The sequence below is a fragment of the Lytechinus pictus genome, chromosome 7 (genome assembly GCF_037042905.1).
Source record: "Lytechinus pictus isolate F3 Inbred chromosome 7, Lp3.0, whole genome shotgun sequence".
In the NCBI taxonomy this organism is placed as follows: domain Eukaryota; kingdom Metazoa; phylum Echinodermata; class Echinoidea; order Temnopleuroida; family Toxopneustidae; genus Lytechinus; species Lytechinus pictus.
Genome location: NC_087251.1, coordinates 38,893,493 through 38,965,581, shown reverse-complemented (window position 1 = coordinate 38,965,581; position 72,089 = coordinate 38,893,493).

Below are 72,089 nucleotides of genomic sequence, written 5' to 3'. Positions count from 1 at the left end.
CACCCTTGCCTCAATATTGTTTGGTTAGATACTTGTGTAGATTTTTACAAAAAGATGCTTAAAGTCTATTACACTGCTCTCACTTTGCGCTCGCTTGATATGATTGGTGATATAGATTTATAAATCATTTTCATGAGTCACTGGAAACCGTCGCTTTTCAGATCAGTATATTAAAATTTTCAGCTCGCGCTCGCAATATCTTCTTCATGAGTCACTGCAAAGTGTTCCTTTTCAGATCAGTGTATTGGGGTTTTTTTATCTCGCGCTTCGCGCTTGCATTAATTACTTAGTTACATACTTATCTTGTTAATGATTATGAACAACTGTTCAGAATATTAAATCTTATATCACTATACATGAAACATAATTTTAAAAAAATAGGCCATGCTTCGCGCTCACGTTAGTTTTTATGGCTTATCTTGATATCTTGTGTGTAAATTAAAACAAACCTGGGCCCTGTTGCATAAAAGTTTATGTATTGATTTATGTCATGATTTATGTCACGATTTATGTCATACAGCATAAATCACGCTATAAAATCATGACATAAATCCATTTGAATGACATAAATTTATGTTGTGATTAAAATCAAGACATAAGCGGCGGCTTTCCGCAAGAAGTGACTTAAGGGTAATTTCACGATTATTTTTTTTTTATTATGCAATTTTTGTGTCATTGGATAGCGTATGATGTATTCTTTCAATATTTGAAAAACTAACAATCATAAATATTCCCTTATTTTTATAACCAAAACTAGGCCTAAGCTTAATAGTTAATGTGTTTACTTCGTTGAGGATAGGACATTTTCCTTAGAATAATATCATAATTTAAATATCAACGTCACGTATTTTACAAGCACCACCCCTCCCTCCCAAAATAATGCTAATAACTCTGACTTTCAGTCTAGAATCGCCCCTTTTGTGCTTAATTCAGATGTGATTAAACAAGAAGTTTGCTACACACATTGGCTGATTTCAAGTCCGGTGTTGGCGTTGATGTTGGAAGTTGGATATTCCCCCTAGCTCCAAAACATATTTTGTGTGTCGAAAATTGTGTTGCCATGGTTACAACATATTATAGGCCCCAAATTAGGTAAAAATCTATTGGTTCCAACTACTTGATTAGTTTTCAACCAATTCTCATGAAATTTTGCTCACACATTTGCCTCGAGGTAAAGATGTACAAGACATATTTTTGCATGTGTCGGAAATCGTGTTGCCATGGTAACATTATACAATATGTCCAAAATTAGGCAAAAATCTTGAGGTTCAAACTACTTCATCAGCAATTCTCATGACTTGATCACACATACATGTAGGTCTTGGGTAAAGATGGGCAATAAATATATTTTTTCCATGTGTTGGAAACTGTTGCCATGATAACGGCGTAGGGCAGGGGTATTAATCACCTTCATTGATAGTTCTAGTTTAAGTTACCCCAAAATTTTGCTTGCTCGCAGTTTTTTTAAATTTTGCCCTTTACACCATGTCTGCCCTATAAAAATTTAAATTCCTGAAGCCACCCCTTTAGACTAAAAGAAAACTCCTTTGCAGAGAACAATATTTATATCAGTCATCCCCAAACCATTAACTCCGATTGACAACTATGCATATATCCCTGTAATAATTTATTCATTATTTTTTTAATTCTATATAATTTCAGTTGTCTATTTTATAAGCGTGTCATGGAACCGTCTTGCCTGAGCAGTTTGGGCGAGGGTTACACATTTGGAAGCACAGTGGGGCAATTTCGTCAAGAAAATATTTGACATAAAATATAAATAAATAAATGAATAAATAAATAAATAAATAAATAAATAAATAAATAAATAAATAAATAAATGAATGAATGAATGAATGAATGAATGAATGAATGAATGAATAAATAAATAAATAAATAAATAAATAAATAAATAAATAAATAAATAAATAAATAAATAAATAAATAAATAAATAGGCCTAAATAAAATGTTCCTCACTTCAGAACAATGGTCTAATCCGATGGTTTGGTTTATTGTTTTTTGCTAAGAAAAAAATAAAAGAGATACGGTTTTCCTTGCCCAAAACTGGCCAAGATGGGGCGATGGGGGGGGGGGGGCACTTTAAAAAAAATGCCCACTTATTGTCCAAATTTCAAGAGGAGTGCATATGAGGGGCCACTACTCATCACAGCTTTGTGCCTAAATTGGGACACATTCATGCCACCTGTATCCCTTGATCCATGCCTCTGTCACCCATCATTTATATTTTTTTCATCTTTAAGCACCTGGCCATTTTCTTTCTATCTCTCATCAAATGTAACCAACCCCCTCCCCAAAAAATGCTTTATCATATTTTTCCATTTCATTATCTTCCACCCTCTGAGGTTGGCCCACTATCATTCTCGAAATTTATCTCTTTAATTCTCTATACATCTCTTTACCTCTGTTAATGACTTCTTCACATTTCTACTTTTTTCCTCTCCCTTCTCCCATTCTAATTCACCTCGCCTCTCTCTCTCTCTTTCTCTCATTATTCCTTATACAGTGTAATTTTTGCATATCTGGATCTTTCAAATTTTTTCATGATATTTCCTTTTCATTTCTCGCCCTTGCTAATTCAAATCTTCATCTCAATCAATTATTTTTCTAATTTGACAATTCATGGGACAACTATTGGTTTTAACTGGTATCAATTGGTTTGATATTCCAGTATGGTTAATGGGTTTTTTAAGTGGGTTATGGGAGGTCTATGGGTTTCAACTGGCATAATCTGTTCCATATTGGTTTATGGGTTTTAACTGGAATCAGCTGGTTGATATATCAGTAAGGCCTATTGGTTTTAGCTGGTATCAATTGGTTTGATATTCCAGTATGGTTAATGGGTTTCAAGTGGATATGGGAGGTCTATGGTTTCAACTGGTACATTCTGGTCCAGTTTGGTTTATGGGTGTTTACTGGAATCAACTGGTAGATATATCAGTAAGGCCTATTGGTTCTAACTGGTATCAATTGGTTAAATGATATACCAGTATGGTTAATGGGTTTAAGATGGCATTAACTGGTATATGCACCCATTGAGTTTCTATGGGTTCCAACTGGCATCAAATGGTCCAGTTTGGCTTATGGGTTTTAAACTGGAATATATTGGTAGATAAACCAGCAAGGCCTATTGGTTTTAACTGGTATTAACTGGTGTACTAATTTATACCAGTATAGTTAATTGGTTTCAACTGGAATCAACTTGTATGTTTTCAGCATGTCCAGTTGGGACAATTGGTTTCAACTGGAATATACTGGTATGATGGGAGTTTACCAGTTGTGCCAATTGGTTTCAACTGGTCCCAGTTAAATCCAGTTGAAACCAGTTAAAATTTCAACTGGTTTCAACTGTTTTTTTTTACCTGGGTTCAGAGTTTATAAAAAAATAATCCTACAATTTTCTACAAATATTAATTACTATTTCTAGTAGGGAAACGTGTGTTCTGAGGGGCAAATCATATTTTAACCCCACCCCTCTTCCTCCCGATTCATTGAAAGCAACAAAACAAAGAGATGAAGCAAAAAGAATGACATTTTGTGTAAATTTATTACTTTTAAAATAAATACACACCAAAATTTGTAAAACAATATAATCTTTTCACCTGTCCCATGTCCTTTAATCATGACTGTATAAACATGATTAAAAGAGGTACATACACATACAAAAATATTTCTTAATCAGTTGTTAACACTTAATGTATAAAATATAAGAAAAAATTATAATTCATAATTATTTTTTGCTTTTTTAAAGTAGTTTCAACTTGTCTTTTAATTTACTTGATTTATTTGGGTTCAATATACATTTAAGAAAATTCACGTACTGCTAGCTTGCTTCAATTGATTGAATTTAACTTAATTAGGCAAAGATGATTATTACTTATAAAATCATGTTGAATGTACTTATATTTTCAATTAACGCCTTATTGAAATAATGCATGAATATTCATTAGAGCAAGTCATTTTTTTTTACTGTCATAGGCCTATCTATTTGTGTTTGAAATTGTTTTGGATAAGGGTGTGCATTTTATTCTTTTGTTGAATTAAAGATTGAGCAACATTAAATTTAGCAGAAAATTTCAGATTTCTTTTTAGGTTTTCGGAAAATGCTTATATTATTCTCATTGTTTTATTTGTAAGAATGAAACGATCGCGTATAAATATCTGTCAGTACCTATACATGTACAGGTAAGTGACAATGCACAAAGTCTAATATTTGGATAAAAGATGTCTAAGATGAAAATGATGCCACTAAAAGTGGGACGATGGGGGGAGCGGACTTTTTAATCACGAAAGTCCACTCCCCCATTTGATTTTTTCAAATATTTTAGTGATTGTTTTACATTGTAACTTAATTTTCTTGAGTAAAAATGGATGCAAAGAAAAAAAAGTAAATTTTACTTAAAACTGCCAAACTCATAAATACTGGAAAAAATTTAAGTAATTTTTTGCCACAATTTTATACAGTCATTTCAACTATTTTTTTTTACAGTGTCGATTCAAATGAAATATATTATTCATATCCTAAATGAATACAATACCTAAATCAAGTGTACAACTACAAACATGACACATAATACATTAAAAAAAAACATGAATAACTATATCGCATTTGTATGCTTAATAAATATTTCCATTTAAATGAGAAAGATTTCTGTAAGATTTCATGAAGAGGAACTCACAGTGATGTAATTTATTCTTATTCTCCTTTTCTCCTCTTCCACCCCTCCTCTTCTATTTCTTCATAATCTTCTTCTCCTCTTCCTTCTTTGTCGCCTTCTTTTCTACTTATTGTTCCTTTGTATTATGACTTATCATCATTATCATTATAATAATTTTATGATAAAAATCATAAAAAGGTATCCACAATATCAATATAATGATTATTATCTTTGAAAAATGAAAATGAGTACTTTTGTTAATTTTACAAAGCGTTTAGAGAATACTTAAGTCAGTGAACAGTCATCATGGTCATATAGTTCCCTTGCCAGGTGCAACCAGGTCCATGGCGTCACGTCTTCAAAAGTCTTGACTCTTGAACAATCTGAAATAAGAAGAATCAGTGCAAACCACGTTAGCAGCTCAACTTGATAATAGCAGAGTGTTCACATTCATGTACAGTATGTATGATTTATGGAAGAGCCTTATGATGTTGCAATCACGGGCTTAAATTAAAAAAAAGATAGAATGTGAAATTAAAACAAGTGGAATGCCTCTGGCTGTCTCACCTGCATCACGCGATTCAATATAGCAGCAGTGCTGATTTTAAAAACTACTATAACTCGCACAAGATGTTCAGTGATACTTGGTTACTCTTATTTCCACGTTTTATGAACTAAACCCATACACTTATAGAGATATGATGGCAATTCAACAAATACCCCAAACGTGGCCAAAGTTCTTTGACCTTACATGACCTTTGACCTTGATCATGTGACCTGAAACTTGCACAGGATGTTCAGTAATACTTGATTACTATTATGTCCAAGTTTCATGAATCAGATCCATAAACTTTCAAAGTTATGATGGTAATTCAACAGATACCCCCAATTCGGCCAAAGTTCATTGACCCTAAATGACCTTTGACCTTGGTCATGTGACGTGAAACTCATGCAGTATGTTCAGTGATACTTGATTAACCTTATGTATAAGTTTCATGAACTAGGTCTATATATTTTCTAAGTTATGATGACATTTCAAAAACTTAACCTTAGGTTAAGATTTTGATGTTGATTCCCCCAACATGGTCTAAGTTCATTGACCCTAAATGACCTTTGACCTTGATCCTGTGACCTGAAACTTGCACAGGATGTTCAGTAATACTTGATTAACCTTATGGCCAAGTTTCATGAACTAGGTCTATATACTTTCTAAGTTATGCTGTCATTTCAAAAACTTAACCTCAGGTTAAGATTTGGTGTTGCCGCCGCCGCCGTCGGAAAAGCGGCGCCTATAGTCTCACTCTGCAATGCAGGTGAGACAAAAAATGGGTTAATAGTCTCCGAATATTATTTTTGATACCCGTATATTGAAGTCAGAAAATATATTTCATTTCAATCATATCATTGGAGAAAATGTTCATGTGTGGTGTAAGGAGGGCAAGGGTGCAGGGTAGGCGACTCACCTCTAGTAGTGGGGGAAATAAGAGAACTTTAGAAGAGGGGAAGAACAAGAAATGGGGGGAAAATACATGAACACAAAATTGAGGTCAAGGTCATGTTTATGTTACCAACTTACCACCTATCTCTACTACTACTATTTTATTCTTAAATGCACTTATATTGTGTTTATGCTTGTAAGCTCACATTGTTAGTCTCTTTGTTGATATTCTAATAAGAAATAAAATCAACTGAATCTGAATCTCTTGCAAAAGTTAAGTGGAAAATAATTGTTACAATAGTATGGATCCAATAGTCTACCTAGATTTTGTTTTCATTTTGACGAGTTACATTGTTCTTGCTCTTACATATTTTTGAGAATGCATTCCATAATTATATTGTCATTGATTGAAATATTAAGAGGGCTCAGATGTCAATTCAAACTTGACATTCTATAAAAATTCATGAGATTGATATTATCCATTTTTGTGAGTAAATTTAAGATGAATTTATTACAAGATGTGGATGAATTAAATAGATATAACAGTACATCACATTTACAACCGCTCTTAAGAGTAAAATAAATAAAACAAGTGGAATGCCTCTGGCCGTCTCACCTGCATCACGCGATTCAATATAGCAGCAGTGCTGATTTTGAAAATTACTATAACTCGCACAAGATGTTTAGTGATACTTGGTTACTCTTATTTCCACGTTTTATGAACTAAACCCATACACTTATAGAGATATGATGGTAATTCAACAAATACCCCCAACGTGGCCAAAGTTCATTGACCTTACATGACCTTTGATCTTGATCATGTGACCTGAAACTCGCACAGGATGTTCAGTGATACTTTATTAGTCTTGTGTCCAAGTTTTATGAACTAGACCAACACACTTTCAAAGTTATGGCAGTAATTCAACAAATACCCCAATTTGACCAAAGTTCATTGACCCTAAATGACCTTTGACCTTGATCATGTGACCTGAAACTTGCACAGGATGTTCAATAATACTTGATTACTATTATGTCCAAGTTTCATGAATCAGATCCATAAACTTTTAAAGTTATGATGGTAATTCAACAGATACCCCCAATTCAGCCAAAGTTCATTGACCCTAAATGACCTTTGACCTTGGTCATGTGACATGAAACTCAGGCAGGATGTTTAATAATACTCGATTAACATTATGGCCAAGTTTCATGAACTAGGTCCATATACTTTCTAAGTTATGCTGTCATTTCAAAAACTTAAACTCAGGTAAGATTTGGTGTTGACGCCGCCGCCGCCGTCGGAAAAGCGGCGCCTATAGTCTCACTCTGCTATGCAGGTGAGACAAAAATAAATATTACCCTACAGTATACTTGTATTTACAAGTAGAATGTTCAATAAATACAACTTTATATACAAACTCACCTTCATACTAGAAGCTTGACCCCCTTATCCAAAGAGAGATTTCTTGTTCAATGGCACACAGTGGCAGAGTGTCTGGACTTCCATCTCCTTCCAGTTGCTGTCCCCCTCTTTCTTTCTACCTCTTCTCACCGTTTGTGTGGTTCACCTGTTAGAAAAGTGAATACCAAATTTTTCCATAGTAACAGTAGTAGTAGTAGTATTTATTTCCGTATTAAAAAGCACAATTATATACAATAAAATACGGTGGATAGCCCACATTCAGCGTGACTGGCACAGTAGCGCTGGTCTTCCGTGGGGTCCATAACATATAACATTAACGTATAATTTAGATACAATAAACCACATTAGAATAACAGATGTACAGAAGATAAATGAAAATGTGAATATCAACAGTAAACATATTTAGATAAAAAAAAAAAAAAAAAAAAAAAAGATGAGAATGAATTCATATGTACATTTTGTATCAACAACAACAACTGAAGTCCCTTCTTTAAAAAATATTGTTATCATTACAGATTTTGTCAAATATATTTGACAGGGGTGTTGGACTTTTGGGGTCCCACGAGCCTAATTACATCAGGAGGGCTAAAGATATTCGTTCGACCCAACCCATTCGAAATTTTTCAATTTGATATTGCTGATTGACAAAAATGTATGAATATGATTCAAAATCTAACACTGATTCTAGAAATGGTAACTACTGAACTTCCTTTGCCCAAATTGGGAAGATATATCAATGATTTGGCACTATTTTTTGACTGCCGGAAGAATTGGGGCTATTTTACTGTTTCAGTTGATGAATTTGATCCCATCATAGTTATCTTCATAAATGGCGATTTATTTTTAAAATGAGCTGGCTATGATACCCTTCTCTGGTCAGATATGGAATGTCAGATATATATCCTATCCAAAGGTAGTAAACATTCGACCCTCTAATTTCACATTTATTTTTTATGAATTTTTGTTAAGTGCCATTTTAACACACAAGTCTATGGGGAATGTTTTACGCGCGTGAGACCTATAAGTAATACAGGCGAATTCCCTATAGTGGATAAAATACCTGCCAAAACTCCTCAGAAGCAAACAATTTCTAACTGATATCAATATGTTTAGTCATCAAGTGGTGCAAAAAATGGATTTAATGGCTTAGCAAGGCTATATCAGGTAAAGTTAGTAGGTATGTGTATGTAAGCCTAGGAATGCATATAGACTGGTCAATGAGAGTCTAGGCCTCTTTATGTTCTGATTCATCATTGGTTTGTGCTAGTGTATGATCACCTACTTAATGTTAGACCTATACAAATTGCTCATGTTAAAATTGTTTTTTGGAATGGGGTAGAGAGCTAGAGATAGAACTTTCTGAACTTTACTGAAGAGAACTAGAGTGGTACCTTCAAGAAGGTATTTAGAAAAAGGCACAGAGTAAGGTAAGGTATCTAATAGTGCTCAACTAAGGAGGGAGGGGGGGGGGGGTGGCTGTGTGATCCAATCTTAGGCTAGCCCCCCCCTTCTTTATAAGCCATGACATCTATAAAATTATATTTCTTTCTCTCTCCTCTTTCTATCTATTTGTGTATCTCTTTCTTCTTACATCTAATAGGCAATAGCCCTAGGAAGATTTTTGATATAATAGTTCAAATGCAAATGTACTAAAGTAATATAATATGTTCTCATTCTTTTATTGTTTCCTCATTCAATCTCATGTATATCTGGTAATTGTGTTTTGGGCAGTTCTGGTATCCTGATATCTACACCAAATTTACATACACCTTTATATTACAATTGATAGGGACCTATATTGTCATTGCATTCACTGTTGGGCTATATGCAGGAAGGATATGTATACATCCATGTAGTGAATATAACATGTATGAGTAGCACATTAAAATGGGTCATTGCATAGAAAATAAGCATTTTCAACGCATTTCTTTGTGCTAGTGTAAGTGTACAGATATAAAAGAATAGCAAAGAAGCTATTAAAAAAAATTAAATTCATAGGTCATATAATATAGGTCCCACGAGCCTAATTACATCAGGAGGGCTAAAGATATTCGTACGACCCAACCCATTCGAAATTGTTCAATTTGGTATTGCTGATTGACAAAAATGTATGAATATGATTCAAAATCTAACACTGATTCTAGAAATGGTAACTACTGAACTTCCTTTGCCCAAATTGGGAAGATATATCAATGATTTGGCACTATTTTTTGACTGGCGGAAGAATTGGGGCTATTTTACTGTTTCAGTTGATGAATTTGATCCCATCATAGTTATCTTCATAAATGGCGATTTATTTTTAAAATGAGCTGGCTACGATACCCTTCTCTGGTCAGATATGGAATGTCAGATATATATCCTATCCAAAGGTAGTAAACATTCGACCCTCTAATTTCACATTTATTTTTTATGAATTTTTGTTAAGTGCCATTTTAACACACAAGTCTATGGGGAATGTTTTACGTGCGTGAGACCTTGGTACAGTTTCACTGGCTATTATAAGAACTGTGTAAAAATGAATTCTATCCATGAGTGCATTGTGAATGAGGTCTAGTCATTCAACCTTGAAATGGTTTGATGAACACACTAAGAATCAGGGTTCAAATTTGAGCCTTAGGGGTTGGTACAGTAAGGGGTGCTAGAGAGAGCAATGCTCATTTGTGCACCTTCATGGGTGTAACATAAGCTACATTAAGCACCATATAGGGTGCAGATTTGAACCATGTAATGAAAGTTAATTTGTTTTTGAACATTTTTAATGTTTAAGTATTATACACCTTAAAAGGTAAAATGTTGCCCCTTTTATTGTGCAAACGAACATTTCTGGGTGCAAACAATAATAAGGACAATTTCACCTTTTATCACTTAGGGTGCAATATTACAAGGAGAGTACAAGTGTTTCATTTAGGCTTCAAATTTTTTAACTTAGAAAAATATGTTAGAAAAATGATTTACAAACGCAATATATGAATACTTCAAATAATGATACATGTAGCATCCTAACCGATTATTACAGCGAGAATCAAGAAGATCCTGGGAGTTTGAATTTTCGACCCCCTCACCCCACCCGCGACATGGAAAATTGGCCAAATTGGCCAAAATTGAGCCAATAATTTTTGTTTAATATAGCCCCCGAAACCCCCACCCCCTCCAAATCAGCAGTCTTTGCTCCCTGGGATGTTTTAACCGATTATTACAGCGAGAATCAAGAAGATCCAGTGCCATTTGATGTTATTTGTATTGTGACCTTTGTTGTATTAATATATTAGTTTAATATTCAACTCGTTATGATACATTGGTGTCTATATTTATTAGAGTCTTACACCAACGGAGGTCTAACCCTTTTATTTAATAGTGAGCTAGTTACAAATCATCATGATTTTGTTATTCAGATTATATTGTAAAAGAGTAGAGAAAAGTAAAAGGCAGTTACACCAGTATGTTGTATTAGTATTATGATGATTCGATGTTGCAACCGCAAATTGTAAGCGCGCCATCTAGTGTTGGTCTCTTGGCCATGGTCATTAAAGACAGTCACACTTAACCTCAAAGTTGTCTAGTTTATTTACTTACGTCTTATATTATTAACCCTTGGCGCAGGGAGTTTGAATTTTCGACCCCCTCGCCCCACCCGCAACATGGAAAATTGGCCAAAATTGGCGAAAATTGAGCAAAATAATTTTTGTTTAATATTGCCCCCGAAACCCCCCCCAAAATCAGCCGTCTTCGCTCCCTGGGATGTTTTAGCATCCTAACCGATTATTACAGCGAGAATCAAGAGGATCCAGGGAGTTTGAATTTTTGACCCCCTCGCCCCACCCGCGACATGGAAAATTGGACAAAATTGGCCAAAATTGAGCAAAATAATATTTGTTCAATATTTCCCCCGAAACCCCCCCCCCCCGAATCAGCCGTCTTCGCTTCCCTGGGATGTTTTAGCATCCTAACCGATTATTACAGCGAGAATCAAGAGGATCAAGGGAGTTTGAATTTTCGACCCCTCGCCCGACCCGCGACATGGAAAATTGGGCAAAATTGGGCAAAATTGAGCAAAATAATATTTGTTCAATATTTCCCCCGAAACCCCCCCAAATCAGCCGTCTTCGCTCCCTGGGATGTTTTAGCATCCTAACCGATTATTGCAGCGAGAATCAAGAGGATCCAGGGAGTTTGAATTTTCGACCCCATTGCCCCACCCGCGACATGGAAAATTGGGCAAAATTGGCCAAAATTGAGCAAAATAATATTTGTTCAATATTTCCCCCGAAACCCCCCCAAATCAGCTGTCTTCGCTCCCTGGAATGTTTAAGCATCCTAACCGATTATTACAGCGAGAATCAAGAAGATCCAGGGACTTTGAATTTTCGACCCCCTCGCCCCAACCGCGACATGGAAAATTGGGCAAAATTGAGCAAAATAATATTTGTTCAATATTTCCCCCGAAACCCCCCCAAATCAGCCGTCTTTGCTCCCTGGGATGTTTTAGCATCCTAACCGATTATTACAGCGAGAATCAAGAGGATCCAGGGACTTTGAATTTTCGACCCCCTCGCCCCAACCGCGACATGGAAAATTTGGCAAAATTGAGCAAAATAATATTTGTTCAATATTTCCCCCGAAACCCCCCCCAAATCAGCCGTCTTTGCTCCCTGGGATGTTTTAGCATCCTAACCGACGATTATTACAGCGAGAATCAAGAGGATCCAGGGAGTTTGAATTTTCGACCCCCTCGCCCCACCCGCGACATGGAAAATTTGACAAAATTGGCCAAAATTGAGCAAAATAATATTTGTTCAATATTTCCCCCGAAACCCCCCCAAATCAGCCGTCTTTGCTCCCTGGGATGTTTTAGCATCCTAACCGATTATTACAGCGAGAATCAAGAGGATCCAGGGAGTTTGAATTTTCGACCCCCTCGCCCCACCCGCGACATGGAAAATTGGGCAAAATTGGCCAAAATTGAGCAAAATAATATTTGTTCAATATTTCCCCCGAAACCCCCCTAAATCAGCCGTCTTCGCTCCCTGGGATGTTTTAGCATCCTAACCGATTATTACAGCAAGAATCAAGAGGATCCAGGGAGTTTGAATTTTCGACCCCCTCGCCCCACCCGCGACATGGAAAATTGGGCAAAATTGGCCAAAATTGAGCAAAATAATATTTGTTCAATATTTCCCCCGAAATCCCCCCAAATCAGCCGTCTTTGCTCCCTGGGATGTTTTAGCATCCTAATCGATTATTACAGCGAGAATCAAGAGGTTCCAGGGAGTTTTAATTTTCGACCCCCTCGCCCCACCCGCGACATGGAAAATTGGGAAAATTTGCCAAAATTGAGCAAAATAATATTTGTTCAATATTTCCCCTGAAACCCCCCCAAATCAGCCGTCTTTGCTCCTTAGGATGTTTTAGCATCCTAACCGATTATTACAGCGAGAATCAAGAGGATCCAGGGAGTTTGAATTTTCGACCCCATTGCCCCACCCGCGACGTGGAAAATTCGGCAAAATTGGCCAAAATTGAGCAAAATAATATTTGTTCAATATTTCCCCCGAAACCCCCCCAAATCAGCTGTCTTCGCTCCCTGGAATGTTTTAGAATCCTAACCGATTATTACAGCGAGAATCAAGAAGATCCAGGGACTTTGAATTTTCGACCCCCTCGCCCCAACCGCGACATGGAAAATTGGGCAAAATTGGTAAAAATTGAGCAAAATAATATTTGTTCAATATTTCCCCCAAAACCCCCCCAAATCAGCCGTCTTTGCTCCCTGGGATGTTTTAGCATCCTAACCGATTATTACAGCGAGAATCAAGAGGATCCAGGGAGTTTGAATTTTCGACCCCCTCGCCCCACCCGCGACATGGAAAATTTGACAAAATTGGCCAAAATTGAGCAAAATAATATTTGTTCAATATTTCCCCCGAAACCCCGAGGGGGTCACTGTAATAATCGGTTAGGATGCTAAAGCATCCCAGGGAGCAAAGACGGCTGATTTGGGGGTGAGAATCAAGAGGATCCAGGGAGTTTGAATTTTCGACCCCCTCGCCCCAACCGCGACATGGAAAATTGGGCAAAATTTGCCAAAATTGAGCAAAATAATATTTGTTCAATATTTCCCCTGAAACCCCCCCAAATCAGCCGTCTTCACTCCTTAGGATGTTTTAGCATCCTAACCGATTATTACAGCGAGAATCAAGAGGATCCAGGGAGTTTGAATTTTCGACCCCATTGCCCCACCCGCGACATGGAAAATTCGGCAAAATTGGCCAAAATTGAGCAAAATAATATTTGTTCAATATTTCCCCCGAAACCCCCCCAAATCAGCTGTCTTCGCTCCCTGGAATGTTTTAGCATCCTAACCGATTATTACAGCGAGAATCAAGAAGATCCAGGGACTTTGAATTTTCGACCCCCTCGCCCCAACCGCGACATGGAAAATTGGGCAAAATTGAGCAAAATAATATTTGTTCAATATTTCCCCCGAAACCCCCCCAAATCAGCCGTCTTTGCTCCCTGGGATGTTTTAGCATCCGAACCGATTATTACAGCGAGAATCAAGAGGATCCAGGGAGTTTGAATTTTCGACCCCCTCGCCCCACCCGCGACATGGAAAATTTGACAAAATTGGCCAAAATTGAGCAAAATAATATTTGTTCAATATTTCCCCCGAAACCCCCCCAAATCAGCCGTCTTTGCTCCCTGGGATGTTTTAGCATCCTAACCGATTATTACAGCGAGAATCAAGAAGATCCAGGGAGTTTGAATTTTCGACCCCCTCGCCCCAACCGCGACATGGAAAATTGGGCAAAATTGGCCAAAATTGACCAAAATAATATTTGTTCAATATTTCCCCCGAAACCCCCCTAAATCAGCCGTCTTCGCTCCCTGGGATGTTTTAGCATCCTAACCGATTATTACAGCAAGAATCAAGAGGATCCAGGGAGTTTGAATTTTCGACCCCCTCGCCCCACCCGCGACATGGAAAATTGGGCAAAATTGGCCAAAATTGAGCAAAATAATATTTGTTCAATATTTCACCCGAAACCCCCCTAAATCAGCCGTCTTCGCTCCCTGGGATGTTTTAGCATCCTAACCGATTATTACAGCAAGAATCAAGAGGATCCAGGGAGTTTGAATTTTCGACCCCCTCGCCCCACCCGCGACATGGAAAATTGGGCAAAATTGGCCAAAATTGAGCAAAATAATATTTGTTCAATATTTCCCCCGAAACCCCCCCAAATCAGCCGTCTTTGCTCCCTGGGATGTTTTAGCATCCTAACCGATTATTACAGCGAGAATCAAGAGGATCCAGGGAGTTTGAATTTTCGACCCCCTCGCCCCACCGCGACATGGAAAATTGGGCAAAATTGAGCAAAATAATATTTGTTCAATATTTTCCCCGAAACCCCCCAAAATCAGCCGTCTTCGCTCCCTGGGATGTTTTAGCATCCTAAGTGATTATTACAGCGAGAATCAAGAGGATCCAGGGAGTTTTAATTTTCGACCCCCTCGCCCCACCCGCGACATGGAAAATTGGGAAAATTTGCCAAAATTGAGCAAAATAATATTTGTTCAATATTTCCCCTGAAACCCCCCAAAATCAGCCGTCTTCGCTCCTTAGGATGTTTTAGCATCCTAACCGATTATTACAGCGAGAATCAAGAGGATCCAGGGAGTTTGAATTTTCGACCCCATTGCCCCACCCGCGACATGGAAAATTCGGCAAAATTGGCCAAAATTGAGCAAAATAATATTTGTTCAATATTTCCCCCGAAACCCCCCCAAATCAGCTGTCTTCGCTCCCTGGAATGTTTTAGCATCCTAACCGATTATTACAGCGAGAATCAAGAAGATCCAGGGACTTTGAATTTTCGACCCCCTCGCCCCAACCGCGACATGGAAAATTTGGCAAAATTGAGCAAAATAATATTTGTTCAATATTTCCCCCGAAACCCCCCCAAATCAGCCGTCTTTGCTCCCTGGGATGTTTTAGCATCCTAACCGATTATTACAGCGAGAATCAAGAGGATCCAGGGAGTTTGAATTTTCGACCCCCTCGCCCCACCCGCGACATGGAAAATTTGACAAAATTGGCCAAAATTGAGCAAAATAATATTTGTTCAATATTTCCCCCGAAACCCCCCCAAATCAGCCGTCTTTGCTCCCTGGGATGTTTTAGCATCCTAACCGATTATTACAGCGAGAATCAAGAGGATCCAGGGAGTTTGAATTTTCGACCCCCTCGCCCCACCCGCGACATGGAAAATTTGACAAAATTGGCCAAAATTGAGCAAAATAATATTTGTTCAATATTTCCCCCGAAACCCCCCCAAATCAGCCGTCTTTGCTCCCTGGGATGTTTTAGCATCCTAACCGATTATTACAGCGAGAATCAAGAGGATCCAGGGAGTTTGAATTTTCGACCCCCTCGCCCCACCCGCGACATGGAAAATTGGGCAAAATTGGCCAAAATTGAGCAAAATAATATTTGTTCAATATTTCCCCCGAAACCCCCCTAAATCAGCCGTCTTCGCTCCCTGGGATGTTTTAGCATCCTAACCGATTATTACAGCAAGAATCAAGAGGATCCAGGGAGTTTGAATTTTCGACCCCCTCGCCCCACCCGCGACATGGAAAATTGGGCAAAATTGGCCAAAATTGAGCAAAATAATATTTGTTCAATATTTCCCCCGAAATCCCCCCAAATCAGCCGTCTTTGCTCCCTGGGATGTTTTAGCATCCTAATCGATTATTACAGCGAGAATCAAGAGGTTCCAGGGAGTTTTAATTTTCGACCCCCTCGCCCCACCCGCGACATGGAAAATTGGGAAAATTTGCCAAAATTGAGCAAAATAATATTTGTTCAATATTTCCCCTGAAACCCCCCCAAATCAGCCGTCTTTGCTCCTTAGGATGTTTTAGCATCCTAACCGATTATTACAGCGAGAATCAAGAGGATCCAGGGAGTTTGAATTTTCGACCCCATTGCCCCACCCGCGACGTGGAAAATTCGGCAAAATTGGCCAAAATTGAGCAAAATAATATTTGTTCAATATTTCCCCAGAAACCCCCCCAAATCAGCTGTCTTCGCTCCCTGGAATGTTTTAGAATCCTAACCGATTATTACAGCGAGAATCAAGAAGATCCAGGGACTTTGAATTTTCGACCCCCTCGCCCCAACCGCGACATGGAAAATTGGGCAAAATTGGTAAAAATTGAGCAAAATAATATTTGTTCAATATTTCCCCCGAAACCCCCCCAAATCAGCCGTCTTTGCTCCCTGGGATGTTTTAGCATCCTAACCGATTATTACAGCGAGAATCAAGAGGATCCAGGGAGTTTGAATTTTCGACCCCCTCGCCCCACCCGCGACATGGAAAATTTGACAAAATTGGCCAAAATTGAGCAAAATAATATTTGTTCAATATTTCCCCCGAAACCCCCCCAAATCAGCCGTCTTTGCTCCCTGGGATGTTTTAGCATCCTAACCGATTATTACAGCGAGAATCAAGAGGATCCAGGGAGTTTGAATTTTCGACCCCCTCGCCCCACCCGCGACATGAAAAATTGGGCAAAATTGGCAAAAATTGACCAAAATAATATTTGTTCAATATTTCCCCCGAAACCCCCCTAAATCAGCAGTCTTCGCTCCCTGGGATGTTTTAGCATCCTAACCGATTATTACAGCAAGAATCAAGAGGATCCAGGGAGTTTGAATTATGACCCCCTCGCCCCACCCGCGACATGGAAAATTGGGCAAAATTGGCCAAAATTGAGCAAAATAATATTTGTTCAATATTTCCCCCGAAACCCCCCCAAATCAGCCGTCTTCGCTCCCTGGGATGTTTTAGCATCCTAATCGATTATTACAGCGAGAATCAAGAGGATCCAGGGAGTTTTAATTTTCGACCCCCTCGCCCCACCCGCGACATGGAAAATTGGGAAAATTTGCCAAAATTGAGCAAAATAATATTTGTTCAATATTTCCCCTGAAACCCCCCCAAAATCAGCCGTCTTCGCTCCTTAGGATGTTTTAGCATCCTAACCGATTATTACAGCGAGAATCAAGAGGATCCAGGGAGTTTGAATTTTCGACCCCATTGCCCCACCCGCGACATGGAAAATTCGGCAAAATTGGCCAAAATTGAGCAAAATAATATTTGTTCAATATTTCCCCCGAAACCCCCCCAAATCAGCTGTCTTCGCTCCCTGGAATGTTTTAGCATCCTAACCGATTATTACAGCGAGAATCAAGAAGATCCAGGGACTTTGAATTTTCGACCCCCTCGCCCCAACCGCGACATGGAAAATTTGGCAAAATTGAGCAAAATAATATTTGTTCAATATTTCCCCCGAAACCCCCCCAAATCAGCCGTCTTTGCTCCCTGGGATGTTTTAGCATCCTAACCGATTATTACAGCGAGAATCAAGAGGATCCAGGGAGTTTGAATTTTCGACCCCCTCGCCCCACCCGCGACATGGAAAATTTGACAAAATTGGCCAAAATTGAGCAAAATAATATTTGTTCAATATTTCCCCCGAAACCCCCCCAAATCAGCCGTCTTTGCTCCCTGGGATGTTTTAGCATCCTAACCGATTATTACAGCGAGAATCAAGAGGATCCAGGGAGTTTGAATTTTCGACCCCCTCGCCCCACCCGCGACATGGAAAATTTGACAAAATTGGCCAAAATTGAGCAAAATAATATTTGTTCAATATTTCCCCCGAAACCCCCCCAAATCAGCCGTCTTTGCTCCCTGGGATGTTTTAGCATCCTAACCGATTATTACAGCGAGAATCAAGAGGATCCAGGGAGTTTGAATTTTCGACCCCCTCGCCCCACCCGCGACATGGAAAATTGGGCAAAATTGGCCAAAATTGAGCAAAATAATATTTGTTCAATATTTCCCCCGAAACCCCCCTAAATCAGCCGTCTTCGCTCCCTGGGATGTTTTAGCATCCTAACCGATTATTACAGCAAGAATCAAGAGGATCCAGGGAGTTTGAATTTTCGACCCCCTCGCCCCACCCGCGACATGGAAAATTGGGCAAAATTGGCCAAAATTGAGCAAAATAATATTTGTTCAATATTTCCCCCGAAATCCCCCCAAATCAGCCGTCTTTGCTCCCTGGGATGTTTTAGCATCCTAATCGATTATTACAGCGAGAATCAAGAGGTTCCAGGGAGTTTTAATTTTCGACCCCCTCGCCCCACCCGCGACATGGAAAATTGGGAAAATTTGCCAAAATTGAGCAAAATAATATTTGTTCAATATTTCCCCTGAAACCCCCCCAAATCAGCCGTCTTTGCTCCTTAGGATGTTTTAGCATCCTAACCGATTATTACAGCGAGAATCAAGAGGATCCAGGGAGTTTGAATTTTCGACCCCATTGCCCCACCCGCGACGTGGAAAATTCGGCAAAATTGGCCAAAATTGAGCAAAATAATATTTGTTCAATATTTCCCCCGAAACCCCCCCAAATCAGCTGTCTTCGCTCCCTGGAATGTTTTAGAATCCTAACCGATTATTACAGCGAGAATCAAGAAGATCCAGGGACTTTGAATTTTCGACCCCCTCGCCCCAACCGCGACATGGAAAATTGGGCAAAATTGGTAAAAATTGAGCAAAATAATATTTGTTCAATATTTCCCCCGAAACCCCCCCAAATCAGCCGTCTTTGCTCCCTGGGATGTTTTAGCATCCTAACCGATTATTACAGCGAGAATCAAGAGGATCCAGGGAGTTTGAATTTTCGACCCCCTCGCCCCACCCGCGACATGGAAAATTTGACAAAATTGGCCAAAATTGAGCAAAATAATATTTGTTCAATATTTCCCCCGAAACCCCCCCAAATCAGCCGTCTTTGCTCCCTGGGATGTTTTAGCATCCTAACCGATTATTACAGCGAGAATCAAGAGGATCCAGGGAGTTTGAATTTTCGACCCCATTGCCCCACCCGCGACGTGGAAAATTCGGCAAAATTGGCCAAAATTGAGCAAAATAATATTTGTTCAATATTTCCCCCGAAACCCCCCCAAATCAGCCGTCTTTGCTCCCTGGGATGTTTTAGCATCCTAACCGATTATTACAGCGAGAATCAAGAGGATCCAGGGAGTTTGAATTTTCGACCCCCTCGCCCCACCCGCGACATGAAAAATTGGGCAAAATTGGCAAAAATTGACCAAAATAATATTTGTTCAATATTTCCCCCGAAACCCCCCTAAATCAGCAGTCTTCGCTCCCTGGGATGTTTTAGCATCCTAACCGATTATTACAGCAAGAATCAAGAGGATCCAGGGAGTTTGAATTATGACCCCCTCGCCCCACCCGCGACATGGAAAATTGGGCAAAATTGGCCAAAATTGAGCAAAATAATATTTGTTCAATATTTCCCCCGAAACCCCCCCAAATCAGCCGTCTTCGCTCCCTGGGATGTTTTAGCATCCTAATCGATTATTACAGCGAGAATCAAGAGGATCCAGGGAGTTTGAATTTTCGACCCCCTCGCCCCACCCGCGACATGGAAAATTGGGCAAAATTGGCCAAAATTGAGCAAAATAATATTTGTTCAATATTTCCCCCGAAACCCCCCCAAATCAGCTGTCTTCGCTCCCTGGAATGTTTTAGCATCCTAACCGATTATTACAGCGAGAATCAAGAAGATCCAGGGACTTTGAATTTTCGACCCGCTCGCCCCAACCGCGACATGGAAAATTGGGCAAAATTGAGCAAAATAATATTTGTTCAATATTTCCCCCGAAACCCCCCCAAATCAGCCGTCTTTGCTCCCTGGGATGTTTTAGCATCCTAACCGATTATTACAGCGAGAATCAAGAGGATCCAGGGAGTTTGAATTTTCGACCCCCTCGCCCCACCCGCGACATGGAAAATTGGGCAAAATTGGCCAAAATTGAGCAAAATAATATTTGTTCAATATTTCCCCCGAAACCCCCCCAAATCAGCTGTCTTCGCTCCCTGGAATGTTTAAGCATCCTAACCGATTATTACAGCGAGAATCAAGAAGATCCAGGGACTTTGAATTTTCGACCCCCTCGCCCCAACCGCGACATGGAAAATTGGGCAAAATTGAGCAAAATAATATTTGTTCAATATTTCCCCCGAAACCCCCCCAAATCAGCCGTCTTTGCTCCCTGGGATGTTTTAGCATCCTAACCGATTATTACAGCGAGAATCAAGAGGATCCAGGGACTTTGAATTTTCGACCCCCTCGCCCCAACCGCGACATGGAAAATTTGGCAAAATTGAGCAAAATAATATTTGTTCAATATTTCCCCCGAAACCCCCCCCAAATCAGCCGTCTTTGCTCCCTGGGATGTTTTAGCATCCTAACCGACGATTATTACAGCGAGAATCAAGAGGATCCAGGGAGTTTGAATTTTCGACCCCCTCGCCCCACCCGCGACATGGAAAATTTGACAAAATTGGCCAAAATTGAGCAAAATAATATTTGTTCAATATTTCCCCCGAAACCCCCCCAAATCAGCCGTCTTTGCTCCCTGGGATGTTTTAGCATCCTAACCGATTATTACAGCGAGAATCAAGAGGATCCAGGGAGTTTGAATTTTCGACCCCCTCGCCCCACCCGCGACATGGAAAATTGGGCAAAATTGGCCAAAATTGAGCAAAATAATATTTGTTCAATATTTCCCCCGAAACCCCCCTAAATCAGCCGTCTTCGCTCCCTGGGATGTTTTAGCATCCTAACCGATTATTACAGCAAGAATCAAGAGGATCCAGGGAGTTTGAATTTTCGACCCCCTCGCCCCACCCGCGACATGGAAAATTGGGCAAAATTGGCCAAAATTGAGCAAAATAATATTTGTTCAATATTTCCCCCGAAATCCCCCCAAATCAGCCGTCTTTGCTCCCTGGGATGTTTTAGCATCCTAATCGATTATTACAGCGAGAATCAAGAGGTTCCAGGGAGTTTTAATTTTCGACCCCCTCGCCCCACCCGCGACATGGAAAATTGGGAAAATTTGCCAAAATTGAGCAAAATAATATTTGTTCAATATTTCCCCTGAAACCCCCCCAAATCAGCCGTCTTTGCTCCTTAGGATGTTTTAGCATCCTAACCGATTATTACAGCGAGAATCAAGAGGATCCAGGGAGTTTGAATTTTCGACCCCATTGCCCCACCCGCGACGTGGAAAATTCGGCAAAATTGGCCAAAATTGAGCAAAATAATATTTGTTCAATATTTCCCCCGAAACCCCCCCAAATCAGCTGTCTTCGCTCCCTGGAATGTTTTAGAATCCTAACCGATTATTACAGCGAGAATCAAGAAGATCCAGGGACTTTGAATTTTCGACCCCCTCGCCCCAACCGCGACATGGAAAATTGGGCAAAATTGGTAAAAATTGAGCAAAATAATATTTGTTCAATATTTCCCCCAAAACCCCCCCAAATCAGCCGTCTTTGCTCCCTGGGATGTTTTAGCATCCTAACCGATTATTACAGCGAGAATCAAGAGGATCCAGGGAGTTTGAATTTTCGACCCCCTCGCCCCACCCGCGACATGGAAAATTTGACAAAATTGGCCAAAATTGAGCAAAATAATATTTGTTCAATATTTCCCCCGAAACCCCGAGGGGGTCACTGTAATAATCGGTTAGGATGCTAAAGCATCCCAGGGAGCAAAGACGGCTGATTTGGGGGTGAGAATCAAGAGGATCCAGGGAGTTTGAATTTTCGACCCCCTCGCCCCAACCGCGACATGGAAAATTGGGCAAAATTTGCCAAAATTGAGCAAAATAATATTTGTTCAATATTTCCCCTGAAACCCCCCCAAATCAGCCGTCTTCACTCCTTAGGATGTTTTAGCATCCTAACCGATTATTACAGCGAGAATCAAGAGGATCCAGGGAGTTTGAATTTTCGACCCCATTGCCCCACCCGCGACATGGAAAATTCGGCAAAATTGGCCAAAATTGAGCAAAATAATATTTGTTCAATATTTCCCCCGAAACCCCCCCAAATCAGCTGTCTTCGCTCCCTGGAATGTTTTAGCATCCTAACCGATTATTACAGCGAGAATCAAGAAGATCCAGGGACTTTGAATTTTCGACCCCCTCGCCCCAACCGCGACATGGAAAATTGGGCAAAATTGAGCAAAATAATATTTGTTCAATATTTCCCCCGAAACCCCCCCAAATCAGCCGTCTTTGCTCCCTGGGATGTTTTAGCATCCGAACCGATTATTACAGCGAGAATCAAGAGGATCCAGGGAGTTTGAATTTTCGACCCCCTCGCCCCACCCGCGACATGGAAAATTTGACAAAATTGGCCAAAATTGAGCAAAATAATATTTGTTCAATATTTCCCCCGAAACCCCCCCAAATCAGCCGTCTTTGCTCCCTGGGATGTTTTAGCATCCTAACCGATTATTACAGCGAGAATCAAGAAGATCCAGGGAGTTTGAATTTTCGACCCCCTCGCCCCAACCGCGACATGGAAAATTGGGCAAAATTGGCCAAAATTGACCAAAATAATATTTGTTCAATATTTCCCCCGAAACCCCCCTAAATCAGCCGTCTTCGCTCCCTGGGATGTTTTAGCATCCTAACCGATTATTACAGCAAGAATCAAGAGGATCCAGGGAGTTTGAATTTTCGACCCCCTCGCCCCACCCGCGACATGGAAAATTGGGCAAAATTGGCCAAAATTGAGCAAAATAATATTTGTTCAATATTTCACCCGAAACCCCCCTAAATCAGCCGTCTTCGCTCCCTGGGATGTTTTAGCATCCTAACCGATTATTACAGCAAGAATCAAGAGGATCCAGGGAGTTTGAATTTTCGACCCCCTCGCCCCACCCGCGACATGGAAAATTGGGCAAAATTGGCCAAAATTGAGCAAAATAATATTTGTTCAATATTTCCCCCGAAACCCCCCCAAATCAGCCGTCTTTGCTCCCTGGGATGTTTTAGCATCCTAACCGATTATTACAGCGAGAATCAAGAGGATCCAGGGAGTTTGAATTTTCGACCCCCTCGCCCCACCGCGACATGGAAAATTGGGCAAAATTGAGCAAAATAATATTTGTTCAATATTTTCCCCGAAACCCCCCAAAATCAGCCGTCTTCGCTCCCTGGGATGTTTTAGCATCCTAAGTGATTATTACAGCGAGAATCAAGAGGATCCAGGGAGTTTTAATTTTCGACCCCCTCGCCCCACCCGCGACATGGAAAATTGGGAAAATTTGCCAAAATTGAGCAAAATAATATTTGTTCAATATTTCCCCTGAAACCCCCCAAAATCAGCCGTCTTCGCTCCTTAGGATGTTTTAGCATCCTAACCGATTATTACAGCGAGAATCAAGAGGATCCAGGGAGTTTGAATTTTCGACCCCATTGCCCCACCCGCGACATGGAAAATTCGGCAAAATTGGCCAAAATTGAGCAAAATAATATTTGTTCAATATTTCCCCCGAAACCCCCCCAAATCAGCTGTCTTCGCTCCCTGGAATGTTTTAGCATCCTAACCGATTATTACAGCGAGAATCAAGAAGATCCAGGGACTTTGAATTTTCGACCCCCTCGCCCCAACCGCGACATGGAAAATTTGGCAAAATTGAGCAAAATAATATTTGTTCAATATTTCCCCCGAAACCCCCCCAAATCAGCCGTCTTTGCTCCCTGGGATGTTTTAGCATCCTAACCGATTATTACAGCGAGAATCAAGAGGATCCAGGGAGTTTGAATTTTCGACCCCCTCGCCCCACCCGCGACATGGAAAATTTGACAAAATTGGCCAAAATTGAGCAAAATAATATTTGTTCAATATTTCCCCCGAAACCCCCCCAAATCAGCCGTCTTTGCTCCCTGGGATGTTTTAGCATCCTAACCGATTATTACAGCGAGAATCAAGAGGATCCAGGGAGTTTGAATTTTCGACCCCCTCGCCCCACCCGCGACATGGAAAATTTGACAAAATTGGCCAAAATTGAGCAAAATAATATTTGTTCAATATTTCCCCCGAAACCCCCCCAAATCAGCCGTCTTTGCTCCCTGGGATGTTTTAGCATCCTAACCGATTATTACAGCGAGAATCAAGAGGATCCAGGGAGTTTGAATTTTCGACCCCCTCGCCCCACCCGCGACATGGAAAATTGGGCAAAATTGGCCAAAATTGAGCAAAATAATATTTGTTCAATATTTCCCCCGAAACCCCCCTAAATCAGCCGTCTTCGCTCCCTGGGATGTTTTAGCATCCTAACCGATTATTACAGCAAGAATCAAGAGGATCCAGGGAGTTTGAATTTTCGACCCCCTCGCCCCACCCGCGACATGGAAAATTGGGCAAAATTGGCCAAAATTGAGCAAAATAATATTTGTTCAATATTTCCCCCGAAATCCCCCCAAATCAGCCGTCTTTGCTCCCTGGGATGTTTTAGCATCCTAATCGATTATTACAGCGAGAATCAAGAGGTTCCAGGGAGTTTTAATTTTCGACCCCCTCGCCCCACCCGCGACATGGAAAATTGGGAAAATTTGCCAAAATTGAGCAAAATAATATTTGTTCAATATTTCCCCTGAAACCCCCCCAAATCAGCCGTCTTTGCTCCTTAGGATGTTTTAGCATCCTAACCGATTATTACAGCGAGAATCAAGAGGATCCAGGGAGTTTGAATTTTCGACCCCATTGCCCCACCCGCGACGTGGAAAATTCGGCAAAATTGGCCAAAATTGAGCAAAATAATATTTGTTCAATATTTCCCCAGAAACCCCCCCAAATCAGCTGTCTTCGCTCCCTGGAATGTTTTAGAATCCTAACCGATTATTACAGCGAGAATCAAGAAGATCCAGGGACTTTGAATTTTCGACCCCCTCGCCCCAACCGCGACATGGAAAATTGGGCAAAATTGGTAAAAATTGAGCAAAATAATATTTGTTCAATATTTCCCCCGAAACCCCCCCAAATCAGCCGTCTTTGCTCCCTGGGATGTTTTAGCATCCTAACCGATTATTACAGCGAGAATCAAGAGGATCCAGGGAGTTTGAATTTTCGACCCCCTCGCCCCACCCGCGACATGGAAAATTTGACAAAATTGGCCAAAATTGAGCAAAATAATATTTGTTCAATATTTCCCCCGAAACCCCCCCAAATCAGCCGTCTTTGCTCCCTGGGATGTTTTAGCATCCTAACCGATTATTACAGCGAGAATCAAGAGGATCCAGGGAGTTTGAATTTTCGACCCCCTCGCCCCACCCGCGACATGAAAAATTGGGCAAAATTGGCAAAAATTGACCAAAATAATATTTGTTCAATATTTCCCCCGAAACCCCCCTAACTCAGCAGTCTTCGCTCCCTGGGATGTTTTAGCATCCTAACCGATTATTACAGCAAGAATCAAGAGGATCCAGGGAGTTTGAATTATGACCCCCTCGCCCCACCCGCGACATGGAAAATTGGGCAAAATTGGCCAAAATTGAGCAAAATAATATTTGTTCAATATTTCCCCCGAAACCCCCCCAAATCAGCCGTCTTCGCTCCCTGGGATGTTTTAGCATCCTAATCGATTATTACAGCGAGAATCAAGAGGATCCAGGGAGTTTTAATTTTCGACCCCCTCGCCCCACCCGCGACATGGAAAATTGGGAAAATTTGCCAAAATTGAGCAAAATAATATTTGTTCAATATTTCCCCTGAAACCCCCCCAAAATCAGCCGTCTTCGCTCCTTAGGATGTTTTAGCATCCTAACCGATTATTACAGCGAGAATCAAGAGGATCCAGGGAGTTTGAATTTTCGACCCCATTGCCCCACCCGCGACATGGAAAATTCGGCAAAATTGGCCAAAATTGAGCAAAATAATATTTGTTCAATATTTCCCCCGAAACCCCCCCAAATCAGCTGTCTTCGCTCCCTGGAATGTTTTAGCATCCTAACCGATTATTACAGCGAGAATCAAGAAGATCCAGGGACTTTGAATTTTCGACCCCCTCGCCCCAACCGCGACATGGAAAATTTGGCAAAATTGAGCAAAATAATATTTGTTCAATATTTCCCCCGAAACCCCCCCAAATCAGCCGTCTTTGCTCCCTGGGATGTTTTAGCATCCTAACCGATTATTACAGCGAGAATCAAGAGGATCCAGGGAGTTTGAATTTTCGACCCCCTCGCCCCACCCGCGACATGGAAAATTTGACAAAATTGGCCAAAATTGAGCAAAATAATATTTGTTCAATATTTCCCCCGAAACCCCCCCAAATCAGCCGTCTTTGCTCCCTGGGATGTTTTAGCATCCTAACCGATTATTACAGCGAGAATCAAGAGGATCCAGGGAGTTTGAATTTTCGACCCCCTCGCCCCACCCGCGACATGGAAAATTTGACAAAATTGGCCAAAATTGAGCAAAATAATATTTGTTCAATATTTCCCCCGAAACCCCCCCAAATCAGCCGTCTTTGCTCCCTGGGATGTTTTAGCATCCTAACCGATTATTACAGCGAGAATCAAGAGGATCCAGGGAGTTTGAATTTTCGACCCCCTCGCCCCACCCGCGACATGGAAAATTGGGCAAAATTGGCCAAAATTGAGCAAAATAATATTTGTTCAATATTTCCCCCGAAACCCCCCTAAATCAGCCGTCTTCGCTCCCTGGGATGTTTTAGCATCCTAACCGATTATTACAGCAAGAATCAAGAGGATCCAGGGAGTTTGAATTTTCGACCCCCTCGCCCCACCCGCGACATGGAAAATTGGGCAAAATTGGCCAAAATTGAGCAAAATAATATTTGTTCAATATTTCCCCCGAAATCCCCCCAAATCAGCCGTCTTTGCTCCCTGGGATGTTTTAGCATCCTAATCGATTATTACAGCGAGAATCAAGAGGTTCCAGGGAGTTTTAATTTTCGACCCCCTCGCCCCACCCGCGACATGGAAAATTGGGAAAATTTGCCAAAATTGAGCAAAATAATATTTGTTCAATATTTCCCCTGAAACCCCCCCAAATCAGCCGTCTTTGCTCCTTAGGATGTTTTAGCATCCTAACCGATTATTACAGCGAGAATCAAGAGGATCCAGGGAGTTTGAATTTTCGACCCCATTGCCCCACCCGCGACGTGGAAAATTCGGCAAAATTGGCCAAAATTGAGCAAAATAATATTTGTTCAATATTTCCCCCGAAACCCCCCCAAATCAGCTGTCTTCGCTCCCTGGAATGTTTTAGAATCCTAACCGATTATTACAGCGAGAATCAAGAAGATCCAGGGACTTTGAATTTTCGACCCCCTCGCCCCAACCGCGACATGGAAAATTGGGCAAAATTGGTAAAAATTGAGCAAAATAATATTTGTTCAATATTTCCCCCGAAACCCCCCCAAATCAGCCGTCTTTGCTCCCTGGGATGTTTTAGCATCCTAACCGATTATTACAGCGAGAATCAAGAGGATCCAGGGAGTTTGAATTTTCGACCCCCTCGCCCCACCCGCGACATGGAAAATTTGACAAAATTGGCCAAAATTGAGCAAAATAATATTTGTTCAATATTTCCCCCGAAACCCCCCCAAATCAGCCGTCTTTGCTCCCTGGGATGTTTTAGCATCCTAACCGATTATTACAGCGAGAATCAAGAGGATCCAGGGAGTTTGAATTTTCGACCCCATTGCCCCACCCGCGACGTGGAAAATTCGGCAAAATTGGCCAAAATTGAGCAAAATAATATTTGTTCAATATTTCCCCCGAAACCCCCCCAAATCAGCCGTCTTTGCTCCCTGGGATGTTTTAGCATCCTAACCGATTATTACAGCGAGAATCAAGAGGATCCAGGGAGTTTGAATTTTCGACCCCCTCGCCCCACCCGCGACATGAAAAATTGGGCAAAATTGGCAAAAATTGACCAAAATAATATTTGTTCAATATTTCCCCCGAAACCCCCCTAAATCAGCAGTCTTCGCTCCCTGGGATGTTTTAGCATCCTAACCGATTATTACAGCAAGAATCAAGAGGATCCAGGGAGTTTGAATTATGACCCCCTCGCCCCACCCGCGACATGGAAAATTGGGCAAAATTGGCCAAAATTGAGCAAAATAATATTTGTTCAATATTTCCCCCGAAACCCCCCCAAATCAGCCGTCTTCGCTCCCTGGGATGTTTTAGCATCCTAATCGATTATTACAGCGAGAATCAAGAGGATCCAGGGAGTTTGAATTTTCGACCCCCTCGCCCCACCCGCGACATGGAAAATTGGGCAAAATTGGCCAAAATTGAGCAAAATAATATTTGTTCAATATTTCCCCCGAAACCCCCCCAAATCAGCTGTCTTCGCTCCCTGGAATGTTTTAGCATCCTAACCGATTATTACAGCGAGAATCAAGAAGATCCAGGGACTTTGAATTTTCGACCCGCTCGCCCCAACCGCGACATGGAAAATTGGGCAAAATTGAGCAAAATAATATTTGTTCAATATTTCCCCCGAAACCCCCCCAAATCAGCCGTCTTTGCTCCCTGGGATGTTTTAGCATCCTAACCGATTATTACAGCGAGAATCAAGAGGATCCAGGGAGTTTGAATTTTCGACCCCCTCGCCCCACCCGCGACATGGAAAATTTGACAAAATTGGCCAAAATTGAGCAAAATAATATTTGTTCAATATTTCCCCCGAAACCCCCCCAAATCAGCCGTCTTTGCTCCCTGGGATGTTTTAGCATCCTAACCGATTATTACAGCGAGAATCAAGAGGATCCAGGGAGTTTGAATTTTCGACCCCCTCGCCCCACCCGCGACATGGAAAATTGACCAAAATAATATTTGTTCAATATTTCCCCCGAAACCCCCCTAAATCAGCAGTCTTCGCTCCCTGGGATGTTTTAGCATCCTAACCGATTATTACAGCAAGAATCAAGAGGATCCAGGGAGTTTGAATTATGACCCCCTCGCCCCACCCGCGACATGGAAAATTGGGCAAAATTGGCCAAAATTGAGCAAAATAATATTTGTTCAATATTTCCCCCGAAACCCCCCCAAATCAGCCGTCTTCGCTCCCTGGGATGTTTTAGCATCCTAATCGATTATTACAGCGAGAATCAAGAGGATCCAGGGAGTTTGAATTTTCGACCCCCTCGCCCCACCCGCGACATGGAAAATTGGGCAAAATTGGCCAAAATTGAGCAAAATAATATTTGTTCAATATTTCCCCCGAAACCCCCCCAAATCAGCTGTCTTCGCTCCCTGGAATGTTTTAGCATCCTAACCGATTATTACAGCGAGAATCAAGAAGATCCAGGGACTTTGAATTTTCGACCCGCTCGCCCCAACCGCGACATGGAAAATTGGGCAAAATTGAGCAAAATAATATTTGTTCAATATTTCCCCCGAAACCCCCCCAAATCAGCCGTCTTTGCTCCCTGGGATGTTTTAGCATCCTAACCGATTATTACAGCGAGAATCAAGAGGATCCAGGGAGTTTGAATTTTCGACCCCCTCGCCCCACCCGCGACATGGAAAATTTGACAAAATTGGCCAAAATTGAGCAAAATAATATTTGTTCAATATTTCCCCCGAAACCCCCCCAAATCAGCCGTCTTTGCTCCCTGGGATGTTTTAGCATCCTAACCGATTATTACAGCGAGAATCAAGAGGATCCAGGGAGTTTGAATTTTCGACCCCCTCGCCCCACCCGCGACATGGAAAATTGGGCAAAATTGGCCAAAATTGAGCAAAATAACATTTGTTCAATATTTCCCCCGAAACCCCCCCAAATCAGCCGACTTCGCTCCCTGGGATGTTTTAGCATCCTAACCGATTATTACAGCGAGAATCAAGAAGATCCAGGGAGTTTGAATTTTTGACCCCCTCGCCCCACCCGCGACATGGAAAATTTGGCAAAATTGGCAAAAATTGAGCAAAATAGTATTTGTTCAATATTTCCCCCGAAACCCCCCTAAATCAGCCGTCTTCGCTCCCTGGGATGTTTTAGCATCCTAACCGATTATTACAGCGAGAATCAAGAAGATCCAGGGAGTTTGAATTTTTGACCCCCTCGCCCCACCCGCGACATGGAAAATTTGGCAAAATTGGCCAAAATTGAGCAAAATAGTATTTGTTCAATATTTCCCCCGAAACCCCCCTAAATCAGCCGTCTTCGCTCCCTGGGATGTTTTAGCATCCTAACCGATTATTACAGCGAGAATCAAGAGGATCCAGGGAGTTTGAATTTTCGAGCCCATTGCCCTACCCGCGACATGGAAAATTCGGGAAAATTTGCCAAAATTGAGCAAAATAATATTTGTTCAATATTTCCCCCAGAACCCCCCCAAATCAGCCGTCTTCACTCCCTGGAATGTTTTAGCATCCTAACCGATTATTACAGCGAGAATCAAGAGGATCCAGGGAGTTTGAATTTTCGACCCCCTCGCCCCAACCGCGACATGGAAAATTGGGCAAAATTGGCAAAAATTGACCAAAATAATATTTGTTCAATATTTCCCCCAAAACCCCCCCAAATCAGCCGTCTTTGCTCCCTGGGATGTTTTAGCATCCTTACCGATTATTACAGCGAGAATCAAGAGGATCCAGGGAGTTTGAATTTTCGACCCTCTCGCCCCACCGCGACATGGAAAATTGGGCAAAATTGGCCAAAATTGAGCAAAATAATATTTGTTCAATATTTCCCCCGAAACCCCCCCAAATCAGCCGTCTTCGCTCCCTGGGATGTTTTAGCATCCTAACCGATTATTACAGCTAGAATCAAGAGGATCCAGGGAGTTTTAATTTTCGACCCCCTCGCCCCACCCGCGACATGGAAAATTGGGCAAAATTGGCCAAAATTGAGCAAAATAATATTTGTTCAATATTTCCCCTGAAACCCCCCCAAATCAGCCTTCTTGCTCCTTAGGATGTTTTAGCATCCTAACCGATTATTACAGCGAGAATCAAGAGGATCCAGAGAGTTTGAATTTTCGACCCCATTGCCCCACCCGCGACATGGAAAATTCAGCAAAATTTGCCAAAATTGAGCAAAATAATATTTGTTCAATATTTCCCCCAGAACCCCCCCAAATCAGCAGTCTTCGCTCCCTGGAATGTTTTAGCATCCTAACTGATTATTACAGCGAGAATCAAGAGGATCCAGGGAGTTTGAATTTTCGACCCCATTGCCCCACCCGCGACATGGAAAATTCGGCAAAATTGGCCAAAATTGAGCAAAATAATATTTGTTCAATATTTCCCCCAGAACCCCCCCAAATCAGCCGTCTTCGCTCCCTGGAATGTTTTAGCATCCTAACCGATTATTACAGCGAGAATCAAGAGGATCCAGGGAGTTTGAATTTTCGACCCCCTCGCCCCAACCGCCACATGGAAAATTGGGCAAAATTGGAAAAATTGACCAAAATAATATTTGTTCAATATTTCCCCCGAAACCCCCCCAAATCAGCCGTCTTTGCTCCCTGGGATGCTTTAGCATCCTAACCGATTATTACAGTGAGAATCAAGAGGATCCAGGGAGTTTGAATTTTCGACCCCCTCGCCCCAACCGCGACATGGAAAATTGGGCAAAATTGGCAAAAATTGACCAAAATAATATTTGTTCAATATTTCCCCCGAAACCCCCCCAAATCAGCCGTCTTTGCTCCCTGGGATGTTTTAGCATCCTAACTGATTATTACAGCGAGAATCAAGAGGATCCAGGGAGTTTGAATTTTCGACCCCATTGCCCCACCCGCGACATGGAAAATTGGGCAAAATTGGCCAAAATTGAGCAAAATAATATTTGTTCAATATTTCCCCCAGAACCCCCCCAAATCAGCCGTCTTCGCTCCCTGGAATGTTTTAGCATCCTAACCGATTATTACAGCGAGAATCAAGAGGATCCAGGGAGTTTGAATTTTCGACCCCCTCGCCCCAACCGCGACATGGAAAATTGGGCAAAATTGGAAAAATTGACCAAAATAATATTTATTCAATATTTCCCCCGAAACCCCCCCAAATCAGCCGTCTTTGCTCCCTGGGATGCTTTAGCATCCTAACCGATTATTACAGTGAGAATCAAGAGGATCCAGGGAGTTTGAATTTTCGACCCCCTCGCCCCAACCGCGACATGGAAAATTGGGCAAAATTTGCCAAAATTGAGCAAAATAATATTTGTTCAATATTTCCCCTGAAACCCCCCCAAATCAGCCGTCTTCACTCCTTAGGATGTTTTAGCATCCTAACCGATTATTACAGCGAGAATCAAGAGGATCCAGGGAGTTTGAATTTTCGACCCCATTGCCCCACCCGCGACATGGAAAATTCGGCAAAATTGGCCAAAATTGAGCAAAATAATATTTGTTCAATATTTCCCCCGAAACCCCCCCAAATCAGCTGTCTTCGTTCCCTGGAATGTTTTAGCATCCTAACCGATTATTACAGCGAGAATCAAGAAGATCCAGGGACTTTGAATTTTCGACCCCCTCGCCCCAACCGCGACATGGAAAATTGGGCAAAATTGAGCAAAATAATATTTGTTCAATATTTCCCCCGAAACCCCCCCAAATCAGCCGTCTTTGCTCCCTGGGATGTTTTAGCATCCTAACCGATTATTACAGTGAGAATCAAGAGGATCCAGGGAGTTTGAATTTTCGACCCCCTCGCCCCACCCGCGACATGGAAAATTTGACAAAATTGGCCAAAATTGAGCAAAATAATATTTGTTCAATATTTCCCCCGAAACCCCCCCAAATCAGCCGTCTTTGCTCCCTGGGATGTTTTAGCATCCTAACCGATTATTACAGCGAGAATCAAGAAGATCCAGGGAGTTTGAATTTTCGACCCCCTCGCCCCAACCGCGACATGGAAAATTGGGCAAAATTGGCCAAAATTGAGCAAAATAATATTTGTTCAATATTTCCCCCGAAACCCCCCCAAATCAGCCGTCTTCGCTCCATGGGATGTTTTAGCATCCTAATCGATTATTACAGCGAGAATCAAGAGGATCCAGGGAGTTTGAATTTTCGACCCCCTCGCCCCACCCGCGACATGGAAAATTGGGCAAAATTGGCCAAAATTGAGCAAAATAATATTTGTTCAATATTTCACCCGAAACCCCCCTAAATCAGCCGTCTTCGCTCCCTGGGATGTTTTAGCATCCTAACCGATTATTACAGCAAGAATCAAGAGGATCCAGGGAGTTTGAATTTTCGACCCCCTCGCCCCACCCGCGACATGGAAAATTGGGCAAAATTGGCCAAAATTGAGCAAAATAATATTTGTTCAATATTTCCCCCGAAACCCCCCCAAATCAGCTGTCTTCGCTCCCTGGAATGTTTTAGCATCCTAACCGATTATTACAGCGAGAATCAAGAAGATCCAGGGACTTTGAATTTTCGACCCCCTCGCCCCAACCGCGACATGGAAAATTGGGCAAAATTGTGCAAAATAATATTTGTTCAATATTTCCCCCGAAACCCCCCCAAATCAGCCGTCTTTGCTCCCTGGGATGTTTTAGCATCCTAACCGATTATTACAGCGAGAATCAAGAGGATCCAGGGAGTTTGAATTTTCGACCCCCTCGCCCCACCCGCGACATGGAAAATTTGACAAAATTGGCCAAAATTGAGCAAAATAATATTTGTTCAATATTTCCCCCGAAACCCCCCCAAATCAGCCGTCTTTGCTCCCTGGGATGTTTTAGCATCCTAACCGATTATTACAGCGAGAATCAAGAAGATCCAGGGAGTTTGAATTTTCGACCCCCTCGCCCCAACCGCGACATGGAAAATTGGGCAAAATTGGCCAAAATTGACCAAAATAATATTTGTTCAATATTTCCCCCGAAACCCCCCTAAATCAGCCGTCTTCGCTCCCTGGGATGTTTTAGCATCCTAACCGATTATTACAGCAAGAATCAAGAGGATCCAGGGAGTTTGAATTTTCGACCCCCTCGCCCCACCCGCGACATGGAAAATTGGGCAAAATTGGCCAAAATTGAGCAAAATAATATTTGTTCAATATTTCCCCCGAAACCCCCCCAAATCAGCCGTCTTCGCTCCATGGGATGTTTTAGCATCCTAATCGATTATTACAGCGAGAATCAAGAGGATCCAGGGAGTTTGAATTTTCGACCCCCTCGCCCCACCGGCGACATGGAAAATTGGGCAAAATTGGCCAAAATTGAGCAAAATAATATTTGTTCAATATTTCACCCGAAACCCCCCTAAATCAGCCGTCTTCGCTCCCTGGGATGTTTTAGCATCCTAACCGATTATTACAGCAAGAATCAAGAGGATCAAGGGAGTTTGAATTTTCGACCCCCTCGCCCCACCCGCGACATGGAAAATTGGGCAAAATTGGCCAAAATTGAGCAAAATAATATTTGTTCAATATTTCCCCCGAAACCCCCCCAAATCAGCCGTCTTTGCTCCCTGGGATGTTTTAGCATCCTAACCGATTATTACAGCGAGAATCAAGAGGATCCAGGGAGTTTGAATTTTCGACCCCCTCGCCCCACCGCGACATGGAAAATTGGGCAAAATTGAGCAAAATAATATTTGTTCAATATTTTCCCCGAAACCCCCCAAAATCAGCCGTCTTCGCTCCCTGGGATGTTTTAGCATCCTAAGTGATTATTACAGCGAGAATCAAGAGGATCCAGGGAGTTTTAATTTTCGACCCCCTCGCCCCACCCGCGACATGGAAAATTGGGAAAATTTGCCAAAATTGAGCAAAATAATATTTGTTCAATATTTCCCCTGAAACCCCCCCAAATCAGCCGTCTTCGCTCCTTAGGATGTTTTAGCATCCTAACCGATTATTACAGCGAGAATCAAGAGGATCCAGGGAGTTTGAATTTTCGACCCCATTGCCCCACCCGCGACATGGAAAATTCGGCAAAATTGGCCAAAATTGAGCAAAATAATATTTGTTCAATATTTCCCCCGAAACCCCCCCAAATCAGCTGTCTTCGCTCCCTGGAATGTTTTAGCATCCTAACCGATTATTACAGCGAGAATCAAGAAGATCCAGGGACTTTGAATTTTCGACCCCCTCGCCCCAACCGCGACATGGAAAATTTGGCAAAATTGAGCAAAATAATATTTGTTCAATATTTCCCCCGAAACCCCCCCAAATCAGCCGTCTTTGCTCCCTGGGATGTTTTAGCATCCTAACCGATTATTACAGCGAGAATCAAGAGGATCCAGGGAGTTTGAATTTTCGACCCCCTCGCCACACCCGCGACATGGAAAATTTGACAAAATTGGCCAAAATTGAGCAAAATAATATTTGTTCAATATTTCCCCCGAAACCCCCCCAAATCAGCCGTCTTTGCTCCCTGGGATGTTTTAGCATCCTAACCGATTATTACAGCGAGAATCAAGAGGATCCAGGGAGTTTGAATTTTCGACCCCCTCGCCCCACCCGCGACATGGAAAATTGGGCAAAATTGGCCAAAATTGAGCAAAATAATATTTGTTCAATATTTCCCCCGAAACCCCCCTAAATCAGCCGTCTTCGCTCCCTGGGATGTTTTAGCATCCTAACCGATTATTACAGCAAGAATCAAGAGGATCCAGGGAGTTTGAATTTTCGACCCCCTCGCCCCACCCGCGACATGGAAAATTGGGCAAAATTGGCCAAAATTGAGCAAAATAATATTTGTTCAATATTTCCCCCGAAATCCCCCCAAATCAGCCGTCTTTGCTCCCTGGGATGTTTTAGCATCCTAATCGATTATTACAGCGAGAATCAAGAGGTTCCAGGGAGTTTTAATTTTCGACCCCCTCGCCCCACCCGCGACATGGAAAATTGGGAAAATTTGCCAAAATTGAGCAAAATAATATTTGTTCAATATTTCCCCTGAAACCCCCCCAAATCAGCCGTCTTTGCTCCTTAGGATGTTTTAGCATCCTAACCGATTATTACAGCGAGAATCAAGAGGATCCAGGGAGTTTGAATTTTCGACCCCATTGCCCCACCCGCGACGTGGAAAATTCGGCAAAATTGGCCAAAATTGAGCAAAATAATATTTGTTCAATATTTCCCCCGAAACCCCCCCAAATCAGCTGTCTTCGCTCCCTGGAATGTTTTAGAATCCTAACCGATTATTACAGCGAGAATCAAGAAGATCCAGGGACTTTGAATTTTCGACCCCCTCGCCCCAACCGCGACATGGAAAATTGGGCAAAATTGGTAAAAATTGAGCAAAATAATATTTGTTCAATATTTCCCCCGAAACCCCCCCAAATCAGCCGTCTTTGCTCCCTGGGATGTTTTAGCATCCTAACCGATTATTACAGCGAGAATCAAGAGGATCCAGGGAGTTTGAATTTTCGACCCCCTCGCCCCACCCGCGACATGGAAAATTTGACAAAATTGGCCAAAATTGAGCAAAATAATATTTGTTCAATATTTCCCCCGAAACCCCCCCAAATCAGCCGTCTTTGCTCCCTGGGATGTTTTAGCATCCTAACCGATTATTACAGCGAGAATCAAGAGGATCCAGGGAGTTTGAATTTTCGACCCCCTCGCCCCACCCGCGACATGAAAAATTGGGCAAAATTGGCAAAAATTGACCAAAATAATATTTGTTCAATATTTCCCCCGAAACCCCCCTAAATCAGCAGTCTTCGCTCCCTGGGATGTTTTAGCATCCTAACCGATTATTACAGCAAGAATCAAGAGGATCCAGGGAGTTTGAATTATGACCCCCTCGCCCCACCCGCGACATGGAAAATTGGGCAAAATTGGCCAAAATTGAGCAAAATAATATTTGTTCAATATTTCCCCCGAAACCCCCCCAAATCAGCCGTCTTCGCTCCCTGGGATGTTTTAGCATCCTAATCGATTATTACAGCGAGAATCAAGAGGATCCAGGGAGTTTGAATTTTCGACCCCCTCGCCCCACCCGCGACATGGAAAATTGGGCAAAATTGGCCAAAATTGAGCATAATAATATTTGTTCAATATTTCCCCCGAAACCCCCCCAAATCAGCTGTCTTCGCTCCCTGGAATGTTTTAGCATCCTAACCGATTATTACAGCGAGAATCAAGAAGATCCAGGGACTTTGAATTTTCGACCCGCTCGCCCCAACCGCGACATGGAAAATTGGGCAAAATTGAGCAAAATAATATTTGTTCAATATTTCCCCCGAAACCCCCCCCAAATCAGCCGTCTTTGCTCCCTGGGATGTTTTAGCATCCTAACCGATTATTACAGCGAGAATCAAGAGGATCCAGGGAGTTTGAATTTTCGACCCCCTCGCCCCACCCGCGACATGGAAAATTTGACAAAATTGGCCAAAATTGAGCAAAATAATATTTGTTCAATATTTCCCCCGAAACCCCCCCAAATCAGCCGTCTTTGCTCCCTGGGATGTTTTAGCATCCTAACCGATTATTACAGCGAGAATCAAGAGGATCCAGGGAGTTTGAATTTTCGACCCCCTCGCCCCACCCGCGACATGGAAAATTGGGCAAAATTGGCGAAAATTGAGCAAAATAACATTTGTTCAATATTTCCCCCGAAACCCCCCCAAATCAGCCGACTTCGCTCCCTGGGATGTTTTAGCATCCTAACCGATTATTACAGCAAGAATCAAGAGGATCCAGGGAGTTTGAATTTTTGACCCCCTCGCCCCACCCGCGACATGGAAAATTGGGCAAAATTGGCCAAAATTGAGCAAAATAATATTTGTTCAATATTTCCCCCAGAACCCCCCCAAATCAGCCGTCTTCACTCCCTGGAATGTTTTAGCATCCTAACCGATTATTACAGCGAGAATCAAGAGGATCCAGCTAGTTTGAATTTTCGACCCCCTCGCCCCACCGGCGACATGGAAAATTGGGCAAAATTGGCAAAAATTGAGCAAAATAATATTTGTTCAATATTTCCCCCGAAACCCCCCCAAATCAGCCGTCTTTGCTCCCTGGGATGTTTGAGCATCCTAACCGATTATTACAGCGAGAATCAAGAGGATCCAGGGAGTTTTAATTTTCGACCCCCTCGCCCCACCCGCGACATGGAAAATTGGGCAAAATTGGCCAAAATTGAGCAAAATAATATTTGTTCAATATTTCCCCTGAAACCCCCCCAAATCAGCCGTCTTGCTCCTTAGGATGTTTTAGCATCCTAACCGATTATTCGAGCGAGAATCAAGAGGATCCAGAGAGTTTGAATTTTCGACCCCATTGCCCCACCCGCGACATGGAAAATTCGGCAAAATTGGCCAAAATTGAGCAAAATAATATTTGTTCAATATTTCCCCCAGAACCCCCCCAAATCAGCTGTCTTCGCTCCCTGGAATGTTTTAGCATCCTAACTGATTATAACAGCGAGAATCAAGAGGATCCAGGGAGTTTGAATTTTCGACCCCATTGCCCCACCTGCGACATGGAAAATTCGGCAAAATTGGCCAAAATTGAGCAAAATAATATTTGTTCAATATTTCCCCCAGAACCCCCCCAAATCAGCCGTCTTTGCTCCCTGGGATGCTTTAGCATCCTAACCGATTATTACAGCGAGAATCAAGAGGATCCAGGGAGTTTGAATTTTCGACCCCCTCGCCCCAACCGCGACATGGAAAATTGGGCAAAATTGGCAAAAATTGACCAAAATAATATTTGTTCAATATTTCCCCCGAAACCCCCCCAAATCAGCCGTCTTTGCTCCCTGGGATGTTTTAGCATCCTAACCGATTATTACAGCGAGAATCAAGAGGATCCAGGGAGTTTGAATTTTCGACCCCCTCGCCCCACCGCGACATGGAAAATTGGTCAAAATTGTCCAAAATTGAGCAAAATAATATTTGTTCAATATTTCCCCCGAAACCCCCCCAAATCAGCCGTCTTCGCTCCCTGGGATGTTTTAGCATCTTAACCGATTGTTACAGCGAGAATCAAGAGGATCCAGGGAGTTTGAATTTTTGACCCCCTCGCCCCACCTGCGACATGGAAAATTGGGCAAAATTGGCCAAAATTGAGAAAAATAATATTTGTTCAATATTTCCCCCGAAACCCCCCCAAATCAGCCGTCTTCACTCCCTGGAATGTTCTAGCATCCTTACCGATTATTACAGCGAGAATCAAGAGGATCCAAGGAGTTTGAATTTTCGACCCCCTCGCCCCACCGCGACATGGAAAATTGGGCAAAATTGGCCAAAATTGAGCAAAATAATATTTGTTCAATATTTCCCCCAAAACCCCCCCAAATCAGCCGTCTTCGCTCCCTGGGATGTTTTAGCATCCTAACCGATTATTACAGCGAGAATCAAGAGGATCCAGGGAGTTTTAATTTTCGACCCCCTCGCCCCACCTGCGACATGGAAAATTGGGCAAAATTGGCCAAAATTGAGCAAAATAATATTTGTTCAATATTTCCCCTGAAACCCCCCCAAATGAGCCGTCTTCGCTCCTTAGGATGTTTTAGCATCCTAACCGATTATTACAGCGAGAATCAAGAGGATCCAGGGAGTTTGAATTTTCGACCCCATTGCCCCACCCGCGACATGGAAAATTCGGCAAAATTGGCCAAAATTGAGCAAAATAATATTTGTTCAATATTTCCCCCGAAACCCCCCCAAATCAGCTGTCTTCGCTCCCTGGAATGTTTTAGCATCCTAACCGATTATTACAGCGAGAATCAAGAAGATCCAGGGAGTTTGAATTTTTGACCCCCTCGCCCCACCCGCGACATGGAAAATTTGGCAAAATTGGCCAAAATTGAGCAAAATAGTATTTGTTCAATATTTCCCCCGAAACCCCCCCAAATCAGCCGTCTTCGCTCCCTGGGATGTTTTAGCATCCTAACCGATTATTACAGCGAGAATCAAGAGGATCCAGGGAGTTTGAATTTTCGAGCCCATTGCCCTACCCGCGACATGGAAAATTCGGGAAAATTTGCCAAAATTGAGCAAAATAACATTTGTTCAATATTTCCCCCAGAACCCCCCCAAATCAGCCGTCTTCACTCCCTGGAATGTTTTAGCATCCTAACCGATTATTACAGCGAGAATCAAGAGGATCCAGGGAGTTTGAATTTTCGACCCCCTCGCCCCAACCGCGACATGGAAAATTGGGCAAAATTGGCAAAAATTGACCAAAATAATATTTGTTCAATATTTCCCCCAAAACCCCCCCAAATCAGCCGTCTTTGCTCCCTGGGATGTTTTAGCATCCTTACCGATTATTACAGCGAGAATCAAGAGGATCCAGGGAGTTTGAATTTTCGACCCTCTCGCCCCACCGCGACATGGAAAATTTGGCAGAATTGGCCAAAATTGAGCAAAATAATATTTGTTCAATATTTCCCCCAGAACCCCCCCAAATCAGCCGTCATTACTCCCTGGAATGTTTTAGCATCCTAACCGATTATTACAGCGAGAATCAAGAGGATCCAGGGAGTTTGAATTTTTGACCCCCTCGCCCCACCTGCGACATGGAAAATTGGCCAAAATTGGCCAAAATTGAGAAAAATAATATTTGTTCAATATTTCCCCCGAAACCCCCCCAAATCAGCCGTCTTCACTCCCTGGAATGTTCTAGCATCCTAACCGATTATTACAGCGAGAATCAAGAGGATCCAGGGAGTTTGAATTTTCTACCCCCTCGCCCCACCGCGATTTGGAAAATTGGGCAAAATTGGCCAAAATTGAGCAAAATAATATTTGTTCAATATTTTCCCCGAAACCCCCCCAAATCAGCCGTCTTCGCTCCCTGGGATGTTTTAGCATCCTAACCGATTATTACAGCGAGAATCAAGAGGATCCAGGGAGTTTTAATTTTCGACCCCCTCGCCCCACCTGCGACATGGAAAATTGGGCAAAATTGGCCAAAATTGAGCAAAATAATATTTGTTCAATATTTCCCCTGAAACCCCCCCAAATGAGCCGTCTTCGCTCCTTAGGATGTTTTAGCATCCTAACTGATTATTACAGCGAGAATCAAGAGGATCCAGGGAGTTTGAATTTTCGACCCCATTGCCCCACCCGCGACATGGAAAATTCGGCAAAATTGGCCAAAATTGAGCAAAATAATATTTGTTCAATATTTCCCCCGAAACCCCCCCAAATCAGCTGTCTTCGCTCCCTGGAATGTTTTAGCATCCTAACCGATTATTACAGCGAGAATCAAGAAGATCCAGGGAGTTTGAATTTTTGACCCCCTCGCCCCACCCGCGACATGGAAAATTTGGCAAAATTGGCCAAAATTGAGCAAAATAGTATTTGTTCAATATTTCCCCCGAAACCCCCCTAAATCAGCCGTCTTCGCTCCCTGGGATGTTTTAGCATCCTAACCGATTATTACAGCGAGAATCAAGAGGATCCAGGGAGTTTGAATTTTCGAGCCCATTGCCCTACCCGCGACATGGAAAATTCGGGAAAATTTGCCAAAATTGAGCAAAATAATATTTGTTCAATATTTCCCCCAGAACCCCCCCAAATCAGCCGTCTTCACTCCCTGGAATGTTTTAGCATCCTAACCGATTATTACAGCGAGAATCAAGAGGATCCAGGGAGTTTGAATTTTCGACCCCCTCGCCCCAACCGCGACATGGAAAATTGGGCAAAATTGGCAAAAATTGACCAAAATAATATTTGTTCAATATTTCCCCCAAAACCCCCCCAAATCAGCCGTCTTTGCTCCCTGGGATGTTTTAGCATCCTTACCGATTATTACAGCGAGAATCAAGAGGATCCAGGGAGTTAGAATTTTCGACCCTCTCGCCCCACCGCGACATGGAAAATTGGGCAAAATTGGCCAAAATTGAGCAAAATAATATTTGTTCAATATTTCCCCCGAAACCCCCCCAAATCAGCCGTCTTCGCTCCCTGGGATGTTTTAGCATCCTAACCGATTATTACAGCTAGAATCAAGAGGATCCAGGGAGTTTTAATTTTCGACCCCCTCGCCCCACCCGCGACATGGAAAATTGGGCAAAATTGGCCAAAATTGAGCAAAATAATATTTGTTCAATATTTCCCCTGAAACCCCCCCAAATCAGCCTTCTTGCTCCTTAGGATGTTTTAGCATCCTAACCGATTATTACAGCGAGAATCAAGAGGATCCAGAGAGTTTGAATTTTCGACCCCATTGCCCCACCCGCGACATGGAAAATTCGGCAAAATTTGCCAAAATTGAGCAAAATAATATTTGTTCAATATTTCCCCCAGAACCCCCCCAAATCAGCAGTCTTCGCTCCCTGGAATGTTTTAGCATCCTAACTGATTATTACAGCGAGAATCAAGAGGATCCAGGGAGTTTGAATTTTCGACCCCATTGCCCCACCCGCGACATGGAAAATTCGGCAAAATTGGCCAAAATTGAGCAAAATAATATTTGTTCAATATTTCCCCCAGAACCCCCCCAAATCAGCCGTCTTCGCTCCCTGGAATGTTTTAGCATCCTAACCGATTATTACAGCGAGAATCAAGAGGATCCAGGGAGTTTGAATTTTCGACCCCCTCGCCCCAACCGCGACATGGAAAATTGGGCAAAATTGGCAAAAATTGACCAAAATAATATTTGTTCAATATTTCCCCCGAAACCCCCCCAAATCAGCCGTCTTTGCTCCCTGGGATGTTTTAGCATCCTAACTGATTATTACAGCGAGAATCAAGAGGATCCAGGGAGTTTGAATTTTCGACCCCATTGCCCCACCCGCGACATGGAAAATTGGGCAAAATTGGCCAAAATTGAGCAAAATAATATTTGTTCAATATTTCCCCCAGAACCCCCCCAAATCAGCCGTCTTCGCTCCCTGGAATGTTTTAGCATCCTAACCGATTATTACAGCGAGAATCAAGAGGATCCAGGGAGTTTGAATTTTCGACCCCCTCGCCCCAACCGCGACATGGAAAATTGGGCAAAATTGGAAAAATTGACCAAAATAATATTTATTCAATATTTCCCCCGAAACCCCCCCAAATCAGCCGTCTTTGCTCCCTGGGATGCTTTAGCATCCTAACCGATTATTACAGTGAGAATCAAGAGGATCCAGGGAGTTTGAATTTTCGACCCCCTCGCCCCAACCGCGACATGGAAAATTGGGCAAAATTTGCCAAAATTGAGCAAAATAATATTTGTTCAATATTTCCCCCGAAACCCCCCCAAATCAGCTGTCTTCGCTCCCTGGAATGTTTTAGCATCCTAATCGATTATTACAGCGAGAATCAAGAAGATCCAGGGACTTTGAATTTTCGACCCCCTCGCCCCAACCGCGACATGGAAAATTGGGCAAAATTGAGCAAAATAATATTTGTTCAATATTTCCCCCGAAACCCCCCCAAATCAGCCGTCTTTGCTCCCTGGGATGTTTTAGCATCCTAACCGATTATTACAGCGAGAATCAAGAGGATCCAGGGAGTTTGAATTTTCGACCCCCTCGCCCCACCCGCGACATGGAAAATTTGACAAAATTGGCCAAAATTGAGCAAAATAATATTTGTTCAATATTTCCCCCGAAACCCCCCCAAATCAGCCGTCTTTGCTCCCTGGGATGTTTTAGCATCCTAACCGATTATTACAGCGAGAATCAAGAAGATCCAGGGAGTTTGAATTTTCGACCCCCTCGCCCCAACCGCGACATGGAAAATTGGGCAAAATTGGCCAAAATTGACCAAAATAATATTTGTTCAATATTTCCCCCGAAACCCCCCTAAATCAGCCGTCTTCGCTCCCTGGGATGTTTTAGCATCCTAACCGATTATTACAGCAAGAATCAAGAGGATCCAGGGAGTTTGAATTTTCGACCCCCTCGCCCCACCCGCGACATGGAAAATTGGGCAAAATTGGCCAAAATTGAGCAAAATAATATTTGTTCAATATTTCCCCCGAAACCCCCCCAAATCAGCCGTCTTCGCTCCATGGGATGTTTTAGCATCCTAATCGATTATTACAGCGAGAATCAAGAGGATCCAGGGAGATTGAATTTTCGACCCCCTCGCCCCACCCGCGACATGGAAAATTGGGCAAAATTGGCCAAAATTGAGCAAAATAATATTTGTTCAATATTTCACCCGAAACCCCCCTAAATCAGCCGTCTTCGCTCCCTGGGATGTTTTAGCATCCTAACCGATTATTACAGCAAGAATCAAGAGGATCCAGGGAGTTTGAATTTTCGACCCCCTCGCCCCACCCGCGACATGGAAAATTGGGCAAAATTGGCCAAAATTGAGCAAAATAATATTTGTTCAATATTTCCCCCGAAACCCCCCAAATCAGCCGTCTTTGCTCCCTGGGATGTTTTAGCATCCTAACCGATTATTACAGCGAGAATCAAGAGGATCCAGGGAGTTTGAATTTTCGACCCCCTCGCCCCACCGCGACATGGAAAATTGGGCAAAATTGAGCAAAATAATATTTGTTCAATATTTTCCCCGAAACCCCCCAAAATCAGCCGTCTTCGCTCCCTGGGATGTTTTAGCATCCTAAGTGATTATTACAGCGAGAATCAAGAGGATCCAGGGAGTTTTAATTTTCGACCCCCTCGCCCCACCCGCGACATGGAAAATTGGGAAAATTTGCCAAAATTGAGCAAAATAATATTTGTTCAATATTTCCCCTGAAACCCCCCCAAATCAGCCGTCTTCGCTCCTTAGGATGTTTTAGCATCCTAACCGACTATTATAGCGAGAATCAAGAGGATCCAGGGAGTTTGAATTTTCGACCCCATTGCCCCACCCGCGACATGGAAAATTCGGCAAAATTTGCCAAAATTGAGCAAAATAATATTTGTTCAATATTTCCCCTGAAACCCCCCCAAATCAGCCGTCTTCACTCCTTAGGATGTTTTAGCATCCTAACCGATTATTACAGCGAGAATCAAGAGGATCCAGGGAGTTTGAATTTTCGACCCCATTGCCCCACCCGCGACATGGAAAATTCGGCAAAATTGGCCAAAATTGAGCAAAATAATATTTGTTCAATATTTCCCCCGAAACCCCCCCAAATCAGCTGTCTTCGCTCCCTGGAATGTTTTAGCATCCTAACCGATTATTACAGCGAGAATCAAGAAGATCCAGGGACTTTGAATTTTCGACCCCCTCGCCCCAACCGCGACATGGAAAATTGGGCAAAATTGAGCAAAATAATATTTGTTCAATATTTCCCCCGAAACCCCCCCAAATCAGCCGTCTTTGCTCCCTGGGATGTTTTAGCATCCTAACCGATTATTACAGCGAGAATCAAGAGGATCCAGGGAGTTTGAATTTTCGACCCCCTCGCCCCACCCGCGACATGGAAAATTTGACAAAATTGGCCAAAATTGAGCAAAATAATATTTGTTCAATATTTCCCCAGAAACCCCCCCAAATCAGCCGTCTTTGCTCCCTGGGATGTTTTAGCATCCTAACCGATTATTACAGCGAGAATCAAGAAGATCCAGGGAGTTTGAATTTTCGACCCCCTCGCCCCAACCGCGACATGGAAAATTGGGCAAAATTGGCCAAAATTGACCAAAATAATATTTGTTCAATATTTCCCCCGAAACCCCCCTAAATCAGCCGTCTTCGCTCCCTGGGATGTTTTAGCATCCTAACCGATTATTACAGCAAGAATCAAGAGGATCCAGGGAGTTTGAATTTTCGACCCCCTTGCCCCACCCGCGACATGGAAAATTGGGCAAAATTGGCCAAAATTGAGCAAAATAATATTTGTTCAATATTTCCCCCGAAACCCCCCCAAATCAGCCGTCTTCGCTCCATGGGATGTTTTAGCATCCTAATCGATTATTACAGCGAGAATCAAGAGGATCCAGGGAGATTGAATTTTCGACCCCCTCGCCCCACCCGCGACATGGAAAATTGGGCAAAATTGGCCAAAATTGAGCAAAATAATATTTGTTCAATATTTCACCCGAAACCCCCCTAAATCAGCCGTCTTCGCTCCCTGGGATGTTTTAGCATCCTAACCGATTATTACAGCAAGAATCAAGAGGATCCAGGGAGTTTGAATTTTCGACCCCCTCGCCCCACCCGCGACATGGAAAATTGGGCAAAATTGGCCAAAATTGAGCAAAATAATATTTGTTCAATATTTCCCCCGAAACCCCCCAAATCAGCCGTCTTTGCTCCCTGGGATGTTTTAGCATCCTAACCGATTATTACAGCGAGAATCAAGAGGATCCAGGGAGTTTGAATTTTCGACCCCCTCGCCCCACCGCGACATGGAAAATTGGGCAAAATTGAGCAAAATAATATTTGTTCAATATTTTCCCCGAAACCCCCCAAAATCAGCCGTCTTCGCTCCCTGGGATGTTTTAGCATCCTAAGTGATTATTACAGCGAGAATCAAGAGGATCCAGGGAGTTTTAATTTTCGACCCCCTCGCCCCACCCGCGACATGGAAAATTGGGAAAATTTGCCAAAATTGAGCAAAATAATATTTGTTCAATATTTCCCCTGAAACCCCCCCAAATCAGCCGTCTTCGCTCCTTAGGATGTTTTAGCATCCTAACCGATTATTACAGCGAGAATCAAGAGGATCCAGGGAGTTTGAATTTTCGACCCCATTGCCCCACCCGCGACATGGAAAATTCGGCAAAATTGGCCAAAATTGAGCAAAATAATATTTGTTCAATATTTCCCCCGAAACCCCCCCAAATCAGCTGTCTTCGCTCCCTGGAATGTTTTAGCATCCTAACCGATTATTACAGCGAGAATCAAGAAGATCCAGGGACTTTGAATTTTCGACCCCCTCGCCCCAACCGCGACATGGAAAATTTGGCAAAATTGAGCAAAATAATATTTGTTCAATATTTCCCCCGAAACCCCCCCAAATCAGCCGTCTTTGCTCCCTGGGATGTTTTAGCATCCTAACCGATTATTACAGCGAGAATCAAGAGGATCCAGGGAGTTTGAATTTTCGACCCCCTCGCCCCAACCGCGACATGGAAAATTGGGCAAAATTGGTAAAAATTGAGCAAAATAATATTTGTTCAATATTTCCCCCGAAACCCCCCCAAATCAGCCGTCTTTGCTCCCTGGGATGTTTTAGCATCCTAACCGATTATTACAGCGAGAATCAAGAGGATCCAGGGAGTTTGAATTTTCGACCCCCTCGCCCCACCCGCGACATGGAAAATTTGACAAAATTGGCCAAAATTGAGCAAAATAATATTTGTTCAATATTTCCCCCGAAACCCCCCCAAATCAGCCGTCTTTGCTCCCTGGGATGTTTTAGCATCCTAACCGATTATTACAGCGAGAATCAAGAGGATCCAGGGAGTTTGAATTTTCGACCCCCTCGCCCCACCCGCGACATGAAAAATTGGGCAAAATTGGCAAAAATTGACCAAAATAATATTTGTTCAATATTTCCCCCGAAACCCCCCTAAATCAGCAGTCTTCGCTCCCTGGGATGTTTTAGCATCCTAACCGATTATTACAGCAAGAATCAAGAGGATCCAGGGAGTTTGAATTATGACCCCCTCGCCCCACCCGCGACATGGAAAATTGGGCAAAATTGGCAAAAATTGAGCAAAATAATATTTGTTCAATATTTCCCCCGAAACCCCCCCAAATCAGCCGTCTTCGCTCCCTGGGATGTTTTAGCATCCTAATCGATTATTACAGCGAGAATCAAGAGGATTCAGGGAGTTTGAATTTTCGACCCCCTCGCCCCACCCGCGACATGGAAAATTGGGCAAAATTGGCCAAAATTGAGCAAAATAATATTTGTTCAATATTTCCCCCGAAACCCCCCTAAATCAGCCGTCTTCGCTCCCTGGGATGTTTTAGCATCCTAACCGATTATTACAGCAAGAATCAAGAGGATCCAGGGAGTTTGAATTTTCGACCCCCTCGCCCCACCCGCGACATGGAAAATTGGGCAAAATTGGCCAAAATTGAGCAAAATAATATTTGTTCAATATTTCCCCCGAAACCCCCCCAAATCAGCCGTCTTTGCTCCCTGGGATGTTTTAGCATCCTAACCGATTATTACAGCGAGAATCAAGAGGATCCAGGGAGTTTGAATTTTCGACCCCCTCGCCCCACCGCGACATGGAAAATTGGGCAAAATTGAGCAAAATAATATTTGTTCAATATTTTCCCCGAAACCCCCCAAAATCAGCCGTCTTCGCTCCCTGGGATGTTTTAGCATCCTAAGTGATTATTACAGCGAGAATCAAGAGGATCCAGGGAGTTTTAATTTTGGACCCCCTCGCCCCACCCGCGACATGGAAAATTGGGAAAATTTGCCAAAATTGAGCAAAATAATATTTGTTCAATATTTCCACTGAAACCCCCCCAAATCAGCCGTCTTCGCTCCATAGGATGTTTTAGCATCCTAACCGATTATTACAGCGAGAATCAAGAGGATCCAGGGAGTTTGAATTTTCGACCCCATTGCCCCACCCGCGACATGGAAAATTCGGCAAAATTGGCCAAAATTGAGCAAAATAATATTTGTTCAATATTTCCCCCGAAACCCCCCCAAATCAGCTGTCTTCGCTCCCTGGAATGTTTTAGCATCCTAACCGATTATTACAGCGAGAATCAAGAAGATCCAGGGACTTTGAATTTTCGACCCCCTCGCCCCAACCACGACATGGAAAATTTGGCAAAATTGAGCAAAATAATATTTGTTCAATATTTCCCCCGAAACCCCCCCAAATCAGCCGTCTTTGCTCCCTGGGATGTTTTAGCATCCTAACCGATTATTACAGCGAGAATCAAGAGGATCCAGGGAGTTTGAATTTTCGACCCCCTCGCCCCACCCGCGACATGGAAAATTTGACAAAATTGGCCAAAATTGAGCAAAATAATATTTGTTCAATATTTCCCCCGAAACCCCCCCAAATCAGCCGTCTTTGCTCCCTGGGATGTTTTAGCATCCTAACCGATTATTACAGCGAGAATCAAGAGGATCCAGGGAGTTTGAATTTTCGACCCCCTCGCCCCACCCGCGACATGGAAAATTGGGCAAAATTGGCCAAAATTGAGCAAAATAATATTTGTTCAATATTTCCCCCGAAACCCCCCTAAATCAGCCGTCTTCGCTCCCTGGGATGTTTTAGCATCCTAACCGATTATTACAGCAAGAATCAAGAGGATCCAGGGAGTTTGAATTTTCGACCCCCTCGCCCCACCCGCGACATGGAAAATTGGGCAAAATTGGCCAAAATTGAGCAAAATAATATTTGTTCAATATTTCCCCCGAAATCCCCCCAAATCAGCCGTCTTTGCTCCCTGGGATGTTTTAGCATCCTAATCGATTATTACAGCGAGAATCAAGAGGTTCCAGGGAGTTTTAATTTTCGACCCCCTCGCCCCACCCGCGACATGGAAAATTGGGAAAATTTGCCAAAATTGAGCAAAATAATATTTGTTCAATATTTCCCCTGAAACCCCCCCAAATCAGCCGTCTTTGCTCCTTAGGATGTTTTAGCATCCTAACCGATTATTACAGCGAGAATCAAGAGGATCCAGGGAGTTTAAATTTTCGACCCCATTGCCCCACCCGCGACGTGGAAAATTCGGCAAAATTGGCCAAAATTGAGCAAAATAATATTTGTTCAATATTTCCCCCGAAACCCCCCCAAATCAGCTGTCTTCGCTCCCTGGAATGTTTTAGAATCCTAACCGATTATTACAGCGAGAATCAAGAAGATCCAGGGACTTTGAATTTTCGACCCCCTCGCCCCAACCGCGACATGGAAAATTGGGCAAAATTGGTAAAAATTGAGCAAAATAATATTTGTTCAATATTTCCCCCGAAACCCCCCCAAATCAGCCGTCTTTGCTCCCTGGGATGTTTTAGCATCCTAACCGATTATTACAGCGAGAATCAAGAGGATCCAGGGAGTTTGAATTTTCGACCCCCTCGCCCCACCCGCGACATGGAAAATTTGACAAAATTGGCCAAAATTGAGCAAAATAATATTTGTTCAATATTTCCCCCAAAACCCCCCCAAATCAGCCGTCTTTGCTCCCTGGGATGTTTTAGCATCCTTACCGATTATTACAGCGAGAATCAAGAGGATCCAGGGAGTTTGAATTTTCGACCCTCTCGCCCCACCGCGACATGGAAAATTGGGCAAAATTGGCCAAAATTGAGCAAAATAATATTTGTTCAATATTTCCCCCGAAACCCCCCCAAATCAGCCGTCTTCGCTCCCTGGGATGTTTTAGCATCCTAACCGATTATTACAGCTAGAATCAAGAGGATCCAGGGAGTTTTAATTTTCGACCCCCTCGCCCCACCCGCGACATGGAAAATTGGGCAAAATTGGCCAAAATTGAGCAAAATAATATTTGTTCAATATTTCCCCTGAAACCCCCCCAAATCAGCCTTCTTGCTCCTTAGGATGTTTTAGCATCCTAACCGATTATTACAGCGAGAATCAAGAGGATCCAGAGAGTTTGAATTTTCGACCCCATTGCCCCACCCGCGACATGGAAAATTCGGCAAAATTTGCCAAAATTGAGCAAAATAATATTTGTTCAATATTTCCCCCAGAACCCCCCCAAATCAGCAGTCTTCGCTCCCTGGAATGTTTTAGCATCCTAACTGATTATTACAGCGAGAATCAAGAGGATCCAGGGAGTTTGAATTTTCGACCCCATTGCCCCACCCGCGACATGGAAAATTCGGCAAAATTGGCCAAAATTGAGCAAAATAATATTTGTTCAATATTTCCCCCAGAACCCCCCCAAATCAGCCGTCTTCGCTCCCTGGAATGTTTTAGCATCCTAACCGATTATTACAGCTAGAATCAAGAGGATCCAGGGAGTTTGAATTTTCGACCCCCTCGCCCCAACCGCGACATGGAAAATTGGGCAAAATTGGCAAAAATTGACCAAAATAATATTTGTTCAATATTTCCCCCGAAACCCCCCCAAATCAGCCGTCTTTGCTCCCTGGGATGTTTTAGCATCCTAACTGATTATTACAGCGAGTATCAAGAGGATCCAGGGAGTTTGAATTTTCGACCCCATTGCCCCACCCGCGACATGGAAAATTGGGCAAAATTGGCCAAAATTGAGCAAAATAATATTTGTTCAATATTTCCCCCAGAACCCCCCCAAATCAGCCGTCTTCGCTCCCTGGAATGTTTTAGCATCCTAACCGATTATTACAGCGAGAATCAAGAGGATCCAGGGAGTTTGAATTTTCGACCCCCTCGCCCCAACCGCGACATGGAAAATTGGGCAAAATTGGAAAAATTGACCAAAATAATATTTATTCAATATTTCCCCCGAAACCCCCCCAAATCAGCCGTCTTTGCTCCCTGGGATGCTTTAGCATCCTAACCGATTATTACAGTGAGAATCAAGAGGATCCAGGGAGTTTGAATTTTCGACCCCCTCGCCCCAACCGCGACATGGAAAATTGGGCAAAATTTGCCAAAATTGAGCAAAATAATATTTGTTCAATATTTCCCCTGAAACCCCCCCAAATCAGCCGTCTTCACTCCTTAGGATGTTTTAGCATCCTAACCGATTATTACAGCGAGAATCAAGAGGATCCAGGGAGTTTGAATTTTCGACCCCATTGCCCCACCCGCGACATGGAAAATTCGGCAAAATTGGCCAAAATTGAGCAAAATAATATTTGTTCAATATTTCCCCCGAAACCCCCCCAAATCAGCTGTCTTCGCTCCCTGGAATGTTTTAGCATCCTAACCGATTATTACAGCGAGAATCAAGAAGATCCAGGGACTTTGAATTTTCGACCCCCTCGCCCCAACCGCGACATGGAAAATTGGGCAAAATTGAGCAAAATAATATTTGTTCAATATTTCCCCCGAAACCCCCCCAAATCAGCCGTCTTTGCTCCCTGGGATGTTTTAGCATCCTAACCGATTATTACAGCGAGAATCAAGAGGATCCAGGGAGTTTGAATTTTCGACCCCCTCGCCCCACCCGCGACATGGAAAATTTGACAAAATTGGCAAAAATTGAGCAAAATAATATTTGTTCAATATTTCCCCCGAAACCCCCCCAAATCAGCCGTCTTTGCTCCCTGGGATGTTTTAGCATCCTAACCGATTATTACAGCGAGAATCAAGAAGATCCAGGGAGTTTGAATTTTCGACCCCCTCGCCCCAACCGCGACATGGAAAATTTGGCAAAATTGGCCAAAATTGACCAAAATAATATTTGTTCAATATTTCCCCCGAAACCCCCCTAAATCAGCCGTCTTCGCTCCCTGGGATGTTTTAGCATCCTAACCGATTATTACAGCAAGAATCAAGAGGATCCAGGGAGTTTGAATTTTCGACCCCCTCGCCCCACCCGCGACATGGAAAATTGGGCAAAATTGGCCAAAATTGAGCAAAATAATATTTGTTCAATATTTCCCCCGAAACCCCCCCAAATCAGCCGTCTTCGCTCCATGGGATGTTTTAGCATCCTAATCGATTATTACAGCGAGAATCAAGAGGATCCAGGGAGATTGAATTTTCGACCCCCTCGCCCCACCCGCGACATGGAAAATTGGGCAAAATTGGCCAAAATTGAGCAAAATAATATTTGTTCAATATTTCACCCGAAACCCCCCTAAATCAGCCGTCTTCGCTCCCTGGGATGTTTTAGCATCCTAACCGATTATTACAGCAAGAATCAAGAGGATCCAGGGAGTTTGAATTTTCGACCCCCTCGCCCCACCCGCGACATGGAAAATTGGGCAAAATTGGCCAAAATTGAGCAAAATAATATTTGTTCAATATTTCCCCCGAAACCCCCCAAATCAGCCGTCTTTGCTCCCTGGGATGTTTTAGCATCCTAACCGATTATTACAGCGAGAATCAAGAGGATCCAGGGAGTTTGAATTTTCGACCCCCTCGCCCCACCGCGACATGGAAAATTGGGCAAAATTGAGCAAAATAATATTTGTTCAATATTTTCCCCGAAACCCCCCAAAATCAGCCGTCTTCGCTCCCTGGGATGTTTTAGCATCCTAAGTGATTATTACAGCGAGAATCAAGAGGATCCAGGGAGTTTTAATTTTCGACCCCCTCGCCCCACCCGCGACATGGAAAATTGGGAAAATTTGCCAAAATTGAGCAAAATAATATTTGTTCAATATTTCCCCTGAAACCCCCCCAAATCAGCCGTCTTCGCTCCTTAGGATGTTTTAGCATCCTAACCGATTATTACAGCGAGAATCAAGAGGATCCAGGGAGTTTGAATTTTCGACCCCATTGCCCCACCCGCGACATGGAAAATTCGGCAAAATTGGCCAAAATTGAGCAAAATAATATTTGTTCAATATTTCCCCCGAAACCCCCCCAAATCAGCTGTCTTCGCTCCCTGGAATGTTTTAGCATCCTAACCGATTATTACAGCGAGAATCAAGAAGATCCAGGGACTTTGAATTTTCGACCCCCTCGCCCCAACCGCGACATGGAAAATTTGGCAAAATTGAGCAAAATAATATTTGTTCAATATTTCCCCCGAAACCCCCCCAAATCAGCCGTCTTTGCTCCCTGGGATGTTTTAGCATCCTAACCGATTATTACAGCGAGAATCAAGAGGATCCAGGGAGTTTGAATTTTCGACCCCCTCGCCCCACCCGCGACATGGAAAATTTGACAAAATTGGCCAAAATTGAGCAAAATAATATTTGTTCAATATTTCCCCCGAAACCCCCCCAAATCAGCCGTCTTTGCTCCCTGGGATGTTTTAGCATCCTAACCGATTATTACAGCGAGAATCAAGAGGATCCAGGGAGTTTGAATTTTCGACCCCCTCGCCCCACCCGCGACATGGAAAATTGGGCAAAATTGGCCAAAATTGAGCAAAATAATATTTGTTCAATATTTCCCCCGAAACCCCCCTAAATCAGCCGTCTTCGCTCCCTGGGATGTTTTAGCATCCTAACCGATTATTACAGCAAGAATCAAGAGGATCCAGGGAGTTTGAATTTTCGACCCCCTCGCCCCACCCGCGACATGGAAAATTGGGCAAAATTGGCCAAAATTGAGCAAAATAATATTTGTTCAATATTTCCCCCGAAATCCCCCCAAATCAGCCGTCTTTGCTCCCTGGGATGTTTTAGCATCCTAATCGATTATTACAGCGAGAATCAAGAGGTTCCAGGGAGTTTTAATTTTCGACCCCCTCGCCCCACCCGCGACATGGAAAATTGGGAAAATTTGCCAAAATTGAGCAAAATAATATTTGTTCAATATTTCCCCTGAAACCCCCCCAAATCAGCCGTCTTTGCTCCTTAGGATGTTTTAGCATCCTAACCGATTATTACAGCGAGAATCAAGAGGATCCAGGGAGTTTGAATTTTCGACCCCATTGCCCCACCCGCGACGTGGAAAATTCGGCAAAATTGGCCAAAATTGAGCAAAATAATATTTGTTCAATATTTCCCCCGAAACCCCCCCAAATCAGCTGTCTTTGCTCCCTGGAATGTTTTAGAATCCTAACCGATTATTACAGCGAGAATCAAGAAGATCCAGGGACTTTGAATTTTCGACCCCCTCGCCCCAACCGCGACATGGAAAATTGGGCAAAATTGGTAAAAATTGAGCAAAATAATATTTGTTCAATATTTCCCCCGAAACCCCCCCAAATCAGCCGTCTTTGCTCCCTGGGATGTTTTAGCATCCTAACCGATTATTACAGCGAGAATCAAGAGGATCCAGGGAGTTTGAATTTTCGACCCCCTCGCCCCACCCGCGACATGGAAAATTTGACAAAATTGGCCAAAATTGAGCAAAATAATATTTGTTCAATATTTCCCCCGAAACCCCCCCAAATCAGCCGTCTTTGCTCCCTGGGATGTTTTAGCATCCTAACCGATTATTACAGCGAGAATCAAGAGGATCCAGGGAGTTTGAATTTTCGACCCCCTCGCCCCACCCGCGACATGAAAAATTGGGCAAAATTGGCAAAAATTGACCAAAATAATATTTGTTCAATATTTCCCCCGAAACCCCCCTAAATCAGCAGTCTTCGCTCCCTGGGATGTTTTAGCATCCTAACCGATTATTACAGCAAGAATCAAGAGGATCCAGGGAGTTTGAATTATGACCCCCTCGCCCCACCCGCGACATGGAAAATTGAGCAAAATAATATTTGTTCAATATTTCCCCCGAAACCCCCCCAAATCAGCCGTCTTCGCTCCCTGGGATGTTTTAGCATCCTAATCGATTATTACAGCGAGAATCAAGAGGATTCAGGGAGTTTGAATTTTCGACCCCCTCGCCCCACCCGCGACATGGAAAATTGGGCAAAATTGGCCAAAATTGAGCAAAATAATATTTGTTCAATATTTCCCCCGAAACCCCCCTAAATCAGCCGTCTTCGCTCCCTGGGATGTTTTAGCATCCTAACCGATTATTACAGCAAGAATCAAGAGGATCCAGGGAGTTTGAATTTTCGACCCCCTCGCCCCACCCGCGACATGGAAAATTGGGCAAAATTGGCCAAAATTGAGCAAAATAATATTTGTTCAATATTTCCCCCGAAACCCCCCCAAATCAGCCGTCTTTGCTCCCTGGGATGTTTTAGCATCCTAACCGATTATTACAGCGAGAATCAAGAGGATCCAGGGAGTTTGAATTTTCGACCCCCTCGCCCCACCGCGACATGGAAAATTGGGCAAAATTGAGCAAAATAATATTTGTTCAATATTTTCCCCGAAACCCCCCAAAATCAGCCGTCTTCGCTCCCTGGGATGTTTTAGCATCCTAAGTGATTATTACAGCGAGAATCAAGAGGATCCAGGGAGTTTTAATTTTCGACCCCCTCGCCCCACCCGCGACATGGAAAATTGGGAAAATTGGCCAAAATTGAGCAAAATAATATTTGTTCAATATTTCCCCTGAAACCCCCCCAAATCAGCCGTCTTCGCTCCTTAGGATGTTTTAGCATCCTAACCGATTATTACAGCGAGAATCAAGAGGATCCAGGGAGTTTGAATTTTCGACCCCATTGCCCCACCCGCGACATGGAAAATTCGGCAAAATTGGCCAAAATTGAGCAAAATAATATTTGTTCAATATTTCCCCCGAAACCCCCCCAAATCAGCTGTCTTCGCTCCCTGGAATGTTTTAGCATCCTAACCGATTATTACAGCGAGAATCAAGAAGATCCAGGGACTTTGAATTTTCGACCCCCTCGCCCCAACCGCGACATGGAAAATTGGGCAAAATTGGTAAAAATTGAGCAAAATAATATTTGTTCAATATTTCCCCCGAAACCCCCCCAAATCAGCCGTCTTTGCTCCCTGGGATGTTTTAGCATCCTAACCGATTATTACAGCGAGAATCAAGAGGATCCAGGGAGTTTGAATTTTCGACCCCCTCGCCCCACCCGCGACATGGAAAATTTGACAAAATTGGCCAAAATTGAGCAAAATAATATTTGTTCAATATTTCCCCCGAAACCCCCCCAAATCAGCCGTCTTTGCTCCCTGGGATGTTTTAGCATCCTAACCGATTATTACAGCGAGAATCAAGAGGATCCAGGGAGTTTGAATTTTCGACCCCCTCGCCCCACCCGCGACATGGAAAATTGGGCAAAATTGGCCAAAATTGAGCAAAATAATATTTGTTCAATATTTCCCCCGAAACCCCCCTAATTCAGCCGTCTTCGCTCCCTGGGATGTTTTAGCATCCTAACCGATTATTACAGCAAGAATCAAGAGGATCCAGGGAGTTTGAATTTTCGACCCCCTCGCCCCACCCGCGACATGGAAAATTGGGCAAAATTGGCCAAAATTGAGCAAAATAATATTTGTTCAATATTTCCCCCGAAATCCCCCCAAATCAGCCGTCTTTGCTCCCTGGGATGTTTTAGCATCCTAATCGATTATTACAGCGAGAATCAAGAGGTTCCAGGGAGTTTTAATTTTCGACCCCCTCGCCCCACCCGCGACATGGAAAATTGGGAAAATTTGCCAAAATTGAGCAAAATAATATTTGTTCAATATTTCCCCTGAAACCCCCCCAAATCAGCCGTCTTTGCTCCTTAGGATGTTTTAGCATCCTAACCGATTATTACAGCGAGAATCAAGAGGATCCAGGGAGTTTAAATTTTCGACCCCATTGCCCCACCCGCGACGTGGAAAATTCGGCAAAATTGGCCAAAATTGAGCAAAATAATATTTGTTCAATATTTCCCCCGAAACCCCCCCAAATCAGCTGTCTTCGCTCCCTGGAATGTTTTAGAATCCTAACCGATTATTACAGCGAGAATCAAGAAGATCCAGGGACTTTGAATTTTCGACCCCCTCGCCCCAACCGCGACATGGAAAATTGGGCAAAATTGGTAAAAATTGAGCAAAATAATATTTGTTCAATATTTCCCCCGAAACCCCCCCAAATCAGCCGTCTTTGCTCCCTGGGATGTTTTAGCATCCTAACCGATTATTACAGCGAGAATCAAGAGGATCCAGGGAGTTTGAATTTTCGACCCCCTCGCCCCACCCGCGACATGGAAAATTTGACAAAATTGGCCAAAATTGAGCAAAATAATATTTGTTCAATATTTCCCCCGAAACCCCCCCAAATCAGCCGTCTTTGCTCCCTGGGATGTTTTAGCATCCTAACCGATTATTACAGCGAGAATCAAGAGGATCCAGGGAGTTTGAATTTTCGACCCCCTCGCCCCACCCGCGACATGGAAAATTGGGCAAAATTGGCCAAAATTGAGCAAAATAATATTTGTTCAATATTTCCCCCGAAACCCCCCTAAATCAGCCGTCTTCGCTCCCTGGGATGTTTTAGCATCCTAACCGATTATTACAGCGAGAATCAAGAGGATCCAGGGAGTTTGAATTTTCGACCACCTCGCCCCACCCGCGACATGGAAAATTGGGCAAAATTGGCCAAAATTGAGCAAAATAATATTTGTTCAATATTTCCCCCGAAATCCCCCCAAATCAGCCGTCTTTGCTCCCTGGGATGTTTTAGCATCCTAATCGATTATTACAGCGAGAATCAAGAGGTTCCAGGGAGTTTTAATTTTCGACCCCCTCGCCCCACCCGCGACATGGAAAATTGGGAAAATTTGCCAAAATTGAGCAAAATAATATTTGTTCAATATTTCCCCTGAAACCCCCCCAAATCAGCCGTCTTTGCTCCTTAGGATGTTTTAGCATCCTAACCGATTATTACAGCGAGAATCAAGAGGATCCAGGGAGTTTAAATTTTCGACCCCATTGCCCCACCCGCGACGTGGAAAATTCGGCAAAATTGGCCAAAATTGAGCAAAATAATATTTGTTCAATATTTCCCCCGAAACCCCCCCAAATCAGCTGTCTTCGCTCCCTGGAATGTTTTAGAATCCTAACCGATTATTACAGCGAGAATCAAGAGGATCCAGGGAGTTTGAATTTTCGACCACCTCGCCCCACCCGCGACATGGAAAATTGGGCAAAATTGGCCAAAATTGAGCAAAATAATATTTGTTCAATATTTCCCCCGAAATCCCCCCAAATCAGCCGTCTTTGCTCCCTGGGATGTTTTAGCATCCTAATCGATTATTACAGCGAGAATCAAGAGGTTCCAGGGAGTTTTAATTTTCGACCCCCTCGCCCCACCCGCGACATGGAAAATTGGGAAAATTTGCCAAAATTGAGCAAAATAATATTTGTTCAATATTTCCCCTGAAACCCCCCCAAATCAGCCGTCTTTGCTCCTTAGGATGTTTTAGCATCCTAACCGATTATTACAGCGAGAATCAAGAGGATCCAGGGAGTTTAAATTTTCGACCCCATTGCCCCACCCGCGACGTGGAAAATTCGGCAAAATTGGCCAAAATTGAGCAAAATAATATTTGTTCAATATTTCCCCCGAAACCCCCCCAAATCAGCTGTCTTCGCTCCCTGGAATGTTTTAGAATCCTAACCGATTATTACAGCGAGAATCAAGAAGATCCAGGGACTTTGAATTTTCGACCCCCTCGCCCCAACCGCGACATGGAAAATTGGGCAAAATTGGTAAAAATTGAGCAAAATAATATTTGTTCAATATTTCCCCCGAAACCCCCCCAAATCAGCCGTCTTTGCTCCCTGGGATGTTTTAGCATCCTAACCGATTATTACAGCGAGAATCAAGAGGATCCAGGGAGTTTGAATTTTCGACCCCCTCGCCCCACCCGCGACATGGAAAATTTGACAAAATTGGCCAAAATTGAGCAAAATAATATTTGTTCAATATTTCCCCCGAAACCCCCCCAAATCAGCCGTCTTTGCTCCCTGGGATGTTTTAGCATCCTAACCGATTATTACAGCGAGAATCAAGAGGATCCAGGGAGTTTTAATTTTCGACCCCCTCGCCCCACCCGCGACATGAAAAATTGGGCAAAATTGGCAAAAATTGACCAAAATAATATTTGTTCAATATTTCCCCCGAAACCCCCCTAAATCAGCAGTCTTCGCTCCCTGGGATGTTTTAGCATCCTAACCGATTATTACAGCAAGAATCAAGAGGATCCAGGGAGTTTGAATTATGACCCCCTCGCCCCACCCGCGACATGGAAAATTGGGCAAAATTGGCCAAAATTGAGCAAAATAATATTTGTTCAATATTTCCCCCGAAACCCCCCCAAATCAGCCGTCTTCGCTCCCTGGGATGTTTTAGCATCCTAATCGATTATTACAGCGAGAATCAAGAGGATCCAGGGAGTTTTAATTTTCGACCCCCTCGCCCCACCCGCGACATGGAAAAATGGGCAAAATTGGCCACAATTGAGCAAAATAATATTTGTTCAATATTTCCCCCGAAACCCCCCCAAATCAGCTGTCTTCGCTCCCTGGAATGTTTTAGCATCCTAACCGATTATTACAGCGAGAATCAAGAAGATCCAGGGACTTTGAATTTTCGACCCCCTCGCCCCAACCGCGACATGGAAAATTGGGCAAAATTGAGCAAAATAATATTTGTTCAATATTTCCCCTGAAACCCCCCCAAATCAGCCGTCTTTGCTCCTTAGGATGTTTTAGCATCCTAACCGATTATTACAGCGAGAATCAAGAGGATCCAGGGAGTTTGAATTTTCGACCCCATTGCCCCACCCGCGACATGGAAAATTGGGCAAAATTGGCCAAAATTGAGCAAAATAATATTTGTTCAATATTTCCCCCGAAACCCCCCCAAATCAGCTGTCTTCGCTCCCTGGAATGTTTTAGCATCCTAACCGATTATTACAGCGAGAATCAAGAAGATCCAGGGACTTTGAATTTTCGACCCGCTCGCCCCAACCGCGACATGGAAAATTGGGCAAAATTGAGCAAAATAATATTTGTTCAATATTTCCCCCGAAACCCCCCCAAATCAGCCGTCTTTGCTCCCTGGGATGTTTTAGCATCCTAACCGATTATTACAGCGAGAATCAAGAGGATCCAGGGAGTTTGAATTTTCGACCCCCTCGCCCCACCCGCGACATGGAAAATTTGACAAAATTGGCCAAAATTGAGCAAAATAATATTTGTTCAATATTTCCCCCGAAACCCCCCCAAATCAGCCGTCTTTGCTCCCTGGGATGTTTTAGCATCCTAACCGATTATTACAGCGAGAATCAAGAGGATCCAGGGAGTTTGAATTTTCGACCCCCTCGCCCCACCCGCGACATGGAAAATTGGGCAAAATTGGCCAAAATTGAGCAAAATAACATTTGTTCAATATTTCCCCCGAAACCCCCCCAAATCAGCCGACTTCGCTCCCTGGGATGTTTTAGCATCCTAACCGATTATTACAGCGAGAATCAAGAGGATCCAGGGAGTTTGAATTTTTGACCCCCTCGCCCCACCCGCGACATGGAAAATTGGGCAAAATTGGCCAAAATTGAGCAAAATAATATTTGTTCAATATTTCCCCCAGAACCCCCCCAAATCAGCCGTCTTCACTCCCTGGAATGTTTTAGCATCCTAACCGATTATTACAGCGAGAATCAAGAGGATCCAGCTAGTTTGAATTTTCGACCCCCTCGCCCCACCCGCGACATGGAAAATTGGGCAAAATTGGCAAAAATTGAGCAAAATAATATTTGTTCAATATTTCCCCCGAAACCCCCCCAAATCAGCCGTCTTTGCTCCCTGGGATGTTTGAGCATCCTAACCGATTATTACAGCGAGAATCAAGAGGATCCAGGGAGTTTTAATTTTCGACCCCCTCGCCCCACCCGCGACATGGAAAATTGGGCAAAATTGGCCAAAATTGAGCAAAATAATATTTGTTCAATATTTCCCCTGAAACCCCCCCAAATCAGCCGTCTTGCTGCTTAGGATGTTTTAGCATCCTAACCGATTATTCGAGCGAGAATCAAGAGGATCCAGAGAGTTTGAATTTTCGACCCCATTGCCCCACCCGCGACATGGTAAATTCGGCAAAATTGGCCAAAATTGAGCAAAATAATATTTGTTCAATATTTCCCCCAGAACCCCCCCAAATCAGCTGTCTTCGCTCCCTGGAATGTTTTAGCATCCTAACTGATTATAACAGCGAGAATCAAGAGGATCCAGGGAGTTTGAATTTTCGACCCCATTGCCCCACCTGCGACATGGAAAATTCGGCAAAATTGGCCAAAATTGAGCAAAATAATATTTGTTCAATATTTCCCCCAGAACCCCCCCAAATCAGCCGTCTTCGCTCCCTGGAATGTTTTAGCATCCTAACCGATTATTAAAGCGAGAATCAAGAAGATCCAGGGACTTTGAATTTTCGACCCCCTCGCCCCAACCGCGACATGGAAAATTGGGCAAAATTGGCAAAAATTGAGCAAAATAATATTTGTTCAATATTTCCCCCGAAACCCCCCCAAATCAGCCGTCTTTGCTCCCTGGGATGTTTTAGCATCCTAACCGATTAATACAGCGAGAATCAAGAGGATCCAGGGAGTTTGAATTTTCGACCCCCTCGCCCCACCCGCGACATGGAAAATTTGACAAAATTGGCCAAAATTGAGCAAAATAATATTTGTTCAATATTTCCCCCGAAACCCCCCCAAATCAGCCGTCTTTGCTCCCTGGGATGTTTTAGCATCCTAACCGATTATTACAGCGAGAATCAAGAGGATCCAGGGAGTTTGAATTTTCGACCCCCTCGCCCCACCCGCGACATGGAAAATTGGGCAAAATTGGCCAAAATTGAGCAAAATAATATTTGTTCAATATTTCCCCCGAAACCCCCCTAAATCAGCCGTCTTCGCTCCCTGGGATGTTTTAGCATCCTAACCGATTATTACAGCAAGAATCAAGAGGATCCAGGGAGTTTGAATTTTCGACCCCCTCGCCCCACCCGCGACATGGAAAATTTGGCAAAATTGGCCAAAATTGAGCAAAATAATATTTATTCAATATTTCCCCCGAAACCCCCCCAAATCAGCCGTCTTCGCTCCCTGGGATGTTTTAGCATCCTAATCGATTATTACAGCGAGAATCAAGAGGATCCAGGGAGTTTTAATTTTCGACCCCCTCGCCCACCCGCGACATGGAAAATTGGGCAAAATTGGCCAAAATTGAGCAAAATAATATTTGTTCAATATTTCCCCTGAAACCCCCCCAAATCAGCCGTCTTCGCTCCTTAGGATGTTTTAGCATCCTAACCGATTATTACAGCGAGAATCAAGATGATCCAGGGAGTTTGAATTTTCGACCCCATTGCCCCACCCGCGACATGGAAAATTGGCCAAAATTGAGCAAAATAATATTTGTTCAATATTTCCCCCGAAACCCCCCCAAATCAGCTGTCTTCGCTCCCTGGAATGTTTTAGCATCCTAACCGATTATTACAGCGAGAATCAAGAAGATCCAGGGACTTTGAATTTTCGACCCCCTCGCCCCAACCGCGACATGGAAAATTGGGCAAAATTGAGCAAAATAATATTTGTTCAATATTTCCCCCGAAACCCCCCCAAATCAGCCGTCTTTGCTCCCTGGGATGTTTTAGCATCCTAACCGATTATTACAGCGAGAATCAAGAGGATCCAGGGAGTTTGAATTTTCGACCCCCTCGCCCCACCCGCGACATGGAAAATTTGACAAAATTGGCCAAAATTGAGCAAAATAATATTTGTTCAATATTTCCCCCGAAACCCCCCCAAATCAGCCGTCTTTGCTCCCTGGGATATTTTAGCATCCTAACCGATTATTACAGCAAGAATCAAGAGGATCCAGGGAGTTTGAATTTTCGACCCCCTCGCCCCACCCGCGACATGGAAAATTGGGCAAAATTGGCCAAAATTGAGCAAAATAACATGTTCAATATTTCCCCCGAAACCCCCCCAAATCAGCCGTCTTCGCTCCCTGGGATGTTTTAGCATCCTAACCGATTATTACAGCGAGAATCAAGAGGATCCAGGGAGTTTGAATTTTCGACCCCCTCGCCCCACCCGCGACATGGAAAATTGGGCAAAATTTGCCAAAAATGAGCAAAATAATATTTGTTCAATATTTCCCCCAGAACCCCCCCAAATCAGCCGTCATTACTCCCTGGAATGTTTTAGCATCCTAACCGATTATTACAGCGAGAATCAAGAGGATCCAGGGAGTTTGAATTTTTGACCCCCTCGCCCCACCCGCGACATGGAAAATTGGGCAAAATTGGCCAAAATTGAGCAAAATAATATTTGTTCAAAATTTCCCCTGAAACCCCCCCAAATGAGCCGTCTTCGCTCCTTAGGATGTTTTAGCATCCTAACCGATTATTACAGCGAGAATCAAGAGGATCCAGGGAGTTTGAATTTTCGACCCCATTGCCCCACCCGCGATATGGAAAATTCGGCAAAATTGGCCAAAATTGAGCAAAATAATATTTGTTCAATATTTCCCCCGAAACCCCCCCAAATCAGCTGTCTTCGCTCCCTGGAATGTTTTAGCATCCTAACCTATTATTACAGCGAGAATCAAGAAGATCCAGGGACTTTGAATTTTCGACCCCCTCGCCCCAACCGCGACATGGAAAATTTGGCAAAATTGGCCAAAATTGAGCAAAATAATATTTATTCAATATTTCCCCCGAAACCCCCCCAAATCAGCCGTCTTCGCTCCCTGGGATGTTTTAGCATCCTAATCGATTATTACAGCGAGAATCAAGAGGATCCAGGGAGTTTTAATTTTCGACCCCCTCGCCCACCCGCGACATGGAAAATTGGGCAAAATTGGCCAAAATTGAGCAAAATAATATTTGTTCAATATTTCCCCTGAAACCCCCCCAAATCAGCCGTCTTCGCTCCTTAGGATGTTTTAGCATCCTAACCGATTATTACAGCGAGAATCAAGATGATCCAGGGAGTTTGAATTTTCGACCCCATTGCCCCACCCGCGACATGGAAAATTGGCCAAAATTGAGCAAAATAATATTTGTTCAATATTTCCCCCGAAACCCCCCCAAATCAGCTGTCTTCGCTCCCTGGAATGTTTTAGCATCCTAACCGATTATTACAGCGAGAATCAAGAAGATCCAGGGACTTTGAATTTTCGACCCCCTCGCCCCAACCGCGACATGGAAAATTGGGCAAAATTGAGCAAAATAATATTTGTTCAATATTTCCCCCGAAACCCCCCCAAATCAGCCGTCTTTGCTCCCTGGGATGTTTTAGCATCCTAACCGATTATTACAGCGAGAATCAAGAGGATCCAGGGAGTTTGAATTTTCGACCCCCTCGCCCCACCCGCGACATGGAAAATTTGACAAAATTGGCCAAAATTGAGCAAAATAATATTTGTTCAATATTTCCCCCGAAACCCCCCCAAATCAGCCGTCTTTGCTCCCTGGGATATTTTAGCATCCTAACCGATTATTACAGCAAGAATCAAGAGGATCCAGGGAGTTTGAATTTTCGACCCCCTCGCCCCACCCGCGACATGGAAAATTGGGCAAAATTGGCCAAAATTGAGCAAAATAACATGTTCAATATTTCCCCCGAAACCCCCCCAAATCAGCCGTCTTCGCTCCCTGGGATGTTTTAGCATCCTAACCGATTATTACAGCGAGAATCAAGAGGATCCAGGGAGTTTGAATTTTCGACCCCCTCGCCCCACCCGCGACATGGAAAATTGGGCAAAATTTGCCAAAAATGAGCAAAATAATATTTGTTCAATATTTCCCCCAGAACCCCCCCAAATCAGCCGTCATTACTCCCTGGAATGTTTTAGCATCCTAACCGATTATTACAGCGAGAATCAAGAGGATCCAGGGAGTTTGAATTTTTGACCCCCTCGCCCCACCCGCGACATGGAAAATTGGGCAAAATTGGCCAAAATTGAGCAAAATAATATTTGTTCAATATTTCCCCCGAAACCCCCCCAAATCAGCCGTCTTCGCTCCCTGGGATGTTTTAGCATCCTAATCGATTATTACAGCGAGAATCAAGAGGATCCAGGGAGTTTTAATTTTCGACCCCCTCGCCCACCCGCGACATGGAAAATTGGGCAAAATTGGCCAAAATTGAGCAAAATAATATTTGTTCAATATTTCCCCTGAAACCCCCCCAAATCAGCCGTCTTCGCTCCTTAGGATGTTTTAGCATCCTAACCGATTATTACAGCGAGAATCAAGATGATCCAGGGAGTTTGAATTTTCGACCCCATTGCCCCACCCGCGACATGGAAAATTGGCCAAAATTGAGCAAAATAATATTTGTTCAATATTTCCCCCGAAACCCCCCCAAATCAGCTGTCTTCGCTCCCTGGAATGTTTTAGCATCCTAACCGATTATTACAGCGAGAATCAAGAAGATCCAGGGACTTTGAATTTTCGACCCCCTCGCCCCAACCGCGACATGGAAAATTGGGCAAAATTGAGCAAAATAATATTTGTTCAATATTTCCCCCGAAACCCCCCCAAATCAGCCGTCTTTGCTCCCTGGGATGTTTTAGCATCCTAACCGATTATTACAGCGAGAATCAAGAGGATCCAGGGAGTTTGAATTTTCGACCCCCTCGCCCCACCCGCGACATGGAAAATTTGACAAAATTGGCCAAAATTGAGCAAAATAATATTTGTTCAATATTTCCCCCGAAACCCCCCCAAATCAGCCGTCTTTGCTCCCTGGGATATTTTAGCATCCTAACCGATTATTACAGCAAGAATCAAGAGGATCCAGGGAGTTTGAATTTTCGACCCCCTCGCCCCACCCGCGACATGGAAAATTGGGCAAAATTGGCCAAAATTGAGCAAAATAACATGTTCAATATTTCCCCCGAAACCCCCCCAAATCAGCCGTCTTCGCTCCCTGGGATGTTTTAGCATCCTAACCGATTATTACAGCGAGAATCAAGAGGATCCAGGGAGTTTGAATTTTCGACCCCCTCGCCCCACCCGCGACATGGAAAATTGGGCAAAATTTGCCAAAAATGAGCAAAATAATATTTGTTCAATATTTCCCCCAGAACCCCCCCAAATCAGCCGTCATTACTCCCTGGAATGTTTTAGCATCCTAACCGATTATTACAGCGAGAATCAAGAGGATCCAGGGAGTTTGAATTTTTGACCCCCTCGCCCCACCCGCGACATGGAAAATTGGGCAAAATTGGCCAAAATTGAGCAAAATAATATTTGTTCAATATTTCCCCCGAAACCCCCCCAAATCAGCCGTCTTCACTCCCTGGAATGTTCTAGCATCCTAACCGATTATTACAGCGAGAATCAAGAGGATCCAGGGAGTTTGAATTTTCGACCCCCCTCGCCCCACCGCGACATGGAAAATTGGGCAAAATTGGCCAAAATTGAGCAAAATATTATTTGTTCAATATTTCCCCCGAAACCCCCCCAAATCAGCCGTCTTTGCTCCCTGGGATGTTTTAGCATCCTAACCGATTATTACAGCGAGAATCAAGAGGATCCAGGGAGTTTGAATTTTCGACCCCCTCGCCCCACCCGCGACATGGAAAATTGGGCAAAATTGGCCAAAATTGAGCAAAATAACATTTGTTCAATATTTCCCCCGAAACCCCCCCAAATCAGCCGTCTTCGCTCCCTGGGATGTTTTAGCATCCTAACCGATTATTACAGCGAGAATCAAGAGGATCCAGGGAGTTTGAATTTTTGACCCCCTCGCCCCACCCGCGACATGGAAAATTGGGCAAAATTGGCCAAAATTGAGCAAAATAATATTTGTTCAATATTTCCCCCAGAACCCCCCCAAATCAGCCGTCTTCACTCCCTGGAATGTTTTAGCATCCTAACCGATTATTACAGCGAGAATCAAGAGGATCCAGGGAGTTTGAATTTTCGACCCCCTCGCCCCAACCGCGACATGGAAAATTGGGCAAAATTGGCAAAAATTGACCAAAATAATATTTGTTCAATATTTCCCCCAAAACCCCCCCAAATCAGCCGTCTTTGCTCCCTGGGATGTTTTAGCATCCTTACCGATTATTACAGCGAGAATCAAGAGGATCCAGGGAGTTTGAATTTTCGACCCTCTCGCCCCACCGCGACATGGAAAATTGGGCAAAATTGGCCAAAATTGAGCTAAATAATATTTGTTCAATATTTCCCCCAGAACCCCCCCAAATCAGCCGTCATTACTCCCTGGAATGTTTTAGCATCCTAACCGATTATTACAGCGAGAATCAAGAGGATCCAGGGAGTTTGAATTTTTGACCCCCTCGCCCCACCTGCGACATGGAAAATTGGCCAAAATTGGCCAAAATTGAGAAAAATAATATTTGTTCAATATTTCCCCCGAAACCCCCCCAAATCAGCCGTCTTCACTCCCTGGAATGTTCTAGCATCCTAACCGATTATTACAGCGAGAATCAAGAGGATCCAGGGAGTTTGAATTTTCGACCCCCTCGCCCCACCGCGACATGGAAAATTGGGCAAAATTGGCCAAAATTGAGCAAAATAATATTTGTTCAATATTTTCCCCGAAACCCCCCCAAATCAGCCGTCTTCGCTCCCTGGGATGTTTTAGCATCCTAACCGATTATTACAGCGAGAATCAAGAGGATCCAGGGAGTTTTAATTTTCGACCCCCTCGCCCCACCTGCGACATGGAAAATTGGGCAAAATTGGCCAAAATTGAGCAAAATAATATTTGTTCAATATTTCCCCTGAAACCCCCCCAAATGAGCCGTCTTCGCTCCTTAGGATGTTTTAGCATCCTAACTGATTATTACAGCGAGAATCAAGAGGATCCAGGGAGTTTGAATTTTCGACCCCATTGCCCCACCCGCGACATGGAAAATTCGGCAAAATTGGCCAAAATTGAGCAAAATAATATTTGTTCAATATTTCCCCCGAAACCCCCCCAAATCAGCTGTCTTCGCTCCCTGGAATGTTTTAGCATCCTAACCGATTATTACAGCGAGAATCAAGAAGATCCAGGGAGTTTGAATTTTTGACCCCCTCGCCCCACCCGCGACATGGAAAATTTGGCAAAATTGGCCAAAATTGAGCAAAATAGTATTTGTTCAATATTTCCCCCGAAACCCCCCCAAATCAGCCGTCTTCGCTCCCTGGGATGTTTTAGCATCCTAACCGATTATTACAGCGAGAATCAAGAGGATCCAGGGAGTTTGAATTTTCGAGCCCATTGCCCTACCCGCGACATGGAAAATTCGGGAAAATTTGCCAAAATTGAGCAAAATAATATTTGTTCAATATTTCCCCCAGAACCCCCCCAAATCAGCCGTCTTCACTCCCTGGAATGTTTTAGCATCCTAACCGATTATTACAGCGAGAATCAAGAGGATCAGGGGAGTTTGAATTTTCGACCCCCTCGCCCCAACCGCGACATGGTAAATTGGGCAAAATTGGCAAAAATTGACCAAAATAATATTTGTTCAATATTTCCCCCAAAACCCCCCCAAATCAGCCGTCTTTGCTCCCTGGGATGTTTTAGCATCCTTACCGATTATTACAGCGAGAATCAAGAGGATCCAGGGAGTTTGAATTTTCGACCCCATTGCCCCACCCGCGACATGGAAAATTCGGCAAAATTGGCCAAAATTGAGCAAAATAATATTTCTTCAATATTTCCCCCGAAACCCCCCCAAATCAGCTGTCTTCGCTCCCTGGAATGTTTTAGCATCCTAACCGATTATTACAGCGAGAATCAAGAAGATCCAGGGAGTTTGAATTTTTGACCCCCTCGCCCCACCCGCGACATGGAAAATTTGGCAAAATTGGCCAAAATTGAGCAAAATAGTATTTGTTCAATATTTCCCCCGAAACCCCCCCAAATCAGCCGTCTTCGCTCCCTGGGATGTTTTAGCATCCTAACCGATTATTACAGCGAGAATCAAGAGGATCCAGGGAGTTTGAATTTTCGAGCCCATTGCCCTACCCGCGACATGGAAAATTCGGGAAAATTTGCCAAAATTGAGCAAAATAATATTTGTTCAATATTTCCCCCAGAACCCCCCCAAATCAGCCGTCTTCACTCCCTGGAATGTTTTAGCATCCTAACCGATTATTACAGCGAGAATCAAGAGGATCAGGGGAGTTTGAATTTTCGACCCCCTCGCCCCAACCGCGACATGGAAAATTGGGCAAAATTGGCAAAAATTGACCAAAATAATATTTGTTCAATATTTCCCCCAAAACCCCCCCAAATCAGCCGTCTTTGCTCCCTGGGATGTTTTAGCATCCTTACCGATTATTACAGCGAGAATCAAGAGGATCCAGGGAGTTTGAATTTTCGACCCTCTCGCCCCACCGCGACATGGAAAATTGGGCAAAATTGGCCAAAATTGAGCAAAATAATATTTTTTCAATATTTCCCCCGAAACCCCCCCAAATCAGCCGTCTTCGCTCCCTGGGATGTTTTAGCATCCTAACCGATTATTACAGCTAGAATCAAGAGGATCCAGGGAGTTTTAATTTTCGACCCCCTCGCCCCACCCGCGACATGGAAAATTGGGCAAAATTGGCCAAAATTGAGCAAAATAATATTTGTTCAATATTTCCCCTGAAACCCCCCCAAATCAGCCTTCTTGCTCCTTAGGATGTTTTAGCATCCTAACCGATTATTACAGTGAGAATCAAGAGGATCCAGGGAGTTTGAATTTTCGACCCCCTCGCCCCAACCGCGACATGGAAAATTGGGCAAAATTGGCAAAAATTGACCAAAATAATATTTGTTCAATATTTCCCCCGAAACCCCCCCAAATCAGCCGTCTTCACTCCCTGGAATGTTTTAGCATCCTAACCGATTATTACAGCGAGAATCAAGAGGATCCAGAGAGTTTGAATTTTCGACCCCATTGCCCCACCCGCGACATGGAAAATTCGGCAAAATTTGCCAAAATTGAGCAAAATAATATTTGTTCAATATTTCCCCCAGAACCCCCCCAAATCAGCAGTCTTCGCTCCCTGGAATGTTTTAGCATCCTAACTGATTATTACAGCGAGAATCAAGAGGATCCAGGGAGTTTGAATTTTCGACCCCATTGCCCCACCCGCGACATGGAAAATTCGGCAAAATTGGCCAAAATTGAGCAAAATAATATTTGTTCAATATTTCCCCCAGAACCCCCCCAAATCAGCCGTCTTCGCTCCCTGGAATGTTTTAGCATCCTAACCGATTATTACAGCGAGAATCAAGAGGATCCAGGGAGTTTGAATTTTCGACCCCCTCGCCCCAACCGCGACATGGAAAATTGGGCAAAATTGGAAAAATTGACCAAAATAATATTTGTTCAATATTTCCCCCGAAACCCCCCCAAATCAGCCGTCTTTGCTCCCTGGGATGCTTTAGCATCCTAACCGATTATTACAGTGAGAATCAAGAGGATCCAGGGAGTTTGAATTTTCGACCCCCTCGCCCCAACCGCGACATGGAAAATTGGGCAAAATTGGCCAAAATTGAGCAAAATAATATTTGTTCAATATTTCCCCCGAAACCCCCCCAAATCAGCCGTCTTTGCTCCCTGGGATGTTTTAGCATCCTAACTGATTATTACAGCGAGAATCAAGAGGATCCAGGGAGTTTGAATTTTCGACCCCATTGCCCCACCCGCGACATGGAAAATTGGGCAAAATTGGCCAAAATTGAGCAAAATAATATTTGTTCAATATTTCCCCCAGAACCCCCCCAATCAGCCGTCTTCGCTCCCTGGAATGTTTTAGCATCCTAACCGATTATTACAGCGAAAATCAAGAGGATCCAGGGAGTTTGAATTTTCGACCCCCTCGCCCCACCCGCGACATGGAAAATTGGGCAAAATTGGCCAAAATTGAGCAAAATAACATTTGTTCAATATTTCCCCCGAAACCCCCCCAAATCAGCCGTCTTCGCTCCCTGGGATGTTTTAGCATCCTAACCGATTATTACAGCGAGAATCAAGATGATCCAGGGAGTTTGAATTTTCGACCCCATTGCCCCACCCGCGACATGGAAAATTGGGCAAAATTGGCCAAAATTGAGCAAAATAATATTTGTTCAATATTTCCCCCGAAACCCCCCCAAATCAGCTGTCTTCGCTCCCTGGAATGTTTTAGCATCCTAACCGATTATTACAGCGAGAATCAAGAAGATCCAGGGACTTTGAATTTTCGACCCCCTCGCCCCAACCGCGACATGGAAAATTGGGCAAAATTGAGCAAAATAATATTTGTTCAATATTTCCCCCGAAACCCCCCCAAATCAGCCGTCTTTGCTCCCTGGGATGTTTTAGCATCCTAACCGATTATTACAGCGAGAATCAAGAGGATCCAGGGAGTTTGAATTTTCGACCCCCTCGCCCCAACCTCGACATGGAAA